The sequence below is a fragment of the Heteronotia binoei genome, chromosome 1, assembly GCF_032191835.1.
Source record: "Heteronotia binoei isolate CCM8104 ecotype False Entrance Well chromosome 1, APGP_CSIRO_Hbin_v1, whole genome shotgun sequence".
Classification (NCBI taxonomy): Eukaryota; Metazoa; Chordata; class Lepidosauria; order Squamata; family Gekkonidae; genus Heteronotia; species Heteronotia binoei.
This window is the reverse complement of record NC_083223.1, coordinates 258,293,808-258,354,755: the sequence shown is the minus strand read 5'-3', so window position 1 is coordinate 258,354,755 and position 60,948 is coordinate 258,293,808. Positions and strand designations below refer to the sequence as shown.

Genomic DNA, 60,948 nt, shown 5'->3' with positions numbered 1-60,948 from the left:
TATACCGCTAAGGCCAAAACTTTGTTGGTCTTATAGGTGCCACTGGACTCAAACTTTCTTCTGCTGGGTGAGAAAATAGTCTGTAACAGGTACAGCAACAACCTTTTTCAGATAAGCATTTTGAATAATTTCTAGATATGTAATGAGCAGGGCTTTGTGTAGAAAAAGCCCAGCAGGGACTCATTTGCATATTAGGCCACACCCCTGACACCAAGTCAGCCAGGACTGCGTTCCTGTGTGTTCCTGCTATTTTTAAAAAAAGCACTGGTAGTGAATATATTGTTTGAGCCACACAAAAATAGTTTGTTACACATAGAGCTAGAATCTTTTCTTTAAATAAGCATTTTGAGCAGTTTCTAGATTTGCAATGAGTATATTGCTTGAGTCACACGCTTCTGATATGACATTCTGTAGCAGTAGCAGAAGTTCAACAGGAAGGAAGTTAGTACAATTGATGTTTCTCTCACCTGCCATTACATTACAGTAGGACAGGAAAGTTCAACCGACCTGAAGACTGTGAAAGTTGAAAATCTGAGGACTGAAAGGAAAATAAAAGCAACAAAAGACAACAAATCTGAACACAAGTCATCATGTCTTGGAGGCCAGAAGTAAGTTTAAAAGATCTAGAAATTAACTTTCCTGACTTTGGCTGAAGAGGATAGGGGTTTCAATTTACCGTGATCCTGTGAATTATTGACCTCCAAAACATCCTTTCGTCAATAGCCTTGCTCAGTCTTACAAACTGAGAGCCATGGCTTCCTTTATAGAGACAATTCAAATGAGAGAGGGGCATCAGGGAGATACTTTAAGGAAATACTATAAGAGTGTTAAATGTTTTAAGCATGTTTAAAAATAAGATTGTTTAATTGGGTTTGCCTGTGTCCTTTATAAAGTGTATAACTCCCACACCCGGCTTTAAATTTTATGGCAAACATGGCCCAGCGTGACAAACTGACATTTATGTCAGGTCCGGCTCTTGTAACAAATTAGTTTGACACCTCTGCTCTATAGGTTAGGTGCAACTATAGTTTAGGTGGGACTGCAGAGTGGTAAAGCAGCAGTACTGCAGTACTGTGGTCTGAACTCTCTGCTCATGACCTGAGTTCTATCCCAGCAAAAGCTGGTTCAGGTAGCCGGCCCAAGGTTGACTCAGCCTTCCATCCTTCTGAGGTCAGTAAAATGAGTACCCAGCTTGCTGGGGGAAAAGTGTAAAAGACTGGGGAAGGCAATGGTAAACCACCCCGTAAAAAGTCTGCCATGAAAACGTTGTGAAAGCAACGTCACCCCAAAGTCGGAAACGATTGGTGCTTGCACAGGGGACCTTTCCTTTCCTGGCTGCCTTTTGTGTTCCTCCTGGCTAGGCCATCATCTGCATTTCTATGGCACTGGCTTGCTCTGTAGCCACTCCTCCCGACATGTCCCTCCGCTTTCCTCCTGCCAGTCAACAAGGAGTCCTTCATAGCCTTTGTACCTCTATAGAGTGCAAACCCCAAAATTACCCTTCTAGGATACAAATTTCATCATTAATCCTGGGATGTAAGGAATTTGCCACAGCCCTGTATCCCTTTCCTGGCTTGTTGATAGAGGACAGAGCTTTATTTCGTTGTAAAGGGGCAGTGAGCCTATGGGAGAGTAAGTCCCTGAAGGCAGCAGGTGGGGAAAGGAGTGATTTAAGCAAGAGAGGCAAGCCAAGGGAGGAAGCTGCCAGGAGCTTGAGGCTGGAAGCAGAGCAGGAGGTTCCTGAAGACCACAGAGTGTGGAGAGATGACCCCAGCCACTCAGAACAGGACCTGGGGAGCCCACTGACCCCCCCCTCCCCACTACCCTTCAATCATGGGTGGTCAGACCTGGCCTGCAACAGCACTGATTATAAAGCTTTTCTTTGTAACACAGTCTGGGACTATGTCAGGTCAGGCCCATAGCTACAGTGGGGCCCAGGAGGGACCAGGCCCATCCTTTCAACCCCCCATCTAACTGTATGGCTCCTCCATTGGAGGCCCCCAACCTGTCCCCTTTGCGCACCGCCACTCTAAACAAGTAGTAGCATTGCTCCTGGTGTTTTTGCTTTTCTCTCTCTCCTTCCCTAACACAGCATGCAGAGCAAAGGGGGGGGGGGGGTCAAGAGGTCTCTGTCTCTCTCAGAGAGGGGCACATAAATAATAATAATAATAATAATAATAATAATAATAATAATAATAATAATAATAATAATAATACCTTTTATTTATATCCCGCCCTCCCCGCCGAAGCAGGCTCAGGGCGGCTAACAACAGAATTCAGTATACATAGTACAAAACATTCAGCCATAATAAATTAAAACTATTAAAAATTTTAAAACAGTAAAAATAAGTTGTGCTATTATCTAGATGGCGAACTTAGTTAACAGTTCTAGTCTGTGAAGGCCATTTGGAACAGAGTAGTCTTGCAGGCCCTGCGGAACTGCTCCAGGTCCCGCAGGGCTCTCATTTCTTCTGAAAGTTGGTTCCATAACTGTGGGGCCATAACGGAACAAGCCCGGTTACGGGTACTTTGAAGTTTTACCTCTTTTGGCCCGGGGATAGTCAGCAGGTTCTTCCCTGCCGACCTCAGTGCTCTCTGGGGTTCATGTGGGGAGAGACGGTCCCTAAGGTAGGCAGGTCCTCGGCCATATAGGGCTTTAAAGGTAATGACCAGCACTTTGTAACAAATCCGGTAAATAACTGGCAGCCAGTGCAGTTCACGCAGTCCCGGCCGTATGTGCTCCCACTTTGGGAGCCCCAGCAATAATCTAGCGGCCGCGTTCTGCACTAGCTGCAGCTTCCGGGTTCGGCACAGAGGCAGCCCCATGTAGAGGGCATTACAGTAATCTAATCTCGAGGTGACCGTTGCATAGATCACTGTTGCCAGGTCCCGACGCTCTAGGAAGGGAGCCAACTGCCTCGCCCGCCTCAGATGAAAAAAGGCTGACTTGGCTGTGGCTGCTATCTGGGCCTCCATTGATAATGAAGGCTCCAGTAGAACTCCCAGGCTTTTGACCCGGTGCGCCGCCTTCAACGGCGCCCCGTCAAAGACCGGGAGAGATATTTCTCCTCCCAGAGCACCCCGACCCAAGCAGAGGACCTCTGTCTTCGCTGGATTCAATTTCAGCCCACTCAGTCTTAACCAAGTTGCCACAGCCTGCAGTGCCAGGTCCAGATTCTCTGGGACGCATCCAGGCCGGCCGTCCATTAGCAAATAGAGCTGGGTGTCATCTGCATATTGGTGACACCCAAGCCCATACCTCCTGGCAATCTGGGCAAGGGGGCGCATATAGATATTAAATAGCATCGGGGATAGAACTGCTCCCTGAGGCACCCCACAATGTAGTGTGCGTCTCTGGGAGAGCTCTCCCCCGATTGCCACCCTTTGTCCCCGATCCTTGAGGAAGGAGGAAAGCCATTGTAAGGCCAACCCCTCAACCCCAACATCGGCGAGGCGGCGGGTCAGTAGCTGATGGTCGACCGTGTCGAACGCAGCCGACAGGTCTAGCAACATCAGCACCGCCACACCGCCTCGATCCAGATGCCGCTGGAGGTCATCCGCTAAGGCGACCAGCACTGTCTCCGTCCCATGACCTGGGTGAAAGCCGGATTGGCAAGGGTCCAGGACGGAAGCGTCATCCAGAAAGCCCTGCAACTGCAACGCCACTGCCCTCTCTATCATTTTTCCTAAAAACGGTAAATTCGAGACCGGCCGGTAATTTGCCAATTCGGCCGGGTCTGCTGTAGTCTTTTTCAGGAGGGGACGGACCAGGGCCTCTTTTAGGGGCGTTGGAAAGCGCCCCTCCAGGAGGGATCTATTTATGATGTCCCGTAAAGGGCATCCAAGCTCCCTCAGGCAAGGTTTAATCAGCCAAGAGGGGCAGGGGTCCAAATCACAAGTTGTTGGGCGTGCAGAGGAGAGAATTCCGTCGGGGTGGGGTGGAGCAGAGCTGCTGTGACTGTCCAGGCGAAGGGGGGTTAAGCTTGTGGAACTCAAGGCAGCTTACAGTGCTGAGAGTCCAAGGCCACCAAACTGGGTGGCCCCCCCGGCCTCCCCAAAGAACAAATCCTGCTGTGGGCCCCACCAAACATTAAATCCTGGCTACGGCACTGTGTCAGGTTGTGGTTGAGCGCTTGGTGAATAAACTGCACACAGCAAAGAGGTTGGACTCCACTTGGTCCCTTACACTTGTGTTCTAGAGTGCAAGAGATGTCAGCCAACTAACATACTATGCTGTGTCTGTGTGCCTCCCCCAAAAGGATTGTCTGTCTCCTCCTCCTCTGTCTCTCACTTACTCTCTAAGGCAGGGGATGTCAAACTCATTTGTTATGAGGGCCGGATCTGACATAAATGAGACTTTGTCGGGTAAGGCCATGTATGTCATAAAATGTGTGCCATAAAATGTGATGCCAGGTAGCATAATCCTCATCTGAAGAAGTGTGCATGCACACAAAAGCTTATAGTCTGAATAAAAGTTTGTTGGTTTTAGAGGTGCTACTTGACTCCTGCCAGTTTGGTGTAGTGGTTAACTGTGTGGTCTCTGTAACGTACTGAGACAGGAGATGTTGGTCGGGCAACATGCTTTAATGAAGGCACGTTACAAGAAGAAGGAACACGCGGGCCGGGTCCCGCTTATATACAACTCCCGGTACAACCTTCTGGACAGGCCAGCCCAATCCTGGCCTGTTAAACTTCCCGCCGCAGTTGGTGATTGGCGGGGTTTACGCGCCCTGTGCTGGGGCGCCTGGGGACAGCCCAGTCGCCTCTGCGCATGGGTGCGTTTGGCTTGGTTGAGTGTAATTGCGTTATTGCGTTGTATCGCAATGGCGATACACTACACTCCTCCCCCCCTAGTTATTGTACATAGTCCTTTAGGTAGGCGGGAGGCCGGCGTTCCCTGGTTGATCGTCTCGGGGCGGCGTGTGGTGTAGGCACGGCTTCTGCGGCGGGGGCTTCTGCGGGAAGCGGTGCGGCAGCGGGCTGTTGGTCCGGCTCTGCTGATCTCTCGGGCTCTGCTGGCCCTGGGGACTCACCGGTCGGTAGGATCGGTGCGGGTGCAGCGTCCTCTGGTTGGGCCCCGGCTGGCTCTCCTCCGGGTCTTGCCACCTCCGCTTCTGTAGGCACTTCCGGGAGAGTGCGGTGGCGCAGTTGGTCGATGTGCCGCCGTAAGACCTGGCCCCCCTCTGTGGATACCTCGTAGTGGCGGGACCCTGTTACCCGCAGCACCCGACCCGCCACCACTCAGGTCCCCTGGCGTAGTTTCGGGCGTATACTGGATCTCCTGCAAAGAACCTCCTGGCGGTGTCCCTGACCTCTGGGGACCCGCGAATGTCTGACGCTCGGTCGGGGTGTAGCCTGTCTAGTCTGGTTATAAGCTTTCGCCCCATGAGGAGTTCTGCCGGGCTAACCCCTGTGACGGGGTTGGGGGTTACCCTGTTGTCAAACAAGAAGGCAGCTAGCCTGTGGTCTCAGTCGCCTTGCACTATCCGGCCCAGGGCTTCCTTGGTCGTTCGGACCATCCGCTCTGCCTGTCCGTTGGTGGCCGGGTGGAACGGGGCAGACCTTATGTGCCTAATCAGGTACCTCTGCAGGAATGCCTGAAATTCCCCAGAGGTGAAGGCCGCCCCGTTGTCTGTGACGATAGCGTCCGGGATACCGTGGGTGCTCAGGGCCCGGCGCAGTGCCCGTATTGCGGCTGCTGATGAAGTGGACGCTACTGGAATGACCTCCAGCCATTTGGTGTAGGCGTCCACCATGATCAGAAAGATCTGTCCCTGGAAGGGCCCCGCGAAGTCTAAGTGGAGCCTGGACCAAGGCTTCCTAGTGGTTTCCCACCGTGTGACCGGGGCGCTTGGTGGTTCGGGGCGTGACTCCTGACATATGCTGCACCTCCACACCCAGTTCTCGATCTCCTCATCCATCCCCGGCCACCAGACGTAGCTCCTGGCTAGAGCCTTCATCCGGACTATGCCGGGGTGGGTCTCGTGAAGCGACTCCAGAACTCGCTTCTGCAGCGGGGGGGGCGCACCACCCTGCTTCCCCATAAGATGCACCCTTTGTGGGCTGCTAGCTCCTCTCTCCTCATTTTGTAGGGCTTAAACTCTTCCCCCATGTTCCCTTCCGGCCACCCCCCACCCAGTCAAGAACCCTTGCCAGCGTTTTGTTCTTCCCTGTCGCCTTTGCCACCTCCGCAGCGTGGAGGGGCTGCTCCAGGAGGGATTCGACCAACATGACATGGTGTGCGGGGGCTGGGGCTGGTTCTGTGTCGGGTAGTGGCAAACGGCTGAGCGTGTCCGCGTGGCCCATAGCCTTGCCGGCCCGGTGGACTAGTGTGTACATGTAAGAGTTGAGGAATTGGTTCCACCTCAACACGCGCTGTGAAAGTATTTGGGGGGGTTTGGCGGTCCGGGGCCAGCAGACGCAGGAGCGGCTTGTGGTCAGTGGCTATTGTGAACCGCCGCCCGTACAGATATTCATGGAACTTGCGGACCCCCGCCACGATTGCCAGAGCCTCCTTATCTATCTGCGCATAGTTGCGCTCGGCTGGTGTGAGTGTACGGGAGTAGTACGCTACCGGTACCTCCCTCTTGTCTGGGAGTTGGTGCCCCAGGACTGCGCCCACCCCATAAGGCGACGCATCGCAAGCCAGGATGATGGGGAGGCCCTCGTCAAAATGGTGGAGCACCGCATTGGACACCAGGATGTCCTTGACCGCCTGAAACGCGGCGGCTTGTCGTTTGCCCCAAACCCAAGGGGCTTTTTTGTCCAGCAGCCGGTGTAGGGCTTCTGCTAGGGCTGCCTTGTGGGGGAGGAACGAATGGTAAAAATTGAGCACCCCCAAGAAGCTTTGTAGCTCCGCTTTGCAGGTGGGGGCCGGGGCTTGCACGATGGCTCGGGTCTTTTCCTCCGTTGGGTGGATTCCCGCTGCGTCTACAGCGAAACCCAGGAACTCCACCCGTGGCACCCCCAGCAAGCATTTCTCCCTCTTGACCTTGAGCCCCGCTGCCTGGAACCGGCGGAGCACTTCTCTTAGGCGGTTGCCGAATTCTTCAGAGTCCGGGGTGGCGATTAAAACATCATCGAAGAACGGCTGGACTCCGGGGATCCCTTTAAGGAGAACGTCCATTATACTTTGGAAGATCCCCGGCGCGATGCTGACCCCGAACTGTAGCCTCCGCACTCGGAAGGCCCCCCGGTGTGTCACGATAGTTTGGGCCTCCGCCGTTTTAGCATCTACCGGGAGCTGTTGGTAGGCTTGTGCCAGATCCAGCTTCCCGAAGATCTTAGACCCCGCTAGGGCTGCCAGGACGTGGCTCACCACCGGCACGGGGTAGGGGTTGTCCTGCAGTGCCTTATTTATTGTGTACTTATAATCGGCACAGATCCGCACCTCCCCGTTTGGCTTGAGCGGGGTTACGATGGGAGTCTCCCAGGTGGCGTAGTCCACCGGTTCCAGGACCCCTTGGGCAGTGAGGCGGTCTAGTTCGGCCTCTATTTTTGGTTTCAAGGCGAACGGGACCCGCCTAGCCTTGAGCCGGATCGGCCTGACCGTCGGGTCAAGCGGTAGGGAGATGGCCGGCCCTTTGTAACTTCCCAGGGAACCGTCAAACACGTCGGGGAACTCTAGGCATACCTCCCCGAACCCCCTGGGTGTTAGGATTTGCCCCACCCCCTCCAAGCGGATCCCCAAGGGTATGAACCACGCCAGTCCTAGCAGGGTGGTAAGCTGGCGCTTTACCACCAGGATGTCCAGCGGGCCGTAGAAGGACCCCCTCTCAACTTGCACCCGGGCCCACCCCGCGATTTGAACCGGGTTCTTCTGAAAGTCCCGCAGTATGAAGTCCGCCGGCCTTAGTTGGAGCCGCTGGCGGGGGCACAGTTTCCTCAGGGTCTCCTCCACAATAATGGAAATGGAGGAGCCTGAGTCCACCTCCATTTGGCATGGGGCTCCTTCAATGAGGACCGCCATTTAGATCTTGTTGGGGATGGTAAGGGGCAAGTTCAGTACCTGGAGGGTGGTGGAGGCCGTGGAGTGGAACTCCGCTGACTCGTGGTGAGTGGTCGGCCTCCGGCGGTTGGACTTGGCCCGGCAAGCCCTCGCTATGTGGCCGGTCTTCCCGCAGCTCCAGCAGTCCCAGGTCCGGTACTGGCAGTCCCTTCTGTCGTGGGGGTCGCCGCAGCTGGCGCACTTCGTGGCTGGAGGTCTCTCCGTCGCCGGGGGTCGATCGGTGGCTCGGGGTCGCTGTGGTGTGCGGTTGGTGGCCCCTGCTGGGCGGCGCGGCTGGAACACTTCTCCCTCGTCCTGATGGTCGGGGTCCAGCTCCTCGTAGTGGACCGCGTCCGTCCTCGCCTTGGGGAAGGTCCTCGAGGTTCTCTCGAACGCCACGGCCTCGCTGAAGGCGCTCTGGAGGGTGAGCTCTTCCTTCGCAAAGAGCTTCTGCTTTAGCCTCTCATCACGAAGGCCCCACGTGAACCGATCGGCCAGGGTCTCTTCCAGGTGAGGGAAGTTGCAGTTGCCTGCGATCTGGCATAGGGCCGCCAGGTAGTCGGCGGCCAATTCCCCTGAGGCCTGATCCCTCCTATGGAAGAGGAACCGGCGGGCCACTCGCGACGGTTGAGGCAAGAAGTGGCCCGTGAGGAGCCTGACGACCTCGTAGGACTTCTCTGTGAGCCGTGCGGGGGCCGAGAGACCTTTGGCGATCTCGAATGTGGCCGCCCCGCAGACACTCAGGAGAACGTCCCTCTTCATGCTGTCTTCTGTGATCCGGTTGGCCCTCAGGTAGCACTCAACCCGTTCCGAGTACGACTCCCAGGCCTCGGGATTCGCGGGGTTGAATGTCTCGATGTGGCCGGTGGTGCCGCTCTGGTGAGTCATGCTGATGGCGGCGGCGATCGTGGCCTGTGGGTTGCCCGGTCTCCGGTGTAGCCGGATCCCACCTTCGTCGCCACTGTAACGTACTGAGACAGGAGACGTTGGTCGGGCAACATGCTTTAATGAAGGCACGTTACAAGAAGAAGGAACACGCGGGCCGGGTCCCGCTTATATACAACTCCCGGTACAACCTTCTGGACAGGCCAGCCCAATCCTGGCCTGTTAAACTTCCCGCCGCAGTTGGTGATTGGCGGGGGTTACGCGCCCTGTGCTGGGGCGCCTGGGGACAGCCCAGTCGCCTCTGCGCATGGGCGCGTTTGGCTTGGTTGAGTGTAATTGCGTTATTGCGTTGTATCGCAATGGCGATATACTACAGTCTCTTATCTGGGAGAACCAGGTTTGACTCCCTACTCCTCCACTTGCACCTGCTGGAATGACCTTAGGTCAGTCATAGCTCTGGCAGAGGTTGTCCTTGAAAGGGCAGCTGCTGTGAGAGTCCTCTCAGCCCCAGCCACCTCACAGGGTGTCTGTTGTGGGGAAGAAAGATAAAGGAGATTATGAGCCTCTTTGAGACTCTGAAATTCGGAGTGAAGGGCGGGATATAAATCCAATATCATCTTTTTCTTGTTCTACTGCTTCAGACCAACATGGCTGCCTATCTGGATCTACAAACACAATTAATTTTAAAAAAAAGACTTAAAACATGCTTAAAGCATTACCACTCTTGCAATGCTTTGTTTATTTAACAGTCTTTGATAACTGACACCTTGTGGTCTGAATTATTACATCAAAATCTGGAGACAATGTCTGTGCTGTAGCAATCTTGTGTATGCTGTTCAGGTGTTGTATCTGTAAGTTGCAAACCTGCTTTTGATTTGTTTGCGGGCCTGGTAGGACCTCTCTGGGGGCCTGATTTTGCTCACGGGGCTGCATGTTTGACACCCCCGCTCTAAGGCACAATGAAGACAGGCCCTGTAGAAACTTTCACAAGCAGCCCCCCCAGTTGAGTCTCTGTAGCTGCTGTTGAAAAAGACTTACCCTTCTGTTAATTCTTGCAGATGAAGCCAAAACCTGGAGATCTGATTGAGATTGAACGGCCTTTTTATCAACATTGGGCTATCTACATAGGCGATGGATATGTGGTCCACTTGGCTCCAGAAAGTAAGGGCTTCTCTACTAAAGGGCAGAAAGCAACATTTATGGAGAAAATAGCTAAGGACCTTTCCAGATACCACTCCCTCTGCCAGTGAATTCCATGCTAGCACTAGTATTCCAGTGTAGCACTTATAGTGTCCTTCACTCTTCAAGACAATCCATTCCAGTCCCCTCAGCTTCAGCCAGCATGGCTTGAGAGTGCCAACTGGAACACAGGCTTGCATCTAATGGGCCAGTTGATCCAGTGTCAGCTTTCCCAAGCCTCTGCCTAAACTGGCTGGGAAGTAATCAGGCTAAGCTGCTCTGCTAGCAGATGTTAAGCTCCTGTGGCTGAGCTTTGTCTGGGATTCTGCAAAGAATTATTGCTCTCACTGCGTAAGCCTGGGGTGGCAACTTAGCATTCACCTCCTTTGGGCCACCTTGGGCTGGATCATTTGCTGCTGCTGTTCCTGCAGTGATAGCATCTCCTGGGCCCATATTTACATCCTGCCTGGTGGAGGTCTGGTGGTTTTTTCAGGGATCAGTGGTGAGGTTTCCTTTGCAGGCTCTAGCAGGGGGCTTGTGACTGCCAGAATGTTAGCAGCAGCTTAGTCTGCAGAGCTGGGCCCTCCCTGATTCCTCTGGTCATCCGTCTCTTCTCCTGAGTCACTGGGTTGGGCAGAGGAGGTCTTGACAAAAGGCAAATTATATACACTTTCCTCAGCTAAGAAACACAGTATAATCATGGAGTGTGCTTAGGGTTGCCAAGTCTTTCTTGGCAATTGGTGGGAGATGAGGGGAACTTACCAGAAGAAAGAAGCAGGCAACATTGCTGGCATCTCACAGGAAGTGATGTCATCATGTTGTGACTTTACTGTGACCCTAGCATTTGGGCAAAAACTTTGTGGTAAAAATGACTTCTACTGTAGAGTTTTTTCCCAAATATCAGAGCATTGCCTGGATGCCGCTGGCGATTTTGTTACTTCCTGCACAGCACCGGCATCATGGACTGGACCTTCCTCTTTCTCCTGGTAAGTCCCTCCACTGGCCAGCTGATCAAATGACTTTGACACTGCACACCTTGACCTGCATGTGAATTCACAGTATTACATATTGATGTGCAGACTGATATATCCTCTTTCAGAGTGATGACTTTTGATTTATTTTCCTATAATTATTTCAAGGGTTATTAGAGATATTGTATATCCAGTGATCCATGGTCTTTGTGGAGTTGGTCTTTCCCGATTCCCCCTCATAAAAACAAAAGACCACGAGAAGAACCCAATAGGATCATCTTAGTGTAGGGTTGCCAGGTCCTACTCAGGAAATATCTGGAGACTTTGAGGGTGGAGCCAGGATTCTTTCCCATTCCCTAAATAAATAAATATAGCAGCTGGATCTTAGGAAAATCTTTTTACAGAAAGTTGTTCAATAGTGGAATCAGCTACCTAGGTGTCAAGCAATGTGAATCTTTCTTTCAATAATCTAATGCTAATGAAATAATGCAATTGAATTTATCTGTAAAACTTCATAAATGTTACTAACCAGAGCCAAGCTGGGCACATCAAAGCAGGTAACATTTAGGGGGTAGTTTGCGCCTCTCGCTTTTACTAACAAATGCAGGAATTTCCTCTTTGAAGATAAAGCGCCTCCAGGGACAGGTTCCCAGGCCTGACCCCAAGGAAGGAAACCACAGAGAGATAAGGGATTACTGTGTGAATCTTCACACGTGAATATAGCATTGTTTAGAGAATGTAGCTTTGTTTAGAAACTCTTTGATGTGCCACCTTTAAGTATGCCTTTCACTGTTACTGTGTATCAGTTCCAATCCTTAGCTCAATCCTGGACTATCAAATAGATCATACTTTGTTTCAAATCAAAGACTGATTACTTTGAGATCCAATTGCTTGACACTAGGGAGGTGACAAATTCCCCATCAAAGAATCATAGAGTTGGAAGGGACCTCCACGGTCATCTAGTCCAACCCCCTGCACAATGCAGGAAACTCACAAACACCTCCCCCTAAACACCTCCCCTCAGGGCCATCTTTAAGCATCAGCTGGACAAACACTTGTCAGGGATGCTATAGGCTGATCCTGTATTAGGCAGGGGGTTGGACTGGATGGCCTGTATGGACTCTCCCAGTGCTGAGAACTAGTTAAAACTTTTCTTCCTGACTTGCTAGGGTTTTTTTAAAATGCAAATAATTTCACTGAAAATTTGGCTCAAAAAACAGTGTAACTTCAAATTGCAAAAAAATATTAATTGCATCAAAATGTTTCTAAAAATGCTTACAAATATATGCTGTAATCTTTCCAAATTACCCACTAGAAAAATCCTTTTTGTGTAATTACTCGGAAGACAAAAATGTATAGAGGAATTTATTGATGCACTGCAGATTACTTAGACTGAAAGTTGCTTTGTGTGTTCCCCCCCCCCCCCTGCTCTCAAGGTGAGGTCGCAGGAGCTGGCTTTGGTAGTCTTCTTTCTATTACAACTGACCGTGCAGTGGTGAGGAAGGATCCTCTTTTGAAAGTGGTGGGGAATGACAAGTACAAAATCAATAACAAATACGATGGCAGATACCTACCACTCCCTGTGTATGAGATCATCTCCAGGGCAAAGGCAGAGGTGGGAAGAGTGATGCCTTACAATGTGCTCAGTGAGAACTGCGAGCATTTCGTCACTAATCTGCGTTATGGCAACCCTGTCAGTGACCAGGTATGTAGATCTCTTTTTCTGTGAATATTGATAATCTATGCAGTGATATTGTACTCTGGGGTATAGTCTTCTGGTCTGGCCTGACCAGACAAGATGTTATCTTCTTCTCGGCTTGCACATACCACTCTTTTGTGGCTGGAGTGTTGACTGGAGTGGGTTGTAGGGAGGGACCATAAAACTCCAGCCTTGTTCCATCCATATTGACTTCCAGGTGGCTTCTGGGCTCAATTTGAGGTGCTGGCAGGCCTCATTTTGAGCAGGAGCCCACAGGAGTGGATCTCCAGAACCTCTAAATTTTATTGTGCTCTTTCTAAGCCCCACCCCCCAAACTTACTTGTGGACTTCATTGTTCAAACCCCATGTGAGAATTTTGCTGAAGTCTGAGATCTGACAAAACTTTCTAATATTTTCCCCCACTAAAAATATGGGAAAGTAACCAAAACATATAAGCAGACAGATGGAAATAATCATGCACTGCAGCCACATAGGAGAAAGTAATTTAAGAAGTATGAATGCAGTAAGGTTTTATTATGACAATTATAACTCAAGAAGCATTTTAAGGTAACTGCTGAGCGGATATAATTTAGTACACCTTCCGATGATGTCAGGGTTGTGTGGCATATGCAAAGGAGTTGTGCTAATGAGCTCTGGCACCTCTTTTTCTACTAAATGACCCCTGGGTGCTGGCATTGACTTTTAAAGCCCTGTATGGTTAGAACCATATTCGGAGGCCCTGCTTCGGTTGTCCCTGCCATTTGAAGCTATACAGGTGGCAACTAAAGAAAGGGCCTTCTCTGTCATGGTACCAAGATTCTGGAACTCTGTCTTTAGGGAGATTTTTCCATCTCCCTCCATTGGTGTCTTCTGCCAGCAGAAGATACTTTGTTTTATCTGGTTCTGGTGGTGTTTGTATGTTTTACTTAATTATTTTATCATTTTAATGTGTTTTTAATGTTTGTAACCTTGGGGATCACGATTGGGCGAAAAGGTGGCATAATTTTAAAGTAGTAGTAGTAGTGTAATAGTTGCAGCTATGTTGCATTGGAATTTTTGCAAGAAGTATGGCTTACCATCAGCCAGAAACTCATGGGAGCACAAACCAGACAAATTCATGGAGAATGATGAAACAAAGATTCTTTGGAACTTCTAGTGACAAACAGATAAACACCTGGAGCAGGCCATAGCCGTTGGGGGCCTGTGGGGGCCCTGTCCCCCAACTTCTGGGCCGGGCCCCCTGACTTGTGGCCCCCAACTAGTGGCATTCACTCTCTTCCACCACCCCATGATCCAAATTGTGTGGGAGAGGTGACAGGGGCAGCTGTCAGCCTCCTTGCATGATTTAAAGAATTGGAGGTATACAAGTGCCACACACATGGTGGGAAATTTCAGTCCTCTATGTTAATGTTAATTGTGGGGGACACTATTACTAAGAAAATGGTCTCCTGTGTGTCCAGAAGCTCAGAAAAGTCCTACTTCTGTCTCAAGTATTTGCCCACCAGAAACTCTTTCCTGGGCTTCTCAGTTTTTCCTCTGAGTTGTGACTGATGACACCAACAAATCTGGAAGAATGTCTCCTGCTAAAAGTATTTGTACTTACAGCACTCTTGACTGTCTTTCTATCAAAATACTCTTCCTAGTTCAGGGGTGGCCAAACTTGCTTAATGTAAGAGCCACACAGAATAAATGTGAGATGTTTGAGAGCTGAAAGTCATGAACACAGCGGACTCACTCTGGCCCACCAGCTTCCAAAATGCTGACCACTCCCCTGTCCAATTCAGTGTCCAATTATATATTATTAAACATACAGAGAGAGAGAGAGAGAGAGAGGGCATTAGGCAAGAATAAAAGCAGCCTTGAGCTGCTGGCATAATATCTTATTTATTTTAATCTTCAAGTGATCTTTGATGGTAATCAACTGAACTGCTAGGTAACGAGAACTATTTGTTTCCTGACTTTTTTTTTTAAGTGATATATTTTGGCAAACATTCTCTAGCTCCCTCAATTGGAAACAAATGAGAGAGAGAGACATGTAAGGAAAGAATGAAAGAGGTGGAGAGAAGGAGAGAGAAAGCAAATAGATGGGTGAAAGAAGGGGAGGAAGAAAGGTGGAGAGAGAAAGAAAGGTGAAAAAAAGAAAGAGCTGGAAAGAAAGCAAATAGATGGGTGGGTGGAGGAAGAATGGGGGAAGAGAGAGAGAAAGAGAAACAAAGCAAATGGCGGGAGGGGGAGGAAGGAAGGAAGGAAGGAAGGAAGGAAGGAAGGAAGGAAGGAAGGAAGGAAGGAAGGAAGGGAAAGAAAAGTAGAAAGAAAGCAAATAGGAGGGAAGAAAGGGGAATGAAAGAGAAAGAAAGGTGGAAAGTATGTGTGGTTTCAGTGTGTTCTCCAAACCCCCTCCCCTGCACCCATGCCAGCAGTCTTGGCTTGGAGAAGGGATTTAAAGAGAGAAATGCATCCTCTGAGCCAAGCCAGCTAGCTGGTGTAGCAGTGAGATTGGGCTTGAAAAACACATTTAACTTTAGAGGGGTAGGGGGGAGAGAGAAAGGGAGGGAGGAAGAGATGAAGAGAGGTGGGAATAAAGCAACTTTAAATGCATTCTCCAAGCCCCCTACATTGGCAGGCTTGGCGGAGGAGGAGGAGGAGGAAGATTTATACCCCGCCTTTCTCTCTGAATCAGAGTCTCAGAGCAGTCACAATCTCCTTTATGCCCCCCCCACACAACAGACACCCTGTGAGGTGGGTGGGACTGAGAGAGCTCTTACAGCAGCTGCCCTTTCAAGGACAACTCCTATGAGAGCTATGGCTAACCTAAGGCCATTCCAGCAGCTGCAAGTTAAAGGATTTAAATAGACAAATGATCCCCCAAGCCAGCCAACATGGTGGCTGGGGCTTCAAGATCTGCATAATACATGTGAAAAGAGCCTCATGTGGCTCCTGAGCCACACTTTGGCCACCTCTGGCCTGGTTGCTACATCTCCCGCTTCACTCATACTCACGAGCGTGGCAACCATCTTTGGTGCCCTCATGTTTTTGCACTTTAGAGAAGGTGAGCTCAACTGCTGCTCCTCCCCTTACCTCTCTTTAAATGCAGGACTGAAATAGGGAAGTGTGGATACACAGACCAGGCTTTGGACAGCTAGAATATAAGCAGGTTTAATAAATAAAAACCACATACATAATTAGTACAAATGTCAGGCTAAGCAAGGATAAAAAGAAATGGTGTAAAAATGCAGTCCTCTGAACTGTATCTCTATCCTGAACAATGTTAAATTAGGATATGCTAGTAGTTCTTCAGGAAAAGACAGTAATGTTATGAAAAGTTGAGGGAACCAGGAAAAGAGGAAGACTCAACATGAGAAGGATGTACTCAGAAGTCCTGTCCCTCAGTTTGCGAGACCTGAGGACTGGTGCTAATGATAAGACATTTTGGAGAACATTAATTTGTAGGGTCACCATAAGTCAGAAGCAGCTTGATGACACTTAACACACACAGTAATTCTTCAAGTTGAATCATAATAAAATTGCTTAGTTTTCAGAGTCTGGGATTTCTCCCATGTGTTCCTGAACATGTGATTAACAGACTGACGGAGATCAGTTCCCCTGGAGAAAATGATTGCTTTGAAGAGTGGACTGTATGGAATGATGCCCAGCTGAAGTCCCTCCCTAGGCTTTACCTCCAAATATCCAGGAATTTCCCAGTCTCCAGTTGGCAACACAGATTATCATGACTCCCCATCCAAAATTACTCATTTTCTGTGGCTTCCCTGTCTCACATTTTAGATTGTAAACTCTGAAAAGCAGGGACCTCCCTTTGTGTTCATTGCCCTGTGCTCTGGAGACTCTATGCATAATATGCATAGCCAGTGTGGTGTAGTGGTTATGAGCGCAGACTCTAATCTGGGAGACCCAGGTTTGATTCCCCACTCCTTCACATGCACCTGCTGATGTGACCTTGGGTCAGTCACCGTTCTCTCAGAGCTCTGCCAGCCCCACCTATCTCACAGGATATCTGTTGTGGGAAGGGAAAGAGATTGTAAGCCACTTGGAGTGAAAAGCAGGGTACAAATCCAATCTCCTCCATTCTGCATGTGCATTATTTAATGTTGTTATTTTTGTTTTTATAATATAGTGGGTTCAACACAATGAAGAGGCAAGGTGGTAGTGATCATCAGCTCATTATTAGGTACAGCGTAGTATAGGGCTGCACTAAAAGACTGAAGAACTGGGCCAAAGAGGCCAACTATATACAACTCTGGATTCCCATGCAAGCACGTTACTGGGTCATTCAAACCAGCAGGGAACCCGTGATTGGAGCAGGGCAGCAGGGATTTGGATCCTGCTGCCAATTATTCCCAAATCCCCAAGCTCTGTTCTAATGGCTCCAATGAGTCAGGCAGGAACACCCATATAAGTCATCACTCGAGTCTTCATACACAACAGTTTTAGATTCTTATTTTGTTTATCATATTTGTTGTTATGTATTCATTACTATTGGTTCTAAGGGATTCAGTGAGAAACATTGAATCCTGTAGTAGTCTTTGTTTTCCATCCAGGGTAGGTCACTTTATCAGGGGCTATGCCCCTCATTCGACAGATCCTCTGCCTTATTTCAGACAGACAAAACTCTGAAAAGTCCAAGTTTTATACGCAGACCACATGGCCATTCAAAGGAAAGTGTAGAGAAAGAGTATATTTGTTTCCTGTTTATTCCCATCCTTTTTATTAACAAACATTGGGGTTTTTTGGTGTTCATTTTTTTTATCAGTGTGGGAATGAATAAGCACCTACCACGAAAACCCAATCTTCTGTTTTTTTCCTGCAGGTCAGGGATGGTGTAATGAAGACCATAGGTGCTTCCCTAGCCGTTATCGGCATTGTCGCCGTGGCAAGTATGATAAACAAATCATTTGTTCGAAAACATCAAAATGAGTGACCGCTGAAACAAGAGATGAAGAGAGCTTTTGCTGGAAACTGAACCAAAGGCAGAATAATTGCTACCCCCCCCCTTCTTTGATATACCATAATCTTGGTCTTAATGATTACACCTTTTAGCTTCAGGTGAGCAGCTGTGTTGGTCTGAAGCACTACTTTGTTCCACTACCCTTTTAGGTTGTAACTCCTTACGTCAGTGGGTGGGTCTAAACATCTACAAGCTTCTTATCCCAGGCTTTTTTTCTGCAAAAATCACTTCACACATTCATCTTTGTGGTTAGAGCCCCACATATAGCAATTTCTAGGGGATTGCTTTGTTTAGAGATATTTGCTATCTTTCTTCCCCTGTAGATTATATTGCTCTATTCCCTCTTCTTTTGTCAGCCATGGTCTCTTCTCTCTTTCAGATCTTAATTTCTAAGCCCTTCTTTGATTCTTGTGCAGCTCATCATGAGTCTAAACCACTGTAATTTTCAAGGGCTGCTGGGAAATTTCTCTGCATAATTTACTTTTTCCTGCTTTATTATAAATTGGTGCTCAGATGTGCCTGTACTATATCAGCTGGAGACATGTCACTCACTTCAGTGACTCACTTCAGTCTATAAAAGCGGAAAATACAACTTTCTGCCTTCCTTTGAGAAAGTTTCCAGAATATAAACAATTCATAAGAATTCTTAATCTGAACAAATGCCAATCCTAGTAGTCCGTTTTGATTAATTGTGTCTTTATTGAAAGGACATATGCTGTTTCCTGGTCCACAGCCTTGTTTTTGTTCTAATTTTTCCAAAGTGGGGTGTCCTGAGCACCAATGTGTATGAAATGATGGTGTGGTCCCAATACAGCTTGTGGTGCAAAAATGTCAAAGTATAACTGTGCCGGAATTCCAAGTGAGCCTGGGCCAATTCCTGTCTGGTAGCCATTTCTGTTTGGTTCTTTTCCCCCTAAGGCTTCGCATCTCTCTCAGACCTGGCCTGTTCTGTCAGTACACTTTGCTCTAGAATAATTGTTGACTTCTTTTAGTTTCAGCCTTGAAGTAATAACGTCTATGCATCTCCATGGTTCCTCCTTGACACAGAGAGTACTACTGATTGTATACAGATTGTTATTTGAAGAGAAGGGGCTTCTTGCCCTCATAGTATTGCCTTAACTAAGTAAAAGTTTATGCTTACTGTATGATAGGGCTGGGTTCTGTCAGATACATCAGATGTTCATCACAGACCTGACTGATAGTTGCCCCCCAAGGACAAAATAACGAGACAGAACAAGTGATTGGAATAAAATTGGGCCACTTTATTAATTAACCTCACAAACAGCAAGGGTACCCCACCAGCGGCCTGGCCAGGGCTAGGGGTCACCATGACCGCTCCCCTGCCATAACGGGCGAGAGACCCAGCCCCCCGGCCAGAGCTGAGCGCCTCAGCTCCCTCCGGGCAGGCCCAGCAGGGAGGCCCACACCAGAGGGCCCAAACCCAGACGCAAGCCTCGCCAGAAAGCACCCTCTAGCCAAGTCTCCCAGCAGTCTGCAATCTCCACCCGGGTCTTCAAACCCCAGGGTTGATCATGCCAGACCCCAAATTCCCCAAAAGGGGGATGCTTCACAGTCCTCCCCTGGCCGCATAGTGCCCTCAACCCCAAAAACCTGCCACTAAAGTGACTGCCTATTTAACAGCACCTCCCAATAGCCAAATCCACAATCCACTGCAATGCTATGTAGGGTAGGCGAAAAACACAACCTGGGCAACGCCAATCAGCCAGGGTGAGAAAAAATTCCTACCCGGCTCCTCAAAGAAGCAACCAGCAAATGCCTACATAACATACAGGGCGGGTGGGAGGGGCCGAAGCAGCGCCCGACACAGACTGAGAGGAGCGCAGGTCTGGCTGTCAATCAGCCAGACCTCGCCCTCCAGCCTGCGCGCCTAAATGGGCGCCCTCTGTCTCTCCCCATCCAGGGAGGCAAACGCATGCCTCTGCAGCCCAGCTGCTGCACTGAGGGCTGCAAGCACCTGATTACATTAGCTCCTATGATGGGAAAAGGTACTTAATGTGTGATTTTGTTCTTGTTCCTTGCTGTTCTGGGCGAGTGCCCTCCTTTTGGGTGTTGACAGAACACCCAGAATATATACCATCTATAGAATTATAATGCACTCTAATTGGATAGTTGATTAATTGAATTAACGTTGTATGCTGCATACTAGATTCTTATATGTTTGGAAGGTTTTGCATTATGGATTCAATTTTAATAAATGGTTTTAAATGGTTTCTCTCTCTTCCTGAAACTACTGGGTCATTGGCAGTCATCCGCCTCTCTTTTCAGAACCTGGTGGGAATGAGAGTCATAGGTAAAGAGTCCTGCACTCCTAAAATTCCCTAACAATAACCACTGAGATCCATAGTTTCTCTTGAGACTCTCAATACTGTCCTTGATGGACTGAGGGTCTGACTCAGCATAAGGCAGCTTCCTGTGTTCATGTGACATGTAGCCACAAAGCTGTCAGTTTTGTCGGAGATCTCTATTATGTTCTAAACACAATTTTAGAAACTAATTTTGATTACAACTGTTAGCTGTTGCTAGGTTTGTTATTGTTACAAAATGGGGGGGGGGATAAAAGCTCACCACCTTTATTATCCTGGCAAAATAAGGTGTGGGAATGTTTTCTCCATTGCAAAATTACAAACTATTTTACATGCCAAACTTGCAAAATTATCAAGAAAAATTTACAGCAGTATGGTTTCCAGTAGTATCTTATTTAACTCAGCATAATGTGATTCCTAACAAGGTAGTCTATCATGACTCGCTATTTTTCTAATACATGTCACTCCTAATTTGTATCAGATATGATTTTCTGCATTCTGTTATTAATTTTTGTACTTCACTTGTCATTTTGTAACTTGTTTCAGCGCATTGACATATATTGGCTGGGTAGTTTATGTGAAGTATAAGTTTAAATAAAGATTATTTTAAAAAACCAAATATGAATTCAGTTTTATTACTGCACAAAGTCCACCATCCACATTACTGACTGAACTTCCACATTGCCACGGTTAGAAATAAATACTAAAAAAGATTGTACTTTGCCAGCGAATAGGGTTGCCAATCCCCAGGTGGGGGCAGGGGATCCCCCGGTTTGGAGGCCCTCCCCCCGCTTCAGGGTCATCAGAAAGTGGGGGGAGGGGAGGGAAATGTCTGCTGGGAACTGTTATTCCCTATGGAGATTTATTCCCATAGAAAATAATGGAGAGTTGATCCGTGGGTATCTGGGGCTCTGGGGGGGCTGTTTTTTGGGGTAGAGGCACCAAATTTTCAGTATAGCATCTAGTGCCTCTCCCCAAAATATCTCCCAAGTTTCAAAAAGATTGGACCAGGGGGTCCAATTCTATGAGCCCCAAAAGAAGGTGCCCCTATCCTTCATGATTTCCTATGGAAGGAAGGAATTGAAAAGATGTGCCATCCCTTTAAATATGATGGCCAGAACTCCCTTTGGAGTTCCCAACAATTATGCTTGTTGCAACCTTGATCTTGGCTCCACCCCTAATGTCTCCTGGCTCCACCCCCAAAGTCTCTTGGCTCCACCCCCAAAGTCCCCAGATATTTCTTGAATTAGACTTGGCAACCCTACTTGAATTGGACTTACCAACCCTACTTGGTGCAGCGGCTAGGAGCATGGACTCTAAACTGGGAGAACCAGGTTTGATTCCCCGCTTCTTCACATGCACCTCCTGATGCGACCTTGAGTCAGTCACAAGTTCTTTCAGAGCTGTTCTCTCAAGAGCAGTTCTCTCAGAGTTCTCTCAGCTCCATCTACCTCATGGGATGTCTGTTGTGGGAAGGGAAAGGAGAGTATAAACCGCTCCAGTGAAGGGTGGGGTATAAATCCAGTCTCCTCCTCCTTCTTTCCAGCTTGTCAATTATGATTAAGTTATTTATTGTTCAGTAAAAAACCTCTGCCAATTTGAAAGTTATTTAGTTTATTCATTGCCTTATTTAGTTTATTCATTTTGTTTATTCATGGCTAAAATTTCAAATAAAACAATACAAAACATATAAAGTCAAAGGGGTGCATGTGAATTTTCCGGGGAGGGTTAACTGGCTGGCAGCTGGAGAACAAAAATGATTGGTTTAATGGCCGGCAGCCATTTAAACTTAACAGCTGGTGGGCAGACCTTCCCTGCTGTTAGGCTGAAATGGCTACCAGTTATTTCATCAGATGGTTTCGCTTCTTCCTCCCTACTTCTAAGCATGGGGAGCAAAACTAACAGGTTTAATGGCTCACAGTCATTTTAAACTAACAGCTGACAAGCGGACCCACCACACTGTTAGGTTTAAATGGCTCACACCCATTTCACTGGCCTGTTTTGCTCCTCCACCCTGCACTTCAAAGGGGGGAGTAAAATTGATCAATGAAATGACTTGCAGCAATTAAAACCTAATAGCTAGTGGGTGGACCTGTGCTGTTTAGGTTTAAATGGCCCAAACAGCTGATGGGAGACCATCAAAGAAGTTCAGGGTCACTATGCAAAAGAAGACAATGAGAAACATTGAAGGTCCCTTCTCCCTACCATATGGTGTTGTTGCTGCTGTCAAGTCACGGCTGACTTAAGAGGGTTTTCAAGGCAAGAGACGTTCAGGGGTGGTTTGCCATTGCCTGCCTCTACATCATCACAACCCTGGTATCCCATTGTGGTCTCCCATCCAAGTACTAGCCAGGGCTGACCCTGCTTAGCATCCAGGCTAGCCAGGTCAGGGCCCCTTGCTGGCTGCAAAGAACTTACTGGCTGCAAAGATTGTGTAAGGTTGCCAGGTCCTCCCTGGCCAGCAGCAGGAGCTGAAGCTCCAGGCTGGGAAACTCCTGGAAATTTGGGGGTGGAGCCTGGGGGTGAGAGGCCCCTCAGTGGGGTACAGTGCCATCGAGTCGACCCTCCACAGCATCCACGTTCTCCAGGTAACTGATCTCTGTAATCTGGAGATAAACTGTAATCCCACAGGATCCCCAGGTTCCACTTGGAGCTGGCATCTCTAAGATTGAGAGGATTTGCTCCTCCCTGGCTCTCGAACTGGATCAAGGTTGTTTGGAGCAGGGCTCTGATCTTCCTGACCTCCTTGTGGTGGGTTTCTTGGAAGTGGCAAACCGGGCTTTGCTGGAAACAGGATGTTGGACTAAAGGAGCCTTTGGTCCAACTCAGCAGGAATCTTCCTCTGTTCTTCTGTGTTCAGAAATAACAAGGACAGTGGAAAAGCCACAAAGGAATTGGTGGAAAGTGACTTATGGTGACTCCCATAGAGTTTTCAAGACAAGGGATGTTTAGAGAACATAAGAGAAGGCATGTTGGATCAGGCCAATGGCCCATCCAGTCCGGCAGTTTACCATTGTCTACCTCTGCATAGCAACCCTGGTATTCCTTGGATGTCTCCCATCTGAACATTAGTCAGGACTGATCCTCAAGATCAGACAAAATTGAGCTAGCCTGAGTTATCCAGGTCAGGGCAGAATAGAATTAAAGTAATGCAAAAAAACAGCAGTGTGTTTGGAAGACTACATTAGAAATTAAAACACTGCAATATTGTGCTGTTAATCTCTTCCCTGGATGCACCCAAAGAGGGCTTTTTTTTTAATGAACAATTCTTTTCTTTTTCTTTTGCAATAAACTGCAAAAAAGAGAGGCCTAGCATGAGAGTGTTATCAGAACAATATTTCTGGCAAGGGATCAGGGCATCACTGAAATTACATTAACTCCTTCCCACCAAACTCTTGATCCATATTCCCAAGCTGTTTGTAGATGTAATACATATTACTTCTACAGAAACTGCAGCCTCGCAGGCAGCAGGGCAAACCTCTGCTGCTTTGTAATAACTGCTGCCTGACATAGAAATAAACTGCAGAGAGGGGATGGGGGGGATTTTACCTGCTACGTTTCCACAAGCAGTGCATCTGTTAAACAGGCACCAGAGTAGGGCCAGGAATTAAAGGTGACAATCCATATCCAGGAGTTTGTCTGAGCAGGGGGTTGCCAACCTCCAGATGGGACCTGGGGATCTCCTAGAATTGCAATTGATCTCCAGACTAGAGATCAGCGCCCTAGGTGGAAAACGGCTGCTTTGGAGGGTGGATTCTATGAAATTATTTCCTTCTAAAATCCCTTCCCTCGCTCAACTCTGCTCCACCCCCGCCAATCTCCAGGATTTGCAACTCACGAGGGAATGTTGCCTGTTCTCTCGCAGGAAGGACTGGATGCAGCGGCTCAAATTCCCTTTGCTACTATTAAAAGCTCAGGAGCGCTTGTGCTCCTGCGGATTTATACACTTGCAAAGAGAATAGCCAGAGCTGAGCCTGAGACCCATGCAACACAAGCGGCTAGGGAAGCGATCACAACCCCTAAGGAAATCCCTGCAGGCCGACAACCCCGTTTGGCACTTTGCAGACGTCCCCTGGCGAAGCTCAGCGGCTTCCTTCTGGCAGGATTCTTGCCTTCTTGGCTCCTCCTTCCCGCTCTCTTCGAAGATGGCTGCAGTAGCTTCTTCCTTGGCAGCCCGCTGGGGCGCTTGGAGGACGCTGATGCTCCGCTCCTGGCATAGTTCTGCCTCCTCTTCGGCGTGGGCAGGTGAGTGCTAGTGGTCTTTTGGGGCTTGGAGAGCGGGCACCTCTGGCGTGCGCGGAAGGGAGGGCGTTTCTTTTTTCTTAACCACATAGACATCCATCAAGCCGCTAGATCTCAAGGTCTGAGCAGAAGTTTAAAGGGGTTTATTAGCTTCCTTCTCAAGGCGTTTGTGGAAAGGTCCGGAATCTCAGGTCGGAAGGGCAAGGCAGGGGAGAACGGGCGATTTTCTGCTGGATTTCAGGAACCCAGCGATTCGGGTTGCCAACTCTGGGTCCCGAGATACTTGGAGATTTGAGAGTGGAACCTGGGAGGGTGGGGTTTAAGGAGGAGGGTATAATGCAGGGGTGTTCAAACTGTGGTTCGGGAGCCACATGTGGCTCTTCCAAACTAACATATTGTGTGGCTCTTGACGCCCCCACTCCCCCATTGGCCAGCTCGGAGAAGGCATTTCTGTCTTTAAATCACTTCTTCAAGACAGGCAGCAGCTGGAGAATGCATTTAAAGTTGCTTTCTTTCCACCTCTCTCACTCCATCTTCCTTCCTTCCTCCCTCCCTCCCTCCCTCCCATCTGACGTTTATTCTATGTGGCTCTTATGTTAAGCAAGTTTGGCCACCCCTGGTATAATGCGTACAGTCTACCTTCCAAAACAGCCGTTTTCTCCAAGTGAAGTGGAGAGTGAACTCTTTTTTGTCCCTCAAGAAGAGGAACATTTCTGATTAAAACACAGGGATGGCATATTTGGGATCCAATGGCTTCTATTTAAGAGTGAGATCCCCCTCTCCTCCCCGGATTGGTGACTAAAGGGAGCCTCCATGTTCAGAGGCAGAAATGTGTTCAGGAAATCTGATTATGAATTGTGTATTTCTGGCTCCAGTTCTCGTTTTAAATAAATGGGCCCCATAAAAGAGTGCCCCAGGACCCCTTCTACTGCTGAGGAAAGTGAGGTGTGTGAAGTACCCTTAATGCAGTTTAACAACCAGCTTTTCCTCACAAAGGATGCGTCATTGGGACAATACATTTCAGGGGGCTAGAGAGAAAGGAGGTGGTAGCGTGGTGTCAGGTTCCCAAACTTATTAGTCATACTTTCTTGATATCTCCTTCCATTGGCCACCTCACAGAGGACCTGCTTAAGCACACCCTCAGACGAGGAATCCGGTACAGAGAGCAAAGCCACACATAGCTGGTAGTCAGTGGCTCAGAATGCAAACTGGTACAAATTTAAGAACCAATGACAGTATAGTAAAATTATCTGGTAGGGAGTGGTTTAGAATGCAAAATGGTAGAAAAATTTAAGATTCAATGACAGAATAGTAAAATCAACAAAATGAGCAAATGGCTGCCATTTCAGCCAGAAAACCAGAAGCCCCCCCCCCACCCTCCCCCCTCCGCAGCCATCCAGACTTTACTACAGTCTTTTCCCAGAATTTCAGAGCAAATCAGGTTAAAGAAAGATCAGAAAAAAGCCAAGGAAATCCCAGATGTGCATGAATGTACCACGATGCTGGGGGGGAGGTATGGGAGGCACATTGCTTTAATTGATGGTGCCATTCTGAAAATAAGTGTACCTCCCCAATGAAAACCTCTGTCTTTTCTTGCAGGTCACAGATGCTGTTGCTGATGTACAGACAGGACCTACCATAGGCAAAGGAATAGATGCAATAACAGCCATAGCTGTAACCATTGGTTCATATCTGATAAGAAGATAGCATGAATATGAGGGACATCCACACCAAGAAGCAAAGGACAATTTTTATTTTGGTACCCAACAAGAGGCTCCTGCAATCAAATTTGTACCGCCACTCATTCTCCCCGCACCCCCTGACAGTCCACATTTTTTGTCTTATGATTGCAGCTTTCTACTAATCATTCTTTGCAGCACAGCAATAAAACTCATATGTCACCCATAAAACTGAGTCCAATAGTTTTCTCTCTCTCTCTCCCCCTCCCCCCCTCCCCACACTTAGGTGCATAGAACATTCCTGTATATTCAAGATGTTACAATCTCCAAAACATCTTAAAGATAAACTACTTGTATTCAGCACTGCTAAGAACACAAAGAGAAGCCATGTTGGATCAGGCCAATGGCCCATCCAGTCCAACACTCTGTGTTACACAGTGTCCCAAAAACCCAAGTGCCATCAGGAGGTCCATCAGTGGGGCCAGGACACTAGAAGCCCTCCCACTGTGCCCCCACAAGCACCAAAAATACAGAGCATCATCACTGCCCCAGACAGAGAGTTCCAACAATATGCTGTCACTAATAGCCACTGATGGACCTCTGCTCCATTTAATTATGCAGTTTTGGTTCCATTCACTGGGAACCTAGACTGCCAGCATTACTTTTGGACTTGTGCGTCAGAAATTCTTGAGCAGTGGGTATGTGCTATGTTGTGTGTCTTTGGGATTTATGGATGTTTTGCACTAGTTTCTGGAATCAGTATTGTTATGAATGATTATTTTACAATTCCAGATTCAATGAGGGTGATTTGAAGAAGGGAGATAGCCTCTTGAAACATGCTGCAATAAAACGTGGGAGGCGTGTCATCACCAATCGACAAAATAGTGCTGAGAGTCAACAGTCTACAAAATAGCACTGAGAAATCACCATTGAAATTGCCTTGAGGTTACTCATGGACTTTCGGTATCGGTTCAAAAAGCATACTACCTTTTTGGAGATTGCTAAATCTCAAGCTAATATGTGAACTATTCGGTGTTTAAATGTTGTGGTAGCTCAACTTGTACACGATGGTTTCTTGTTTTTTGCCAAAGTCCACCTGGAGGCTGGCAACCCTACTAGTGACTGATTCTAGCCAGGGTCCCCCCCCCCATTTTGAACAGGAACGCAGTTCCGGCTGGCTTGGTGTCAGGGGGTGTGGCCTAATATGCAAATTAATTCCTGCTGGCTATTGCTATCAAAAACCCTGTGCAAAGCAGTGGTGATATCAGGGGTGTGGCCTAATATGCAAATGAGTTCCTGCTAGGCTATTTCTACCAAAAAAGCCCTGCTCCTAGTTAACCAATCAAATTTATTGTGAATAATATAACTTGACCAATAAGGTAGATCCAAGTGGGCAGTTCTGTCGGTCTGAAGCAACAGAACAAAGTAGGAGTCCAGTAGCACCTTTAAGACCAACAAACATACCGATAAGGGTATGTTGTTCAGCAACTAGTTTGGCCAGTCGAGTTTGCCAATCAGACTAAATGTCAGACCAAATGCTCCAAAGTTGCATTTGGTCCAATTAAACAAACACCTTCTCCCACCCATTACCTCAGGTGCGAACGAGAGGATGTACCCTCCTAGATTCATGTGTCCTTGAAGCTACCAGGCCTACTGGTGTGTCCAGTGCCTGGGTTACCTCCCATCTCCCTTATCAGAGTCTGTGAAGCTACAAGGAGCTTGACCTAAGTTTTCAAAGAACAAAACTTTTTGGCCTCAGCCTGAGCCATTCTTTGAACTGAACAAGAAACTGCTTAAAGAGACCAGTTTCTTGACACATCCCAGCACAAGCATGATTGCTTAGCTGAGTTGGCAGTGGTCAGGGTTGCTAGGTCTGTATTGGAAACAACCTGGAGACTTTGGGGCAGGGGGGAGCTGGGAGAAGGTGGGGTTTGGGGAGGAGAGGGGCCTCAGCATGGTACAATGCCATAGAGTTCACCCTCTAAAGCAGCCATTTTCTCCAGGGGAGCTGATCTCTGCCAGCTGGAAATCAGCTGTAAAAGCGGGAGATCTCCAGGCCCCACCTGGAGGCTGGCAACCCTAGGTGTCCTCTCCTGGAAGGGAAGACGGTGTTTTGAACAGAGCTGAGGAACTGCAGGGAGGGGTGATCCCAAGGGAACTTGACGGTCAGCAAACTCTTCCTGCCCCCTCCCTAGTTTAACTGAGGCTTGGGATGAAGCCCTCGTTTCCAAACAGAATCCAGCCTGGTTTGTGATCAGGAATAAACAGCTGTATACAGACATTATTTCCAGGAAGCAGCCAGAGGAGGAGCAACTGTAGCCTCCACTTCCCCTGCCAAAAACACACTGAGAGAAACTTTTCAGTTTAGCATACAGAGCAGTTCTGGGCGGTCATTTAGATAGATAGAGAGATAGAGAGATAGATAGAGAGATAGAGAGATGATGATGATGATGATGATGATGATGATGATGATGATGATGATGATGATGATGATGATGATGATGATGATAGATCGAGAGAGAGAGAGGAGAGAGAGAGAGAGGAGATGATGATGATGATGATAGATAGATAGATAGATAGATAGATAGATAGATAGATAGATAGATAGATGATAGAGAGAGAGAGAGAGAGAGAGAGAGAGAGAGATGATAGAGAGATGATGATGATAGAGGAGAGAGAGAGAGGAGATGATGATGATGATGATGATAGATAGATGATAGATAGATAGATAGATAGATAGATAGATAGATAGATAGATAGATAGATAGATAGAGAGATGATAGAGAGAGATGATAGAGAGATGATGATGATGATGATGATGATGATAGATAGATAGATAGATAGATAGAGAGATGATAGAGAGAGGAGATGATGATGATAGATAGATAGATAGAGAGAGAGATGATAGAGAGATGATTATGATGATGATGATAGAGAGAGAGAGATGATAGAGAGAGGAGATGATGATGATAGATAGAGAGATGATAGAGAGATGATTATGATGATGATGATAGAGAGAGAGATGATAGAGAGAGGAGATGATGATGATAGATAGAGAGATGATAGAGAGATGATTATGATGATGATGATAGAGAGAGAGATGATGATGATGATAGATAGAGAGAGAGATGATAGAGAGATGATTATGATGATGATGATAGAGAGAGAGAGATGATAGAGAGAGGAGATGATGATGATGATGATGATAGATAGATAGATAGATAGATAGATAGATAGATAGATAGATAGATAGATAGATAGATATTTTATTTGTATCCCGCCCTCCCCGCCGGAGCAGGCTCAGGGCGGCTAACAACATCATACAAATTTCAATTATACAAGGAAAGCAAAAGAAAACAAAATTACATTTAAACATTAAAATTCCGATTAAGTTTTAAAATTAGTTAATTAAATTAGTAAAAGTGCTAATACTATTTGTTCTTTTATGATGGCGGTTATCATTAGCAATTTCTTTCTTTGTCAGCGAAAGCCAGTCGGAAGAGGAAGGTCTTGCAGGCTCTGCGGAATTGTTCAAGATCCCGCAGGGCCCGCATTTCCTCTGGAAGTTGGTTCCATAGGCTCGGGGCTACAGAGGAGAAGGCCCGGTTATGGGTGCATTGCAGCTTCACCTCTCTCGGTCCGAGAGTAGTCAACAAGTTTTTTCCGGCTGACCTCAGTGCTCTCAGGGGTTCATATGGGGAGAGACGGTCCCTAAGGTAGACAGGTCCTCGACCATATAGGGCTTTAAAGGTAATAACCAGCACTTTGTAACGAACCCGATATATAACTGGCAGCCAGTGCAGCTCGCGCAGTCCAGGCTGTATGTGCTCCCATTTAGGAAGCCCCAGCAACAGTCTAGCCGCTGCATTCTGCACCAGCTGCAGATTCCAGGTTCGGTACAGAGGCAGCCCCATGTAGAGGGCATTACAGTAATCCAGTCTCGAGGTGACAGTTGCGTGAAGTACCGTTGCCAGATCTTGGCGCTCTAGGAAGGGAGCCAACTGCCTTGCCCGCCTTAGGTGGAAAAAGGCTGACTTGGCAGTGACTGCAATTTGGGCCTCCATTGATAATGAAGGCTCCAGTAAAACTCCCAGACTCCTAACCTGGTGCGCCGCTTTCAGCGGCGCCCCGTCAAAGACCGGAAGAGGTACTTCCCCTTCCCGAGCGCCCCGACCCAGACAAAGGACTTCTGTCTTCGCTGGATTCAGTTTCAGCCAGCTCCCCCTCAACCAAGTTGCCATATCCTGCAAGGCCCGGTCTAAATTCTCAGGGACGCAGTCAGGCCATCCGTCCATCAGCAGATAGAGTTGGGTGTCATCTGCATATTGATGGCACCCAAGTCCATATCTCCTGGCAATCTGGGCAAGAGGGTGCATATAGATATTGAATAACATTGGTGAGAGAACTGCCCCCTGGGGCACTCCACAGTCCAGTGTGCGCCTCCGGGACCGCTCGCCCCCAATAGCCACCCTTTGTCCCCGATCCTTGAGGAAGGAGGAGAGCCATTGTAAGACAGACCCCCTCACCCCTATATCAGTGAGGCGGCGGGTCAGTAGCCGATGGTCGACCGTGTCGAACGCGGCCGACAGATCTAGCAACATCAGCACCACCACACCGCCCCGATCCAGGTGCCGTTGGAGATCATCTACCAGGGCGACCAGTACTGTCTCCGTCCCATAGCCCGGGCGAAAGCCGGACTGGCAAGGGTCTAGGATGGAAGCGTCATCCAGAAAGCTCTGCAACTGCGACGCTTAGGAATACGCAAGACCAAGGCCCAGCTGGCATAGAAGGGGAAAGACACCAAGCATTTCTGCCTCTCCTGCTTGGTTTGCCAGAAGGTAGGGAAGCCCCAGGACGGGGTGAAAGTCCCACCACAAAACCTGCCTAGCATAGGAGCACCATGAGAATGGGTGAGCATTAGGGTTGCCAAGTCCCATTCAAGAAATATCTGGGGACTTCGGGGGTGGAGCCAGGAGACATTAGGTGGGCATAGACACTGTGGGTCCACTGTGGGTGGACTGTTTCATTCTGGTTTTGGTGGGTCAGGCAACTTGTTTTCCTGAAGCCCAGCCTTTGTACAGGATTGATGCAAACTCTGGCAGACTCCCTCGTTCCCGTATTTGTCAGGCTAGGGATGCTGAAGGAGGTCCTCACAGCCTTAGGGACCACATTCTTTGGGACCATTGAGAGGGAGGTCAAGCATGTCATCCCTGCAGCTTACTACTAAGAGACCAATGGACCTGCAGAACATTTCAATGCCAGCTCTGGGGGTAATTATTAGGGTTGCCAAGTCTGTGTTGGAAAATACCTAGAGACTTTGGGGGTGAAGCCAGAAAAGGGCAGGGTTTGGGGAGGGGTGTGGCCTCAGTATGGTACAATTCCATCCAGTCCACGCTTCCAAGCAGCCTTTTTCTCCAGGGAGCTGATCTCTGCCAGCTGGAGATCAGTTGTAAAGGCGGGAGATCTCCAGGCCTCACCTGGAGGTTGAGCAACTACAACAGAGAATCACGTTAGTAAGTGACTGGAGAAGAACCCAAGGGTTTCTGTGATTACCAGCCTCAATCAAATAACACACTTTCAAATGAGATTTACAAAAATATAAAGTATAATCATATGCTCTCATAAACAACACCCATATCATATGGAACAATTCAAACAAAAGGACCTTAGTGTAAATAAATCAAAAACAAATTAATGTAAGTCTTCATCGCACAGAGGTTCAAAGCGTCAGTTCATTTCCATAAAAATCTTTTTGGTTCCAAGTTACTCCAATTGTGTAGTACTCCACATTGTATTAACAGCTTGGCAGCATTGCTCAGTAGCATTGCTCTTAGAAGGGCAAACTAAAGAAAGGCTACTGGTGGTAAGAGGATGGTCAGCTGAGGAAACAAGTCTTCAGTTCTAGTGCCTTCAGACAACATTAACCTGAAATTCAGGGGTGGGGGAAGAAATAACTGGTTTTAGAAGCAACAATGGTTTCTTCAGTATCCAAAGCAGTCGAATGGGAGCCTGACCAGAAAGGAGTCTATCTGGATTATTCCAAACAAAGTGGCTTTTGGATAAAGCAAAAGTGAAATGAGGGATTAAAAAGTACTGCCTGGTTGCTGCTGTTGAGCTACTGAGCGACGCTGTCAAGCTGTTAATAGAACATGGAGTACTATTAACGTGGAGTACTGGAATTCCACAATAGGAGTAATTTGAAACCACAGAGATTTTTATGGGAATGAATGGACTCTTTGGACCTCTGTGCAATGAAGACTTACATTAATTTGGTTTTTTAAAATTTACATTAAGATCCTTTTGTATTAATTGTTCCACATTACAAGGGTGTTGTTTATGAGAGTGTATGATTATTCTTGATATTTTTTGTAAATCTCCTTTGAAATTGTGTTATTTGATTGAGGCTGGAAATCAGCCAAACAGCCAAACTGGCCTAGAGAAAAATTGTTCACTGACCCCAAAGTGGCAATCAGCATTTTGCCAGACATGTAAGAAAGGGCCACAAGAACTAAGCACAGATACAACCCTTCCCGCCTTTCCTCCTCATAATCTGCCTATTTCACAGAATCAGCATTGCTGTCAGATGGCCATCTAGCCTCTGCTTAAAAGCCTCCAAGGAAGGAGAACCCACCACCTCCTGAGAAAGCCTGTTCCACTGAGGAACCACTCTAACAGTCAGGAAGTTCTTCCTACTGCTGAGTTGGAAACTTTTTTGATTTAATTTCATCCCATTGGTTCTGGTCCAACCTTGTGGGTCAACAGAAAACAATTCTGCACCATCTTCTGTATGATAGCCCTTCAGGTACTTGAAGATGGTGATCATTATCACCTCTCAGTCATTTCCTCTCCAGATTAAACATACCCAGCTCCTTCAACCCTTCCTCATAGGACTTGGTTTCCGGACACCTCAGCATCTTTGTTGCCCTCCTCTGGACACAGTTCATCATCAGCTCAAAAACAAAATAACAAAAATGAACTAACAATGTATACAAAAATGAACTAACAAATGTAACAAAATAACAAAAATGAACTAACAGACTAATGTAACCTCTACCACATGCAACTCTCCTAAATCCCAAGGCCCCCAATTTCAACCAAAGAAAAAGATACCGCAAAAGGAGAGGGGAGAGGAAAAAAAGAGATTTCTATCACACTACTATGGAAGAAAGAAAGTGGGAGTTCCTGATCCTGTAAACAAGGTGATAAAAATAGATCCATTTATAGATCGATTTAAAAAAAAAAATTCATTCAAGGAGGGGGGTGGGGCTGACCCTAGATCTCTTGCCCACCTAGGAGAAATCTCTTTGTGTACATAAAGAGTCAATAACAAAGAAAAACCCTGTACCATATAAGCCCAAAATATAAAGGGCTGAGGGGTGGCACAATGAAAATTAAAGGAGAGAGTGTAGACAAGATTTACAGGTAGGAATCAATAAGATGGGTTGAAGGGGGGCTACCTATGGGAATGCTGCTCCCTCTTCCTCTTCTCCCAGGGATGGTGAAAGCACATTACGGCTGGTGTGAAAGAGGGGGAGGGCGGAATGGAGGGTAGGAGCTACAGAGAATCATGGCCAGGCAAGTTAGGAGGCTGTCATGGGGAAGAGAAAGGGGGGAAATCACTGCCTTCTGCTGCTTCCACCGGTGGGGTTCCAGAAAGACCAAAAGGACCCATTTTACCCCCTTCTTCCACTGCAATCCCAACCCATGTAGCTCTGGGAATAAACATTCCATGAGTTGGGATTGGCTGCTGTGAGGTGGGAAGAGCCAGAAAGACCCATAGGCGTAGCCATCAGTACTTTCTGTTTCCACTGACGGATTGTGGGATCCAAACCACTGTATTTCCATTCCAACCCATATCCATGTTTCCAAATATATATTTTTAGATCTCTGCAGTCAGGAGACTCTTTTGAATGGTTGAACTCTTGAGATGTAAATCCAGCTTTGAGGTGACTGACACTGGCTTAAGGTCACGTAATAGTGAACAGCCTGGCAAATGGGAATCTGAACCCTCCTCCCATCTCCTGCTTGAATCACAGCACAGACACTGGCTATTGCCATCTGGTATTCAGCTCTGCTATTTTGGTAGTCTCCTGGCTTTCTACAAACCATGCAAAAGTGAAATTACTCAAGAGGGCTTTCCTACACAGGCAACAGGGTTGCACAGTACAAAATGATTCCCAAAGTTACTTAGATACGTAATTAGAGACTGTGATCTATGCTAATGTACTATATAGGTTGCTGTAAGTAGGATTCTGCTATGTAATTCTGCATCATTTCATGTGTTATCTCTGGAGGCCGTCTACTGTTCCAACCATTGTCATAATCAACTCCACTTAGGAGAATAGTCCAGCTTGATCCCAATACACAGATACCCTGGATCTCCAACTGAAAAGGGTCCAGGCAAATAGGCGTGAAAAACCTCAGCTTGAGACCCCGGGAGAGCCGCTGCCAGTCTGAGTAGACAATACTGACTTTGATGGACCAAGGGTCTGATTCAGTATAAGGCAGCTTCATGTGTTCAAAAGCGCATCTCCAGAATATTAGGAACTCATTTTTGCTGTATGTTTCATCTAAGCTTCATATTCACATGGAAACATCTCATTAATCAGAAACTTTCAACCCCATAATCTTCCCAAAAGGTTCTAAGCTTAGAATCAAGCTGGACTACTGTCCTCGTGGAGAAATAAGAGAAGGGTGACTAGCCCATATTTTAATATTTTACCTGGTGGATTGTTTGGTTGCATTGTCTGTTCCTCACTGTGTTTGTTCTGTGTATTTCTGAAGAAATCTGTATGGGCTTTTTACAAATGTGTATTGAAATTTAATATAAAGAGTCTTAAAGAACTGTAAATTGGAATAGATTATTGTGTTTAGTCTATTATACATGAAGGCTTAGTCTTTTTTTGTCATAATCCCCAGTTGAGAGCAGGAGATCCCACAGTTTGGAAGCTCTTCCCCCTTTCAGGGTTATCAGAAAGTGAGGGGTGTTGAATATCTGCTGGGCTCTCCATTATATCCTATAGAGACTGGTCCTCATAGGGTATAATGAAAAATCAGTCCACGGGAACCTGGGACTCTGGGGGCCCCTGTTTTTTGAGGCAGAGGCACCAAATTTTCAGATAACATCTGGTGCCTCTCCTCAACGCCCCCCTCCCAAGTTTCAAAAAGATTGGATTAGTGGGTCTAATTCTATGAGCCCCAAAAGGTGTTCCTATTGTCCATTATTTCGAAATGGAGGGAAGGCATTTAAAAGGAACATGGCCTTTTTAAAATGCGATGGGTAGAACTTCCTTCAATCATACTTGCCACAACCTTGTTCCTGGCTCCACCCCAAAGTTCCCAGATATTTTCTGAGTCGGACCTGGCAACCCTATGTTGATTATATTGACTCCTTCTGTGTAATCTGCTTCCCAATGAGAAAGGCAGACTAAATAATGTGAATAGAATTTGAGAAAATACCATGCCCTCCCCTTTACCTTGCCTAGATGGAATTTGACTCCTATCACATCTGTGCAGCTATGATTTTATTTTAGAGGCTGACCCATGAAAGAGAAATGGATATAGAGAACCGAAAGGAATAGGCGATTACCTCATTGCACAATCATGGGATGCAAATTCCACAGTTCTTTTTTTGCTTCGTTGACTGGGAAGCTTTTGCTTTACTGGGAGTGGCTTGGGAAGGCAAATTGTTTCCAGGAGCAACAGAAGGAAGATAATCAATAAAAGACAAGAGACCCCGCCACAAGTCAAGTCTTGGAGCAGGTGGCACAGATGTCAGAGGTAAATATGAGGGATCTTATAGAACATAACTTTTCCCAAGTGGGGATAAAGGGTTGGCTTGTTTTTAAAGTTGGTGTTAATTAACAAGGATAAAGTTAATGTGTCGGTGTTCCTCTGTCTCCCTCTTTTCTGCACTCTCAAAACAATACTCTGTAGTCCCAGACTGCCACCTGGAATCCCCAGGGTGGTGCCTCTGACCTCCACAGCCTCTTGACTGTTGATCAATATCAAGTTGAGTATGACCAAGCCCCTCATAGCTTCCTCCACTATTTGATGAAGGAAGCTGTCAGTTGTAAAGTACCAGACTTGGAGACGAGCGTAGGGCAACATAGTTTATTCCATGGTACTATACAAGATGGAGAGAGAGAGCACGCGGGCCAGATCCCGCTTATATACAGTTGCCGGACTATTCTCCCTGCTGGCCGGTCCAATGCCGACCAGTCGTATTTCCCGCCACTAGCTGTGATTGGCGGATCGTGGCGCCCCGCGCGGAGGCACCTGGATGTTTCTCAGTTGCCTCTGCGGCTGGGGTGGACTGATGACATTCCGCTGTTGTGGTCATTATGAATTGGTTGCGTTCTGCGAACGCCATACACTACACTCCTCCCCCCTTAGTTAGTGACATAGTCCTGGAGGTAGGCGGGAGGTCGGCGCTCCCGTGTTGAACGCCTGGGAGTTGGTTGTGGTGCCGGGGCTGCTTCCGCCTCTGGGGTTTCGCCGGGGGTTTGAGCGTTGTTGGGTTGTGGGTCGGGGTCCGAGGGTTGGTCCGCCTCTGCCGGTGTGTGTGGCCGTGGTGCCGGTGCTGGTGTCATTGGGTGCCCCTCGGACCCCGCCCCCTCCCTCATTTCCGTGGGTACCTCTGGGAGAGTCCGGCGGCGTAACTGGTCGATGTGCCGGTGTAGGATCTGGCCCCCCTCGGTGGATACCTCATAGTGGCGGGAACCCACGACCTGTAGTACCCGCCCAGCTACCCACTCGGGGCCTGAAGCGTAGTTGCGGGCGAACACTGGGTCCCCCGCGAAGAACCCCCTGGCCGCGTCTCTGACTTCCGGGGACCCTCGCACGTCGGGGGCTCTGTCGGGGTTTAGCCTATCTAGCCTAGTGGTGAGTTTGCGTCCCATGAGGAGCTCGGCTGGGCTGACCCCGGTGACTGGGTTTGGAATGACCCGGTTGTCGAAGAGGAACGCGGCTAGCCGGTGGTCCCAATCCCCTTGCACTATCCTTCCTAGGGCCTCTTTTGTTGTTCGGACCATCCGCTCGGCCTGGCCGTTGGTGGCCGGGTGGAAGGGGGCTGACCGGATGTGTCTAATGAGGTACCTCTGGAGGAACGCCTGGAAGTCCCCCGAGGTGAACGCTGCCCCGTTGTCCGAGACTATGGTGTCCGGAATACCGTGGGTGCACAGGACCCTGCGTAATGCTCTAATGGCTGCTGCGGCCGAGGTAGACCCTACGGGGATGACCTCTAACCATTTTGTGTATGCATCTACAATGATTAGGAAGATCTGTCCCTGGAACGGTTCGGCAAAATCAATGTGGAGCCGGGACCACGGTTTCCTTGTGGTCTCCCACCGTGTAGCCGGGGCGCTGGGTGGATCTGGCCGCGACTCCTGGCATGTGCTACATCTCCGGACCCAGTTCTCTATCTCCCCGTCCATCCCCGGCCACCATACGTAGCTCCTGGCCAGGGCCTTCATTCTCACTATGCCTGGGTGTGTTTCGTGGAGTGATTCCAAGACCCGTTTCTGTAGAGGGGGGGGGACCACTACCCTGCTCCCCCATAGTAGGCACCCTTTGTGGGCTGTGAGTTCCTCCCTTCGCATTTTGTAGGGTTTGAACTCTTCCCCCATGTTCCCCTCTGGCCACCCCCTCACCACCCAGTCGAGTACCCGTGCTAGGGTTTTGTTTTTTCCGGTGGCTCTAGCCACCTCCACCGCGTGGAGGGGCTGCTCCGGAAGCGACTCGATCGACATGACCTGGTGTGCTGGGGCTGGATCGGGGCCCGTGTCGGGGAGCGGCAACCGGCTGAGAGCGTCCGCGTGACCCATTGCCTTACCCGCCCTGTGTACCAGCGTGTAGGTGTACGAGTTGAGGAATTGATTCCACCTCAACACCCTCTGGGACAGGATTTGGGGAGTTTGTCGGTCTGGGGCCAACAAACCCAAAAGCGGCTTATGGTCCGTCGCTATTGTGAAACGGCGCCCATACAAGTAATCGTTGAATTTATGGACCCCCGCTACTATGGCCAGGGCCTCCTTGTCGATTTGTGCATAGTTCCGTTCCGCCGAAGTCCGGGTGCGTGAGTAGTATGCGACCGGAACCTCCCGGCCATCCGGTAACTGGTGCCCCAGGACTGCGCCCACCCCGTACGGCGATGCATCGCAAGCCAGGATGACCGGAAGGCGCTCGTCGAAGTGGTGCAGCACCCCGTTGGAAACCAGAACGTCTTTAACTGTCTGGAAGGCGGCGGCTTGCTTCTTCCCCCACACCCATGGAGCTTTTTTGTCCAGCAATCGGTGTAGGGGTTCGGCGAGAGCCGCCTTGTGGGGTATGAACGTGTGGTAGAAATTGAGGACCCCCAGGAAGCTCTGTAGCTCCGCTTTACACGTGGGGGCTGGGGCTTGAACAATGGCCCTGGTCTTTTCCTCGGTCGGGTGGATTCCCTCCGCGTCCACTGCGAAACCCAGGAACTCCACCCGTGGCACCCCCAGCAAGCACTTCTCCCTCTTAACTTTTAGTCCAGCTGCTTGAAAACGGCGGAGCACCTCTCGCAGGCGGTTTCGGAATTCATCAGGGTCTGGGGCGGCGATTAAAACATCGTCGAAAAACGGCTGGACTCCGGGGATCCCTTTAAGGAGAGCATCCATTATACTCTGGAAGATCCCCGGAGCCACGCTGACCCCAAACTGCAACCGGTTAACCCTGAACGCCCCCCTGTGGGTAACTATCGTCTGTGCCTCGGCCGTTTTGGCGTCCACTGGGAGCTGCTGGTAGGCTTGTGCCAGGTCCAGCTTCCCAAAAATCTTTGACCCCGCCAGGGCTGCCAGGACGTGGCTGACGACTGGCACCGGGTATGGGTTGTCTTGGAGCGCTTTGTTAATTGTGCACTTGTAATCTGCACATATCCGCATGTCCCCATTTGGTTTGACCGGGGTCACTATGGGGGTCTCCCACATGGCGTAATCGACTGGCTCCAGGACCCCTTGCGCTACTAGGCGGTCCAACTCTGCCTCGATCTTGGGCTTCAAGGCGAAGGGGACCCTCCTTGCCTTGAGCCGGATCGGTCTGACCGTCGGGTCGAGCGGTAGGGAGATGGCCGGGCCCTTGTAACTACCCAGTGACCCATCAAATACGTCGGGGAACTCTCCGCACACCTCCCCGAACCCTCCTGCTGTGGCTGTGCGCGCCACCTCTACTTGGATCCCCAAGGGGCCAAACCATGCGAGACCCAACAGGGTGGTAAGCGGCCGCTTGACCACCAGGATGTCTAGGGGCCCTCTGAAAGACCCCCGCTCCACCATCACCCGTGCCCACCCCGCTATTTGGACCGGGTTTTGCTGGAAGTCCCGCAATATGAAATTTGCCGGTCGCAGCTGCAGCCCCTGGCCGGGGCGTAGCCTTCTCAGGGTCTCCTCCGCAATTATGGAGATGGAGGAGCCTGAGTCCACTTCCATGGTGCAGGGGGCCCCGTCTATGAGGACCGCCATCGTTATCTTGTTGGGGGTGGTCAGGGGCAAATTCAGTACCTGAAGTGAGGTGGAGGCTGTGGAGTGGGACTCGGCGGTCTCGTGGTGTGCGGTCGGCCGCGGGCGGTTGGGCTTGGCTCGGCAAGCTCGCGCGATGTGGCCGGTCTTCCCGCAGCTCCTGCAGTCCCAGGTCCGGTACTGGCAGTCCCGCCGATCGTGGGGGTCGCCGCAGCTGGCGCATTTCGCCCTTTCGCTGGTGCGCTGACTCGGCCGTTCATGGGCTCAGGGGCGCTGTGGAGCTCGGGCGGCGGGTCCTGCGGCGCGCCGCGTCTGGTAGGCTTCTCCCTCGTCCTGGTGCTCAGGGTCCAGCTCCTCGTGGTGGGCGGTCTCGGTCTTGGCCCGGGGAAACGTCCTGGCGGTCCTCTCCCACGCTACCGCCTCGCTGAAGGCGCCCTGGAGGGTGAGCTCTTCTTTGGCGAAGAGCTTCTGCTGGAGCCTTTCATCGCGGAGGCCCCACGTGAATCGGTCGGCCAGGGTTTCCTCCAGCTGGGGAAAGTTGCAGTTCCCGGCGAGTTTGCGGAGGGCCGCCAAGTAGTCCGCTGCTGACTCTCCTGCGGTCTGGTCCCTTCTGTGGAACAGGAATCTGCGGGCCACCCGTGAGGGCTGCGGCAAGAAATGGCCCGTGAGGATCCGGATGATCTCCTCGTAGGATTTCTCCGCCAGGCGGGCGGGCGCCGAGAGACCCTTCGCGATCTCGAACGTGGCTGGCCCGCAAACGCTCAGGAGAACATCCCTCTTTGCTCCGGCGTCGGTGATCTTGTTGGCCCGGAGGTAGAACTCGACCCGTTCCGAGTAGGACTCCCAGCCCTCTGGATTTGCAGGGTCGAAGGGCTCGAGGTAGCCGGTGATCCCGCCCTGGTTGGCCATGGTGGCGGCGGCGGTCGTGTCCGGTTGTCCGTTGCCCAAGATCTCCGTCGTAGCCGATGAGGCTAGAATCCCACCTTCGTCGCCACTGTAAAGTACCAGACTTGGAGACGAGCGTAGGGCAACATAGTTTATTCCATGGTACTATACAAGATGGAGAGAGAGAGCACGCGGGCCGGATCCCGCTTATATACAGTTGCCGGACTATTCTCCCTGCTGGCCGGTCCAATGCCGACCAGTCGTATTTCCCGCCACTAGCTGTGATTGGCGGATCGTGGCGCCCCGCGCGGAGGCACCTGGATGTTTCTCAGTTGCCTCTGCGGCTGGGGTGGACTGATGACATTCTGCTGTTGTGGTCATTATGAATTGGTTGCGTTCTGCGAACGCCATACACTACACAGTCATACAGGTCAGGAACGTATGTAATTGTGGACACTGCAGAGTTTGTCTCCCAGCACATATCAGGGAAGCGGAAGTCACTACCAGGTCATGATGTTTGTCAAACTGTTCAAGGAGAGCAGCATCCATCTCCTCATCCTGGTCAGGAGATCTGTAGCAGACTCCAGCCACAATACTGTCTGTCCTTCCTTTCCTTATCCTCCCCCAGATACTAGGCTGTCACCCTCCTCCTCCAGTATTTACTGGCAAACAAACCCTCTCCTCACAAACTGTGTGACGCTTTTGTTTTTTTCTTGAACAACACATATCAATCCACTGCTACATTCCAGTCATGCAAATCTTCCCACCAAGTATCTGTAATGCCTACTAAATCATATCTTTCTGTCTGCATTAGAAGCTCAAGCTCTTTCTTCTTATTGCCTAAGCTTTGGGCATTGGTACACAGACACCTGAAGCCCCACAGGTTTGGATCTATTAGAACTGGCTATCCTAGGATCATGTGAACATTGCTATGCATTGCATTAGAATAGTAGAATCTGATTCTATTATTCTAATGCAATGCATAGCAGTGGTCACATGACCACACAGTACCAATGTGACAAATGCATATATATTCTAACATTAAATCAGTTGAACAAAGGAACTACAGAATAAATATTTTTGTTGTTCAGTCGCACAGTCGAGTCCGACTCTTTGCGACCCCATGGGCAAAGTCATGCCAGGCCCTCCTGTCTTCCACCATCCTCCGAAGTCTGCTCAAATTCATGTTTGTTACATCAGTAATGCTGTCCAGCCATCTCATCTGTTGCTGTCCCCTTCTTCCTTTCCCAGCATCAGGATCTTCTCCAGTGAGTGCTCCCTTCTCATTTGGTGGTCAAAGCATTTGAGCTTCAGATATTACACTATCATATATTTATACAGTAAGGCAGTCGACCTGTTGATTTAACCCATACAGAGTTAAATACATAAGGGCATGGATCCAAAATGTCTCACAGGCCCTCAAATACTCAGTCAGCTTAGATTTCAATCCTGGACTTGTTCCAGAGCCAGGAAACGAAAGTCTCTGTTGCTATGGCCAGCAGCTGTAAAATTATCAATGTGGAACATTCTTCCTCTTCATAAATCTGACTTGACGTACATCCCACATATGTTCATATTTTGAAAATAATTGCAGAAATCATGTTTTTTTAATTACAACTGAAAAAAGTTCTAATGGAGTACTTTCTTTGCTTAGTAGAATTATAACAGAAACAGAAACATTAATTACACACCAAACACCTCCCACGGGGAAAGTTGCCAACTGGTATACGCCTACTCTTCTCTGTGTTGCAGGGGAAGATTTTAAACTACTTATAACAAGTATATCTCTCAAGTTCTTAGATCTACAGTAGGCAGAAAGAGCAGCAAGCCTCACATCTAGGAATATTAGCAAGTAAGTGCCAAGGTTTTCTAACAACATTTTTGACTTGAATCAATCTCTCATTGTATGTCAGTGGAATAATTCGTTTAGATTTATCTTGTCTATTTTTTGGCTCCAGAAGGAAGGATCTGCTGCCGGGGGTGTGTGTGTGTGTTATCTCATAAAAAGCCTGTTTGACAATTCTGGAAAAGTAGCAGCCCCTCTCTCTGAATAGAAACCTAAGTAATTTAGGTTGTTTTACAAAGTCAGAGAAAATGCTACAGTTCCTCCTGATTCTCAACATCGGAGAATAAAGCAGGTTCTTTATTAAATTCTGTGGGTGGAAACTATCACTAACCAAAAAGGAATTAGCATCTGTGGGTTTTCTGTAGGTGCTAGTCTCAATTTTGTTTCCTACTCTTTTAATATTAACATCCCAAAATTATCTCTCTAGTCATTTATTTCAAATCCGATGGTTTCATGTAGGCCATTAATAAATTGTTTAAATGACAGTAGATGTTTTACTGGATTCTTCCAAATAAATAACTTTTATGTTGTGTCTTGCATTTCTGTCCCAAAATTACAACACAGCGGACGCTACGGAGGTGACCAGTGGAAGTCCACTGGTCCCCGAATGTAGCGCCGAAAATATGCTCCACCAATCAAGATCTGTGGCGGGAAGTTTAACTGGCCAGGATTGGACCTGGCCAAACTGAGGGTTGTTCCAGGGTATGTATATAATCGGGACCCGGCCGCGTTGCCTTGCCTTGTGATGTACTCGCTAATAAAGCATGTTGCCTTCAACACATCTCGTCACTCAGTACATTACAATTTATATATAATGATGTTCTCAGAAAAGAAACATAGTTCAGGGGAATTCCAAGCTTCTTCAGTCAGAGGGTTGTTTTCCTGTAACAGATTGACTATTAGAGATAATTGTCATCTCAGTACAGCTCTGTGGTTTAGTGGTTAGTAGGTTGCTTTGGATCAAAGAGTAAGCAATGTTTTTTCCCACAGGTGAGAAAATAAAAAAAAGTTTTGAGTCCAGTGGCACCTTTAAGACCAACAAAGTTTTATTCAAGGCACCGGGAAACTCAAACTTAATTCTTGCATTTGTTAGTTAACTCTTATATTTGTGTGCTAATTAATGCTGCTCAGAGATCTTACCGAACGCTTTAATCCAATCTCAGCTATAATCACCCAGTTACTTATGCATCTTGACTCTAACTAGTCCTTCCTGGCAACTAACATCCGCACACCCTCTTTCTATCTACATGTAATGGTTGAACAAGTCTTTTTTTCTACTGTTATCTGAAGAAATGTACACGCACCCAAAACCTTATACCATTAAGGCCAAAACTTTGTTGGTCTTATAGGTGCCACTGGACTCAAACGTTCTTCTGCTGGGTGAGAAAATAGTCTGTAACAGGTACAGCAACAACCTTTTTCAGATAAACATTTTGAATAGTTTCTAGATATGTAATGAGCAGGGCTTTGTGTAGAAAAAGCCCAGCAGGGACTCATTTGCATATTAGGCCACACCCTTGACACTAAGTCAGCCAGGACTGCATTCCTGTGTGTTCCTGCTATTTTTTAAAAAAGCACTGGTAGTGAATATATTGTTTGAGCCACACAAAAATAGTTTGTTACACATAGAGCTAGAATCTAGAGTCAATATGTGTTGTGGTCGAGAGAAAGAGATTGAGTTTCTTGATGCTCTCAATGACTGTGCTATGGAGCAGATGGTCTCAGAACCTACCAGGGGTGGGGCGATCCTGGATCTGGTCCTAAGTAATGCCCAAGACTTGGTGAGAGACGTAAAAGTGATTGCGCCGCTTGGGAACAGTGACCATAATGTTATTGATTTCACCGTTTGTATAAATAGGGAGTTGCCCCAAAAGACCGCCACAACCACATTTAACTTTAAAAGGGGTAAATTCTCTGAGATGAGGAGGCATGTGAGGAGGAAACTGAAAGGAAAGGTAAATACGGTCAAAACCCTTGGGGAAGCTTGGAGACTATTTAAAACTATAATCCTAGAAGCTCAGATAAAATACATACTTAGGAAAGGCACAAACAGGTATAAGAAGAGGCCAGCATGGTTAACAAACAAAGTAATGGAAGCTGTAAAAGGTAAGAAGGACTCCTTTAAGCGGTGGAAAACCAGTCCAAGTGAGATTAATAAAAGGGAACACAGGCAGTGGCAAATCAAATGCAAGACTGTGATCAGGCAGGCAAAAATGGACTATGAGGAGCATATTGCAAAAAACATAAAGACCAACAATAAAAATTTCTTCAAATATATTAGAAGTAGGAAACCAGCCAGGGAAGCAGTGGGGCCCTTGGATGACCATGAGGTAAAAGGATTACTGAAGGAGGATGGGGAAATGGCTGAGAAACTGAATGCATTTTTTGCCTCCGTCTTCACCGTGGAAGATGAGAAGTGTTTGCCTGCCCCAGAACCACTAATATTGGAAGGGGTGTTGAAAGACCTGAGTAAGATTGAGGTGACAAAAGAGGAGGTCCTACAACTAATAGACAAATTAAAAACTAATAAGTCACTGGGTCCGGATGGCATACATCCGAGAGTTCTGAAAGAACTCAAAGTTGAACTTGTGGATCTTCTAACAAAAATCTGTAATCTTTCATTGAAATCTGCCTCTGTTCCTGAGGACTGGAAGGTAGCAAATGTCACCCCCATCTTTAAAAAGGGTTCCAGAGGAGATCCGGGAAATTACAGGCCAGTCAGTCTGACTTCAATACCGGGAAAGTTGGTAGAAACCATTATCAAGGACAGAATGAGTAGGCACATTGATGAACACGGGTTATTGAGGAAGACTCAGCATGGGTTCTGTAGGGGAAGATAAGAACATAAGAACATAAGAGAAGCCATGTTGGATCAGGCCAACGGCCCATCAAGTCCAACACTCTGTGTCACACAGTGGCAAAAAATGTTATATACACACATACACTGTGGCTAATAGCCACTGATGGACCTGTGCTCCATATTTTTATCTAAACCCCTCTTGAAGGTGGCTATACTTGTGGCCGCCACCACCTCCTGTGGCAGTGAATTCCACATGTTAATCACCCTTTGGGTGAAGAAGTACTTCCTTTTATCTGTCTTAACCTGTCTGCTCAGCAATTTCATCGAATGCCCACGAGTTCTTGTATTGTGAGAAAGGGAGAAAAGTACTTCTTTCTCTACTTTCTCCATTCCATGCATTATCTTGTAAACCTCTATCATGTCACCCCGCAGTCGACGTTTCTCCAAGCTAAAGAGTCCCAAGCGTTTCAACCTTTCTTCATAGGGAAAGTGCTCCAGCCCTTTAATCATTCTAGTTGCCCTTTTCTGAACTTTCTCCAATGCTATAATATCCTTTTTGAGGTGCGGCGACCAGAACTGCACACAGTACTCCAAATGAGACCGCACCATCGATTTATACAGGGGCATTATGATACTGGCTGATTTGTTTTCAATTCCCTTCCTAATAATTCCCAGCATGGCATTGGCCTTTTTTATTGCAAACGCACACTGTCTTGACACTTTCAGTGAGTTATCTATCATGACCCCAAGATCTCTCTCTTGATCAGTCTCTTGCCTCACTAACCTGTTACATTTCTTTGAGGGGGTGAACAAACTTGTGGACAAAGGAGACCCGATAGATGTTGTTTACCTTGACTTCCAGAAAGCTTTTGATAAAGTTCCTCATCAAAGGCTCCTTAGAAAGCTTGAGAGTCATAGAGTAAAAGGACAGGTCCTCTTGTGGATCAAAAATTGGCTGTAATAGGAAGCAGAGAGTGAGTATAAATGGGCAGTCTTCGCAGTGGAGGACGGTAAGCAGTGGGGTGCCGCAGGGCTCGGTACTGGGTCCCATGCTCTTTAACTTGTTCATAAATGATTTGGAGTTGGGAGTGAGCAGTGAAGTGGCCAAGTTTGCGGATGACACTAAATTGTTCAGGGTGGTGAGAACCAGAGAGGATTGTGAGGAACTCCAAAGGGATCTGTTGAGGCTGGGTGAGTGGGCGTCAACGTGGCAGATGCGGTTCAATGTGGCCAAGTGCAAAGTAATGCACATTGGGGCCAAGAATCCCAGCTACAAATACAAGTTGATGGGGTGTGAACTGGCAGAGACTGACCAAGAGAGAGATCTTGGGGTCATGGTAGATAATTCACTGAAAATGTCAAGACAGTGTGCGTTTGCAATAAAAAAGGCCAACGCCATGCTGGGAATTATTAGGAAGGGAATTGAAAACAAATCAGCCAGTATCATAATGCCCCTGTATAAATCGACGGTGCGGTCTCATTTGGAGTACTGTGTGCAGTTCTGGTCGCCACACCTCAAAAAGGATATTATAGCATTGGAGAAAGTTCAGAAAAGGGCAACTAGAATGATTAAAGGGCTGGAACACCTTCCTTATGAAGAAAGGTTGAAACGCTTAGGGCTCTTTAGCTTGGAGAAACGTCGACTGAGGGGTGACATGATAGAGGTTTACAAGATAATGCATGGGATGGAGAAAGTAGAGAAATAAGTACTTTTCTCCCTTTCTCACAATACAAGAACTCGTGGGCATTCGATGAAATTGCTGAGCAGACAGACAGGTTAAAACGGATAAAAGGAAGTACTTCGTCACCCAAAGGGTGATTAACATGTGGAATTCACTGCCACAGGAGGTGGTGGCGGCCACAAGCATGGCCACCTTCAAGAGGGGGTTAGATAAAAATATGGAGCAGAGGTCCATCAGTGGCTATTAGCCACAGTGTGTGTGTGTGTGTGTGTGTGTGTGTGTGTATATATATATATATATATATATTTGGCCGCTGTGTGACACAGAATGTTGGACTGGATGGGGCATTGGCCTGATGTAACATGGCTTCTCTTATGTTCTTAATCTTTTCTTTAAATAAGCATTTTGAGCAGTTTCTAGATTTGCAATGAGTATATTGCTTGAGTCACACGCTTCTGATATGACATTCTGTAGCAGTAGCAGAAGCTCAATGGGAAGGAAGTTAGTACAATTGATGTTTCTCTCACCTGCCATTACATTACAGTAAGACAGGAGAGTTCAACCGACGTGAAGACTGTGAAAGTTGAAAATCTGAGGACTGAAAGGAAAATAAAAGCAACAAAAGACAACAAATCTGAACACAAGTCATCATGTCTTGGAGGCCAGAAGTAAGTATAAAAGATCTAGAAATTAACTTTCCTGACTTTGGCTGAAGAGGGAAGGGGTTTCAATTTACCGTGATCCTGTGAATTATTGACCTCCAAAACATCCTTTCGTCGATAGCCTTGCTAAGTCTTACAAACTGAGAGCCATGGCTTCCTTTATAGAGACAATTCAAATGGGAGAGGGGCATCAGCGAGATACTTTAAGGAAATACTATAAGAGTGTTAAATGTTTTAAGCATGTTTAAAAATAAGATTGTTTAATTGGGTTTGCCTGTGTCCTTTATAAAGTGTATAACTCCCACACCTGGCTTTAAATTTTATGGCAAACATGGCCCAGTGTGACAAACCGACATTCATGTCAGGTCCGGCTCTTGTAACAAATTAGTTTGACACCTCTGCTCTATAGGTTAGGCGCAACTATAGTTTAGGTGGGACTGCAGAGTGGTAAAGCAGCAGTACTGCAGTACTGTGATCTGAACTCTCTGCTCACGACCTGAGTTCTATCCCAGCAAAAGCTGGTTCAGGTAGCCGGCCCAAGGTAGACTCAGCCTTCCATCCTTCTGAGGTCAGTAAAATGAGTACCCAGCTTGCTGGGGGGAAAGTGTAAAAGACTGGGGAAGGCAATGGTAAACCACCCCATAAAAAGTCTGCCATGAAAACGTTGTGAAAGCAACGTCACCCCAAAGTCGGAAACGACTGGTGCTTGCACAGGGGACCTTTCCTTTCCTGGCTGCCTATTGTGTTTCTCCTGGCCAGGCCATCATCTGCATTTCTATGGCACTGGCTCGCTCTCCCAACATGTCCCTCTGCTTTCCTCCTGCTAGTCAACAAGGAGTCCTTCATAGTCTTTGTACCTCTATAGAGTGCAAACCCCAAAATTACCCTTCTAGGTTACAAATTTCATCATTAATCCTGGGATGTAAGGAATTTGCCACAGCCCTGTATCCCTTTCCTGGCTTGTTGATAGAGGACAGAGCTTTATTTCGTTGTAAAGAGGCAGTGAGCCTATGGGAGAGTAAGTCCCTGAAGGCAGCAGGTGAGGAAAGGAGGGATTTAAGCAGGAGAGGCAACCCAAGGGAGGAAGCTGCCAGGAGCTTTAGGCTGGAAGCAAAGCAGGAGGTTTCTGAAGACCACAGAGTGTAGAGAGATGACCCCAGTCACTCAGAACAGAGCCTGGGGAGCCCACTGACCCCCCCTCTCCACAACCCTCCAAGCATGGGTGGTCAGACTTGGCCTGCAACAGCACTGATTATAAGGCTTTTCTTTGTAACACAGTTTGGGACTATGTTAGGGTTGCCAAGTCCAATTCAAGAAATATCTGGGGACTTTGGGAGTGGAGCCAGGAAACTTTGGGGGGGGGGGGGGGGTGGAGCCAAGACCAAGGCTGTGACAAGCATAACTGAACTCCAAAGGGAGTTCTGGCCATCACATTTAAAGGGACAGCACACCTTTTCAGTGCCTTCCTTCCATAGGAAGTAATGAAGGATAAGGGCACCTTCTTTTGGGGCTCATAGTACTGGACCCCCTGGTCCAATCATTTTGAAACTTGGTGGGTATTTTGAGGAGAGGCACTAGATGCTATACTGAAAATTTGGTGCCTCTACCCTAAAAAACAGCCTCCCCAGAGCCCCAGATACCCGCAGATCAATTCTCCATGATTTTCTATGGGAATAAATCTCCACAGGGAATAACAGAATTCCCAGCAGACATTTCACTCCCCTCCCCCCGCTTTCTGATGACCCTGAAGCGGGGGGAGGATCTCCAAACCGGGGGATCCCCTGCTCCCACCTGGGGATTGGCAACCCTAGACTATGTCAGGTCAGGCCCGTAGCTACAGTGGGGCCCAGGAGGGACCAGGCCCATCCTTTCAACCCCCCATCTAACTGTATGGCTCCTCCATTGGAGGCCCCCAACCTGTCCCCTTTGCGCACCGCCACTCTAAACAAGTAGTAGCATTGCTCCTGGTGTTTTTGCTTTTCTCTCTCTCCTTCCCTAACACAGCATGCAGAGCAAAGGGGGGTGGTGTCAAGAGGTCTCTGTCTCTCTCAGAGAGGGGCACATAAAAAAAGGGTGGGGGGGAGCAGAGCTGCTGTGACTGTCCAGGTGAAGGGGGGTTAAGCTTGTGGAACTCAAGGCAACTTACAGTGCTGAGAGGCCACCAAACTGGGTGGCCCCCTGGCCTCCCCAAAGAACAAATCCTGCTGTGGGTCCCACCAAACATTAAATCCTGGCTACGGCACTGTGTCAGGTTGTGGTTGAGCGCTTGGTGAATAAACTGCACACAGCAAAAAGGTTGGTCTCCGCTTGGTCCCTTACACTTGTGTTCTAGAGATGTCAGCCAACTTGTGTTCTAGAGATGTCAGCCAACTAACATACTATGCTATGTCTCTGTGCCTCCCCCAAAAGGATTGTCTGTCTCCTCCTCCTCTGTCTCTCACTTACTCTCTAAGGCAGGGGTGTCAAACTCATTAGTTATGAGGGCCGGATCTGACATAAATGAGACTTTGTCGAGTAAGGCCATGTATGTCATAAAATGTGTGCCATAAAATGTGATGCCAGGTAGCATAATCCTCATCTGAAGAAGTGTGTATGCACACAAAAGCTTATAGTCTGAATAAAAGTTTATTGGTTTTAGAGGTGCTACTTGACTCCTGCCAGTTTGGTGTAGTGGTTAACTGTGTGGTCTCTTATCTGGGAGAACCAGGTTTGACTCCCTACTCCTCCACTTGCACCTGCTGGAATGGCCCTGGGTCAGCCACAGCTCTGGCAGAGGTTGTCCTTGAAAGGGCAGCTGCTGTGAGAGTCCTCTCAGCCCCACTCACCTCATAGGGTGTCTGTTGTGGGGAGGAGGATAAAGGAGATTGTGAGCCTCTTTGAGACTCTGAAATTCGGAGTGAAGGGCGGGATATAAATCCAATATCATCTTTTTCTTGTTCTACTGCTTCAGACCAACATGGCTGCCTATCTGGATCTATAAACACAATTAATTTAAAAAAAGACTTAAAACATGCTTAAAGCATTACCACTCTTGCAATGTTTTGTTTATTTAACAGTCTTTGATAACTGACACCTCGTGGTCTGAATTATTACATCAAAATCTGGAAACAATGTCTGTGCTGTAGCATTCTTGTGTATGCTGTTCAGGTGTTGTTCAGATGTATCTGTAAGTTGCAAACCTGCTTTTGATCTGTTTGCGGGCCTGGTAGGACCTCTCTGGGGGCCTGATTTTGCTCCTGGGGCCGCATGTTTGACACCCCCACTCTAAGGCACAATGAAGACAGGCCCTGTAGGAACTTTCACAAGCAGCCCCTCCAGTTGAGTCTCTATAGCTGCTGTTGAAAAAGACTTACCCTTCTGTTAATTCTTGCAGATGAAGCCAAAACCTGGAGATCTGATTGAGATTGAACGGCCTTGTTATCAACATTGGGCTATCTACATAGGCGATGGATATGTGGTCCACTTGGCTCCAGAAAGTAAGGGCTTCTCTACTAAAGAGCAGAAAGCAACATTTATGGAGAAAATGGCTAAGGACCTTTCCAGATACCACCCCCTCCCCGAGTGAGAGCCAGTTTGGTGTAGTGGTTAAGTGTGTGGACTCTTATCTGGGAGAACTGGGTTTGATTCCCCACTCCTCCACTTGCACCTGCTGGAATGGCCTTGGGTCAGCCATAGCTCTGGCAGAGGTTGTCCTTGAAAGGACAGCTGCTGTGAGAGTCTTCTCCAGCCCCACCCACCTCACAGGGTGTTTGTTGTGGGGGAGGAAGGTAAAGGAGATTGTGAGCCTCTCTGAGACTCTTCGGAGTGGAGGGCGGGATATAAATCCAATATCTTCTTCAATATCTTCAGTGAATTCCATGCTAGCACTAGTATTCCAGTGTAGCACTTGTAGTGTCCTTCACTCTTCAAGACAATCCACTCCAGTCCCCTCAGCTTCAGCTAGCATGGCTTGAGAGTGCCAACTGGAACACAGGCTTGTATCTAATGGGCCAGTTGATCCAGCGTCAGCTTTCCCAAACCTCTGCCTAAACAGGCTGGGAAGAAATCAGGCTAAGCTGCCCTGCTAGCAGGTGTTAAGCTCTTGTGGCAGCACTGAGCTTTGTCTGGGATTCTGCAAAGAATTATTGCTCTCACTGCGTAAGCCTGGGGTGGCAACTTAGCATTCACCTCCTTTGGGCCACCTTGGGCTGGATCATTTGCTGCTGCTGTTCCTGCAGTGATAGCATCTCCTGGGCCCATATTTACATCCTGCCTGGTGGAGGTCTGGTGGTTTTTTCAGGGATCAGTGGTGAGGTTTCCTTTGCAGGCTCTAGCAGGGGGCTTGTGACTGCCAGAATGTTAGCAGCAGCTTAGTCTGCAGAGCTAGGCCCTCCCTGATTCCTCTGGTCATCCGTCTCTTCTCCTGAGTCACTGGGTTGGGCAGAGGAGGTCTTGACAAAAGGCAAATTATATATACTTTCCTCAGCTAAGAAACACAGTATAATCATGGAGCGTGCTTAGGGTTGCCAAGTCTCTCTTGGCAATTGGTGGGAGATGAGGGGAACTTACCAGAAGAAAGAAGCAGGCAACATTGCTGGCATCTCACAGGAAGTGATGTCATGATGTTGTGACTTTACTGTGACCCTAGCATTTGGGCAAAAACTCTGTGGTAAATATTACTTCTACTGTAGAGTTTTTTCCCAAATACCACAGCATTGCCTGGATGCAGCTGGCGATTTTGTTACTTCCTGCACAGCACCAGCATCATGGACTGGACCTTCCTCTTTCTCCTGGTAAGTCCCTCCACTGGCCAGCTGATCAGATTACTTTGACACTGCACACCTTGACCTGCATGTGAATTCACAGTATTACATATTGATGTGCAGACTGATATATCCTCTTTCAGAGTGATGACTTTTGATTTATTTTCCTATAATTATTTCAAGGGTTATTAGAGATATTGTATATCCAGTGATCCATGGTCTTTGTGGAGTTGGTCTTTCCCGATTCCCCCTCATAAAAACAAAAGACCACGAGAAGAACCCAGTAGGATCATCTTAGTGTAGGGTTGCCAGGTCCTACTCAGGAAATATCTGGAGACTTTGAGGGTGGAGCCAGGATTCTTTCCCATTCCCTAAATAAATAAATATAGCAGCTGGATCTTAGGAAAATCTTTTTACAGAAAGTTGTTCAATAGTGGAATCAGCTACCTAGGTGTCAAGCAATATGAATCTTTCTTTCAATAATCTAATGCTAATGAAATAATGCAATTGAATTTATCTGTAAAACTTCATAAATGTTACTAACCAGAGCCAAGCTGGGCACATCAAAGCAGGTAACATTTAGGGGGTAGTTTGCGCCTCTCGCTTTTACTAACAAATGCAGGAATTTCCTCTTTGAAGATAAAGCGCCTCCAGGGACAGGTTCCCAGGCCTGACCCCAAGGAAGGAAACCACAGAGAGATAAGGGATTACTGTGTGAATCTTCACACGTGAATATAGCATTGTTTAGAGAATGTAGCTTTGTTTAGAAACTCTTTGATGTGCCACCTTTAAGTATGCCTTTCACTGTTACTGTGTATCAGTTCCAATCCTTAGCTCAATCCTGGACTATCAAATAGATCATACTTTGTTTCAAATCAAAGACTGATTACTTTGAGATCCAATTGCTTGACACTAGGGAGGTGACAAATTCCCCATCAAAGAATCATAGAGTTGGAAGGGACCTCCACGGTCATCTAGTCCAACCCCCTGCACAATGCAGGAAACTCACAAACACCTCCCCCTAAACACCTCCCCTCAGGGCCATCTTTAAGCATCAGCTGGACAAACACTTGTCAGGGATGCTATAGGCTGATCCTGTATTAGGCAGGGGGTTGGACTGGATGGCCTGTATGGACTCTCCCAGTGCTGAGAACTAGTTAAAACTTTTCTTCCTGACTTGCTAGGGTTTTTTTAAAATGCAAATAATTTCAGTGAAAATTTGGCTCAAAAAACAGTGTAACTTCAAATTGCAAAAAAATATTAATTGCATCAAAATGTTTCTAAAAATGCTTACAAATATATGCTGTAATCTTTCCAAATTACCCACTAGAAAAATCCTTTTTGTGTAATTACTCGGAAGACAAAAATGTATAGAGGAATTTATTGATGCACTGCAGATTACTTAGACTGAAAGTTGCTTTGTGTGTTCCCCCCCCCCCCTGCTCTCAAGGTGAGGTCGCAGGAGCTGGCTTTGGTAGTCTTCTTTCTATTACAACTGACCGTGCAGTGGTGAGGAAGGATCCTCTTTTGAAAGTGGTGGGGAATGACAAGTACAAAATCAATAACAAATACGATGGCAGATACCTACCACTCCCTGTGTATGAGATCATCTCCAGGGCAAAGGCAGAGGTGGGAAGAGTGATGCCTTACAATGTGCTCAGTGAGAACTGCGAGCATTTCGTCACTAATCTGCGTTATGGCAACCCTGTCAGTGACCAGGTATGTAGATCTCTTTTTCTGTGAATATTGATAATCTATGCAGTGATATTGTACTCTGGGGTATAGTCTTCTGGTCTGGCCTGACCAGACAAGATGTTATCTTCTTCTCGGCTTGCACATACCACTCTTTTGTGGCTGGAGTGTTGACTGGAGTGGGTTGTAGGGAGGGACCATAAAACTCCAGCCTTGTTCCATCCATATTGACTTCCAGGTGGCTTCTGGGCTCAATTTGAGGTGCTGGCAGGCCTCATTTTGAGCAGGAGCCCACAGGAGTGGATCTCCAGAACCTCTAAATTTTATTGTGCTCTTTCTAAGCCCCACCCCCCAAACTTACTTGTGGACTTCATTGTTCAAACCCCATGTGAGAATTTTGCTGAAGTCTGAGATCTGACAAAACTTTCTAATATTTTCCCCCACTAAAAATATGGGAAAGTAACCAAAACATATAAGCAGACAGATGGAAATAATCATGCACTGCAGCCACATAGGAGAAAGTAATTTAAGAAGTATGAATGCAGTAAGGTTTTATTATGACAATTATAACTCAAGAAGCATTTTAAGGTAACTGCTGAGCGGATATAATTTAGTACACCTTCCGATGATGTCAGGGTTGTGTGGCATATGCAAAGGAGTTGTGCTAATGAGCTCTGGCACCTCTTTTTCTACTAAATGACCCCTGGGTGCTGGCATTGACTTTTAAAGCCCTGTATGGTTAGAACCATATTCGGAGGCCCTGCTTCGGTTGTCCCTGCCATTTGAAGCTATACAGGTGGCAACTAAAGAAAGGGCCTTCTCTGTCATGGTACCAAGATTCTGGAACTCTGTCTTTAGGGAGATTTTTCCATCTCCCTCCATTGGTGTCTTCTGCCAGCAGAAGATACTTTGTTTTATCTGGTTCTGGTGGTGTTTGTATGTTTTACTTAATTATTTTATCATTTTAATGTGTTTTTAATGTTTGTAACCTTGGGGATCACGATTGGGCGAAAAGGTGGCATAATTTTAAAGTAGTAGTAGTAGTGTAATAGTTGCAGCTATGTTGCATTGGAATCTTTGCAAGAAGTATGGCTTACCATCAGCCAGAAACTCATGGGAGCACAAACCAGACAAATTCATGGAGAATGATGAAACAAAGATTCTTTGGAACTTCTAGTGACAAACAGATAAACACCTGGAGCAGGCCATAGCCGTTGGGGGCCTGTGGGGGCCCTGTCCCCCAACTTCTGGGCCGGGCCCCCTGACTTGTGGCCCCCAACTAGTGGCATTCACTCTCTTCCACCACCCCATGATCCAAATTGTGTGGGAGAGGTGACAGGGGCAGCTGTCAGCCTCCTTGCATGATTTAAAGAATTGGAGGTATACAAGTGCCACACACATGGTGGGAAATTTCAGTCCTCTATGTTAATGTTAATTGTGGGGGACACTATTACTAAGAAAATGGTCTCCTGTGTGTCCAGAAGCTCAGAAAAGTCCTACTTCTGTCTCAAGTATTTGCCCACCAGAAACTCTTTCCTGGGCTTCTCAGTTTTTCCTCTGAGTTGTGACTGATGACACCAACAAATCTGGAAGAATGTCTCCTGCTAAAAGTATTTGTACTTACAGCACTCTTGACTGTCTTTCTATCAAAATACTCTTCCTAGTTCAGGGGTGGCCAAACTTGCTTAATGTAAGAGCCACACAGAATAAATGTGAGATGTTTGAGAGCTGAAAGTCATGAACACAGCGGACTCACTCTGGCCCACCAGCTTCCAAAATGCTGACCACTCCCCTGTCCAATTCAGTGTCCAATTATATATTATTAAACATACAGAGAGAGAGAGAGAGGGCATTAGGCAAGAATAAAAGCAGCCTTGAGCTGCTGGCATAATATCTTATTTATTTTAATCTTCAAGTGATCTTTGATGGTAATCAACTGAACTGCTAGGTAACGAGAACTATTTGTTTCCTGACTTTTTTTTTTAAGTGATATATTTTGGCAAACATTCTCTAGCTCCCTCAATTGGAAACAAATGAGAGAGAGAGACATGTAAGGAAAGAATGAAAGAGGTGGAGAGAAGGAGAGAGAAAGCAAATAGATGGGTGAAAGAAGGGGAGGAAGAAAGGTGGAGAGAGAAAGAAAGGTGAAAAAAAGAAAGAGCTGGAAAGAAAGCAAATAGATGGGTGGGTGGAGGAAGAATGGGGGAAGAGAGAGAGAAAGAGAAACAAAGCAAATGGCGGGAGGGGGAGGAAGGAAGGAAGGAAGGAAGGAAGGAAGGGAAAGAAAAGTAGAAAGAAAGCAAATAGGAGGGAAGAAAGGGGAATGAAAGAGAAAGAAAGGTGGAAAGTATGTGTGGTTTCAGTGTGTTCTCCAAACCCCCTCCCCTGCACCCATGCCAGCAGTCTTGGCTTGGAGAAGGGATTTAAAGAGAGAAATGCATCCTCTGAGCCAAGCCAGCTAGCTGGTGTAGCAGTGAGATTGGGCTTGAAAAACACATTTAACTTTAGAGGGGTAGGGGGGAGAGAGAAAGGGAGGGAGGAAGAGATGAAGAGAGGTAGAAATAAAGCAACTTTAAATGCATTCTCCAAGCCCCCTACATTGGCAGGCTTGGCGGAGGAGGAGGAGGAGGAGGAGGAAGATTTATACCCCGCCTTTCTCTCTGAATCAGAGTCTCAGAGCAGTCACAATCTCCTTTATGCCCCCCCCACACAACAGACACCCTGTGAGGTGGGTGGGACTGAGAGAGCTCTTACAGCAGCTGCCCTTTCAAGGACAACTCCTATGAGAGCTATGGCTAACCTAAGGCCATTCCAGCAGCTGCAAGTTAAAGGATTTAAATAGACAAATGATTCCCCAAGCCAGCCAACATGGTGGCTGGGGCTTCAAGATCTGCATAATACATGTGAAAAGAGCCTCATGTGGCTCCTGAGCCACACTTTGGCCACCTCTGGCCTGGTTGCTACATCTCCCGCTTCACTCATACTCACGAGCGTGGCAACCATCTTTGGTGCCCTCATGTTTTTGCACTTTAGAGAAGGTGAGCTCAACTGCTGCTCCTCCCCTTACCTCTCTTTAAATGCAGGACTGAAATAGGGAAGTGTGGATACACAGACCAGGCTTTGGACAGCTAGAATATAAGCAGGTTTAATAAATAAAAACCACATACATAATTAGTACAAATGTCAGGCTAAGCAAGGATAAAAAGAAATGGTGTAAAAATGCAGTCCTCTGAACTGTATCTCTATCCTGAACAATGTTAAATTAGGATATGCTAGTAGTTCTTCAGGAAAAGACAGTAATGTTATGAAAAGTTGAGGGAACCAGGAAAAGAGGAAGACTCAACATGAGAAGGATGTACTCAGAAGTCCTGTCCCTCAGTTTGCGAGACCTGAGGACTGGTGCTAATGATAAGACATTTTGGAGAACATTAATTTGTAGGGTCACCATAAGTCAGAAGCAGCTTGATGACACTTAACACACACAGTAATTCTTCAAGTTGAATCATAATAAAATTGCTTAGTTTTCAGAGTCTGGGATTTCTCCCATGTGTTCCTGAACATGTGATTAACAGACTGACGGAGATCAGTTCCCCTGGAGAAAATGATTGCTTTGAAGAGTGGACTGTATGGAATGATGCCCAGCTGAAGTCCCTCCCTAGGCTTTACCTCCAAATATCCAGGAATTTCCCAGTCTCCAGTTGGCAACACAGATTATCATGACTCCCCATCCAAAATTACTCATTTTCTGTGGCTTCCCTGTCTCACATTTTAGATTGTAAACTCTGAAAAGCAGGGACCTCCCTTTGTGTTCATTGCCCTGTGCTCTGGAGACTCTATGCATAATATGCATAGCCAGTGTGGTGTAGTGGTTATGAGCGCAGACTCTAATCTGGGAGACCCAGGTTTGATTCCCCACTCCTTCACATGCACCTGCTGATGTGACCTTGGGTCAGTCACCGTTCTCTCAGAGCTCTGCCAGCCCCACCTATCTCACAGGATATCTGTTGTGGGAAGGGAAAGAGATTGTAAGCCACTTGGAGTGAAAAGCAGGGTACAAATCCAATCTCCTCCATTCTGCATGTGCATTATTTAATGTTGTTATTTTTGTTTTTATAATATAGTGGGTTCAACACAATGAAGAGGCAAGGTGGTAGTGATCATCAGCTCATTATTAGGTACAGCGTAGTATAGGGCTGCACTAAAAGACTGAAGAACTGGGCCAAAGAGGCCAACTATATACAACTCTGGATTCCCATGCAAGCACGTTACTGGGTAATTTAAACCAGCAGGGGACCCGTGATTGGAGCAGGGCAGCAGGGATTTGGATCCTGCTGCCAATTATTCCCAAATCCCCAAGCTCTGTTCTAATGGCTCCAATGAGTCAGGCAGGAACACCCATATAAGTCATCACTCGAGTCTTCATACACAACAGTTTTAGATTCTTATTTTGTTTATCATATTTGTTGTTATGTATTCATTACTATTGGTTCTAAGGGATTCAGTGAGAAACATTGAATCCTGTAGTAGTCTTTGTTTTCCATCCAGGGTAGGTCACTTTATCAGGGGCTATGCCCCTCATTCGACAGATCCTCTGCCTTATTTCAGACAGACAAAACTCTGAAAAGTCCAAGTTTTATACGCAGACAACATGGCCATTCAAAGGAAAGTGTAGAGAAAGAGTATATTTGTTTCCTGTTTATTCCCATCCTTTTTATTAACAAACATTGGGGTTTTTTGGTGTTCATTTTTTTTATCAGTGTGGGAATGAATAAGCACCTACCACGAAAACCCAATCTTCTGTTTTTTTCCTGCAGGTCAGGGATGGTGTAATGAAGACCATAGGTGCTTCCCTAGCCGTTATCGGCATTGTCGCCGTGGCAAGTATGATAAACAAATCATTTGTTCGAAAACATCAAAATGAGTGACCGCTGAAACAAGAGATGAAGAGAGCTTTTGCTGGAAACTGAACCAAAGGCAGAATAATTGCTACCCCCCCCCCTTCTTTGATATACCATAATCTTGGTCTTAATGATTACACCTTTTAGCTTCAGGTGAGCAGCTGTGTTGGTCTGAAGCACTACTTTGTTCCACTACCCTTTTAGGTTGTAACTCCTTACGTCAGTGGGTGGGTCTAAACATCTACAAGCTTCTTATCCCAGGCTTTTTTTCTGCAAAAATCACTTCACACATTCATCTTTGTGGTTAGTGCCCCACATATAGCAATTTCTAGGGGATTGCTTTGTTTAGAGATATTTGCTATCTTTCTTCCCCTGTAGATTATATTGCTCTATTCCCTCTTCTTTTGTCAGCCATGGTCTCTTCTCTCTTTCAGATCTTAATTTCTAAGCCCTTCTTTGATTCTTGTGCAGCTCATCATGAGTCTAAACCACTGTAATTTTCAAGGGCTGCTGGGAAATTTCTCTGCATAATTTACTTTTTCCTGCTTTATTATAAATTGGTGCTCAGATGTGCCTGTACTATATCAGCTGGAGACATGTCACTCACTTCAGTGACTCACTTCAGTCTATAAAAGCGGAAAATACAACTTTCTGCCTTCCTTTGAGAAAGTTTCCAGAATATAAACAATTCATAAGAATTCTTAATCTGAACAAATGCCAATCCTAGTAGTCCGTTTTGATTAATTGTGTCTTTTTTTTTTTTTTTTTACATTTTAATTGTTTTTATTATTTCAGCACATAGAAAAAAAAATCTCTTTTAACAAACAAAATAAGAACATCAACAAACCACCACCACTACAAGAGACATAAAATAGAAAAACATATCCAATAGAGAGTGATTGAGCACATTAAAGTTACATTCAAATAATAAATTGAATATTAACTTATATTAATCTATCAATATATTTTATTTATACAAAACCAATAATTATCACACCTCACTTAGATAAACAATTATTTTCAACCCAAAAATAAAATTTCTCCCATTTTTTTGCAGCATCACATTTCGATAAGCCTTTCACCATATTTGAAAGAATGTCCATTTCTGCTACGCTCCTTATTTTTTGGATTAAATCTTCCCTTTGTGGCACATTGTCCTGTCTCCAGACCGAGGCATAAAGGATTCTAGCCGCCGTCACAATATATATCGTTATATACTCATCTTCCCGTGGGAGCTCATCTCGAACCATCGAGAGTAACATTACTTCTGGTTTCAAAATAAAATTAACTCTTAGTACCTCAGTTATTAGTTTATGTACCATTATCCAATACCTTCTGGCCTGCTCACAACACCACCATAAATGAAAAAACGATCCTATCCGAGTCTTACACTTCCAACAGTTGGGGGAGAACTTTGAGTTTATTTTATTCAGTTGCACAGGGGTAACATACCACCTGTGGAAAAGTTTAAAAGCATTCTCTCTAAAATTAATCGGTTTAATCACCTTATAATTATTTTTCCAAAATTGAGCCCATTGGTCTAACGTAATAGATTTTTTCAAATTATTTGCCCATTTCAACATTGTTTCTTTAATTACTTCATCCTCCAAATTAATTTGCAAAAAATAATTATAAACCTTCTTAATTATCTTTTGTTTTTCCACCAGTAATATTTTATCAAAGTCAAAATTTTGTTTCGTGAAACCCATAAGTTTATCCTTATTGTACTTTGATATAATCTGCGACATACTCCACCAATCTATCTTGACTCCCTGAGATTCTAAATACTCTTTTTTCCTCAAATTATCTTTTTCGTCCAGTAGGTCATTGTACCTAATCACTATTGGTGCTTCCCAGAGTTGTGGTAAAACCGCCGCTTCATGAGGTGAGATCCATCTTGGGGTTTTGTCTCCATATATCTTAATCTTAATCTTAATCCAGGCTTCGTATAGAGATTTCCTAATCAGATGATTTTTAAAATAAGTCTGTGGTTTTTTTGTATACCAAAGATTAGAGTGCCATCCTGTTTGCAAATCATATCCCTCTAATGCTAATATCCTCTTATCTTCTAAAGCCACCCAATCCTTCAACCATAAAGTTTGACACGCTAAATGGTAAATTTCTAAATCAGGTAAGGCTAGACCACCATTTTGCTTTGAATCAGTTAACAGTCTCCATTTAATTCTGGGTTTTTTCCCCTGCCAAATAAACCTTCTATATTGTTGATTAAGTTTAACAAAAAAAGGTTTTGTTACCGCAAAAGTAATCATTTGCAACAAAAATAAAACTTTCGGCAGTAAACCCATTTTAATTAGTGCTGCTCTCCCCATA

The 60,948-nt window shown here is 46.9% G+C and overlaps 2 protein-coding genes across 2 annotated transcripts; both read left to right on the top strand.

Annotated features, from left to right (window-relative positions):
• The first annotated feature begins 495 nt into the window (after window positions 1-495).
• LOC132580420 (phospholipase A and acyltransferase 3-like) lies at window positions 496-17,657 on the top strand. The gene is made up of 4 exons (XM_060251253.1): window positions 496-608; window positions 9,931-10,033; window positions 12,459-12,727; window positions 17,547-17,657. Exons 1-4 carry the CDS (start codon window positions 591-593, stop codon window positions 17,655-17,657), a joined length of 501 nt encoding a protein of 166 aa, XP_060107236.1. The 5' UTR covers window positions 496-590.
• Window positions 17,658-47,197: 29,540 nt separating this feature from the next.
• Window positions 47,198-53,770, top strand: LOC132580346 (phospholipase A and acyltransferase 3-like). The gene is made up of 3 exons (XM_060251127.1): window positions 47,198-47,291; window positions 50,659-50,761; window positions 53,478-53,770. The coding sequence occupies exons 1-3, from the start codon at window positions 47,274-47,276 to the stop codon at window positions 53,768-53,770; spliced, it is 414 nt and encodes a 137-aa protein (XP_060107110.1). The 5' UTR covers window positions 47,198-47,273.
• Window positions 53,771-60,948: the final 7,178 nt, after the last annotated feature.

What these genes read in the sequence shown, in the direction of transcription:
- LOC132580420 (XM_060251253.1), top strand. An exon ending in GGTCCACTTGGCTCCAGAAA is followed by an intron (nt 10,034 to 12,458) that starts GTAAGGGCTTCT and finishes CCTGCTCTCAAG; the next exon opens with GTGAGGTCGCAGGAGCTGGC. An exon ending in GCAACCCTGTCAGTGACCAG is followed by an intron (nt 12,728 to 17,546) that starts GTATGTAGATCT and finishes TTTTTCCTGCAG; the next exon opens with GTCAGGGATGGTGTAATGAA.
- LOC132580346 (XM_060251127.1), top strand. An exon ending in GGTCCACTTGGCTCCAGAAA is followed by an intron (nt 50,762 to 53,477) that starts GTAAGGGCTTCT and finishes CCTGCTCTCAAG; the next exon opens with GTGAGGTCGCAGGAGCTGGC.